The 63,118-nt window shown below is 37.4% G+C and overlaps 2 protein-coding genes and 1 long non-coding RNA gene across 3 annotated transcripts; 1 reads left to right on the top strand and 2 right to left on the bottom strand.

The window, feature by feature from the left end:
- Window positions 1–5,222: 5,222 nt before the first annotated feature.
- LOC132309451 (uncharacterized) lies at window positions 5,223–6,311 on the bottom strand. Its single transcript, XM_059807758.1, has one exon. The coding sequence runs from the start codon at window positions 6,309–6,311 to the stop codon at window positions 5,223–5,225; it is 1,089 nt and encodes a 362-aa protein (XP_059663741.1).
- A 29,444-nt stretch (window positions 6,312–35,755) lies between these two features.
- Window positions 35,756–37,306, bottom strand: LOC132306808 (uncharacterized). Its single transcript, XR_009482104.1, has 2 exons — window positions 37,019–37,306; window positions 35,756–36,725 (listed from the first exon to the last, which is right to left on the bottom strand). It is a non-coding gene; the product is annotated as an uncharacterized LOC132306808 (long non-coding RNA).
- Window positions 37,307–58,502: 21,196 nt separating this feature from the next.
- LOC132306807 (hyoscyamine 6-dioxygenase-like) lies at window positions 58,503–60,250 on the top strand. Its single transcript, XM_059804380.1, has 4 exons — window positions 58,503–58,793; window positions 58,920–59,170; window positions 59,314–59,632; window positions 59,917–60,250. Exons 1-4 carry the CDS (start codon window positions 58,590–58,592, stop codon window positions 60,166–60,168), a joined length of 1,026 nt encoding a protein of 341 aa, XP_059660363.1. The 5' UTR covers window positions 58,503–58,589; the 3' UTR covers window positions 60,169–60,250.
- Window positions 60,251–63,118: the final 2,868 nt, after the last annotated feature.

Raw genomic sequence — 63,118 nt, 5'->3', positions numbered from 1 at the left:
TTACAGTCCATAAAATGTAGCTAGAATTAAAAGTCCATAGCTTACAACATTATACTAATTAAACTAAAGTGTCACAAGGTAGTTAATATTACATATACAAAATATTAGAGTCTAATACAAAAGATAACAAAATAGAATGGGTCTTCAAGCTCATCTAAACCTGTGGTGGACCGTCGTCCGCCACCTCTTTTCCATATCCTGAAAAAATGTAAAAAATAAGAGGGTGAGCATAAGCTCAGTAGGAAGTGTCTAAGACACACTTCTTATGTCCCCGTGAATCCATACAATGAATAGATAAAAAGTGAACGGGATTATGCCATTGGAAAACACCCATTCTCAACCACAATAACAAGTATATAACAAATATCAACCAATCACAAATTTACCACGATGTCATGAAGTGCAATGTTATGCAAATGTCACTCCCCATTTCCGAAACAATTCCGTTTCAACAACCAAACCTTTAGTGTAGTCCGACCCAAGGCACCTCCATGGCGTCACGAAAGGAAGGTTGGTTAACTATCCACGACCACCAGGCACCTCCAAGGCGTCGTACCCGACCTAGTTAACTCAACTACATTCCCATTTAGACTACACCAACATCATGGACCACTAGGCGCCTCCTAGGCGTCTGGTTTTCACAACACTTTTAGAAAATATTTTCCCCAAAACAATTTTTATTTGTTCTAACAATTATTTTTCCCCCTTTGTCTTTCCCAATGGATGCATGAATACTTCATGCTTCAAATCATTAATTTAACTATATATTTTCACACATTTTCATTTACATTATCATCACAATTTAATGAAAAGTTCTAAACATTCCTTTCCTTTATTTATTTATAACCATAGCATCCATTTTTCTTCAAGACAATAAATAAATAAATAATCATGGAAACATACAACACATTAAACACTAAGCATGCTCATTTATATGAACTCAAATAACACAAGGAGCTCAATTATCATTATAATTACAAAGAACTACAACAATAACAAGCTAAGTAATTAAAATTTAGCATGCTTAGAATCAAATTTAAGGGGAAAAATTCACCAAAGGCCAAGAAATTGTAGATTAGAACACCCCTACCTCAAATTGATGAAAACCCCCAATTTGAGCCCAAGAACCCTAGAATTTTGAACTCCTTGGAGTGCACCAAATGATGATTGGTTCCTATCAAATTGATGGCCCCTACGAGCTCAACAATTTTGCTTCACAATGTTCTACCAAATTCCCAAAGGAAAAAGCAAGATCAAGGTTTGAATGGTGAAAGCAAAAAATAAAACAAATGGTCCAGAGAGAGAACTTGGAAACTGCCGAGAGAGAGCATCTGTAATGGCCTTATGGCCTTTTTGATGTTTTTAATAGTGGTGGGGCCCACTTGTTTTATTTCTTTTTCTTTTAACCTTAATTATATATATATACATATATATCACAACATTACATTCTCCCCAACTTTAAAAGATTTCGTTCCTGAAATCAGGCCATACCTGAGGGAGAAAACAACTCTGGATACTTGGAGCGAATCTCATGTTCGAGCTCCCAAGTAGCCTCCTCAACTCCATGATGCTTCCAAAGAACCTTTACCAATGATATCGTCTTTTCCCTCAACACCTTCTGTTGTGTGTCAAGAATCTGAACTGGTCCCTCTTCGTAGGAAACATCCTCATCAATGTCCACATCAACCCAACTCAAAATATGAGACGGATCTGGCTCGTACTTCCATAGCATCGACACATGAAAGACATTATGAACCCTGTCCATCTGTGGTGGCAATGCTAGTCTGTAGGCAACCTCTCCTACGCGGTCCAAGATCTCAAAAGGTCCAATAAATCGTGGCGACAACTTGCCACTCTTCCCGAACCTCATCAACCCCTTCCTTGGAGAAACCCGAAGAAAAATATGGTCTCCCACCTCAAAGGATAGCGGTCGTCTCCGCCTATCTGCATAACTCTTCTGTCGGCTCTGAGCTGTAAGCAATCTCTATCTGATCAGCTTAATCTTCTCGGTAGTCTCGAGTACAATGTCGGGTCCTAAGGCGGTTGTCTCGCCCACCTCAGTCCAACAGACAGGAGACCTACAAGGTCTACCATACAACGCCTCAAATGGAGCCATCTGAATACTCGCCTGATAACTATTGTTGTAGGCAAACTCAATGAGTGGAAGGTGATCCTCTCAACTACCACCCAAGTCAAGTACACAGGCTCGAAGCATATCCTCCAAGATCTGGATGGTACGCTCCGACTGGCCGTCCGTCTATGGATGAAATGCAGTACTAAGGTGCAACGCTGAGCCAAACGCTGCTTGAAGTCCTTCCCAGAACTTCGAGGTGAACTTAGCATCCCTATCCGACACAATAGCCACTAGAACTCCGTGCAATCTCACAATCTCTTTCACATAAAGTACACCGAGTGTCTCTGCATCATCTGTTGCCTTAATAGGCAAGAAGTGAGCCGTCTTGGTAAATCTATCGATAATGACCCATACGGCTTCATTTTCCCTCCGTGACCTAGGAAGACCTGTCACAAAATCCATTGCAATCTCCTCCCATTTCCACTGCGCTACCGGCAATGGCTGCAATAAACCAGCTGGTCTCTGGTGCTCGGCCTTCACCTGCTGACAGGTAAGGTACTTAGCTACAAACTGTGTAACATCATTCTTCATTCCATTCCACCAATACTGACGTCTCAAATTGTGATACATTTTGGTACCACCCGGATGAACTACAAAGCGGGAAGTATGAAACTCCCGTAAGACATCCTCACGACAAACTGTAGGAACAACCAACAAACCCCTAAACCGTAGACCTCCATCTGCATGTAAGGTCCAATCCTTCACGATCTCGCCACTGGAGATCAAAGTGTAAATGGCATCCAAATCTGAATCCTGTCTCTGTGACTCAATCACCCATCTAACAAGAGTGGGTTGAGCCACGAGACTAAACAAGAATGCTAACTCACTGCCATCATCATCATCATCAAAACAATACAATCCCATTTCAACCAAATTTTCCAGCATCTTCCATTTCCGAATGGCTAAACTAGCCAAAGTCCCACAAGAGTTTCGGCTTAAAGCATCAGCTACCACATTTGCCTTGCCAGGATGATACTGCAAATCAAAGTTATAGTCTTCTAAGAATTCAACCCATCGCCTCTGTCTGCTATTCAAGTCCTTTTGGGAGAAAAGGTACTTGAGACTCTTGTGGTCCGAGAACACCTCAAATCTCTCACCATACAAATAGTGTCTCCAACACTTCAAAGCAAATACAACTGCCGCTAACTCTAAGTCATGAGTAAGGTAGTTAAGCTCGTGAGTCTTCAACTGTCGAGACCCATAAGCCACTACTCTATCATCTTGCATCAGTACACACCCCAAACCATCACGTGAGGCGTCATAATAGATCACATAACCCAAACCACACTCAGATATCACCAACACCGGAGCCGTAGTCAACCTTGTTTTCAAGTTTTGAAATGATGACTCACAGGCCTCATTCCATGCAAACTTGATCCCTTTCCTGGTCAATTTGGTCATAGGAGCTGCCAAACGGGAAAAATCCTTCATAAATCTCCGATAATAACCCGCTAGGCCAAGGAAACTCTGGATCTCAAAGACATTCTTGGGTTGCTCCCAACTCAAAACTGCCTCTACTTTTGAAGGATCAACTGAAACCCCACCTTCCGAGACAACATGTCCCAAAAATTTCACCTCTTGTAACCAAAACTCACACTTTTCATACTTGGCGTACAAACGGTGCTCCCGTAAAATCTGCAACACTATACTCAAATGGACCTCGTGCTCCTCCCGAGTCCGTGAATACATAAGAATATCATCCACAAAAACTACCACAAACTGATCCAAGTAATCGTGGAAGACACGGTTCATTAAATCCATGAATGCCGCCGGCGCATTGGTTAAACCAAAAGGCATAACAAGAACTCGTAATGTCCATACCGCGTACGAAACGCGATCTTTGGAATATCCTCCTCTCTAACCCGTAACTGATAATATCCTGACCTCAAGTCAATCTTCGAAAAACAACTGGCTCCCCTCAACTGATCAAATAAATCATCTATCCTTGGTAAAGGATACTTGTTCTTGATGGTGGCATGATTCAACTTTCGGTAATCAATGCACAACCTCAAAGAACCATCTTTCTTCTTAGTGAACAAGACCGGTGCACCCCACGGTGACACACTCGGTCGGATAAAGCCTTTCATCCTTAAATCATCAAGTTGCTTCTTTAATTCTTCTAATTCAATCGGTGCCATACGATACGGTGCCATAGAGATTGGCGCGGTACCAGGCATCAAATCAATAGCAAATTCTACCTCTCGGTGTAGAGGCAACTCAGTCAAGTCCTCCGGAAACACATCCAGAAAATCACGCACAGCTACTGGATAATCAACCCCATAAAACTCAACGTCATCATCGGCGAAAAAACTAGCCAAGAAGAATGTCTGCCGATCTCGACCCCTAACACCATAAAATGAATGAGTGAGAGGATCACACCGATCTCCCACAAAACAGAAACAATCCCCATCCGGTGTACACGCTGAAACTCTGCCCCTGAAACAATCAATGATAGCTCTGAAGGATGACAACCAGTCCATCCCAAGAATGACGTCAAATCCCATCATCTCGAGAAGGATGAGATCGAACTCAAGAACACGTCCGACAATTATGATGGAATAACTCCTACAAACTCTACTAAGAGCAACTGAACCCCCGATAGGCGTGTCAACACAAAGCTGTCTGTCTAACTGACTGACCTCTAAACCCAATGCCCGTGCAAATGATAAAGCAATGAATGAATAAGAAGCACCGAAATCAAATAATACACGAGCCCAAGAATGGGACATAAGAAACATACCCCTGACAACTGAAGGACTGGATGGTGACTCGGCTGGAGTAAGTGCCAACACGCTACCTGGGTCCTCTACCCCTGAGAACTTACTGCCTGATAGCCAGACTGCTGAGTAGGTGCACTCGAAGAAGCTCCCCTACCAGGTCGAGAACTCTGGGCTGACATAGTTGGCTGAGACGGCTGAGGTGGTGGTGGTGGTCGAAACCCTGACTGAACTGTGGCAGACTACATCTGCCTCTGCTGTAAACCTCCACCTCTGCCCAAACCACTGCCCCGCTGTAGACAATCTTTCACCCTATGGCCCTGCTGGCCACACCCGAAACATCCACTAGACGCCACCTGAATCTGAGTACACTAGAACTTGTGATGCCCTGGCTGCCCACACTTGAAACAAATCATCTGAGCTACCTGTGTCTGAGTGTATTGGGACTTGTAATGTCCCAACTGCCCGCATCTGAAATAAGTAACATTCGGTCTAAAAGACCCCATGGACACTGAAGCTGTGGGTGCAGATCTGACTGGCTGCTGTCCTCTGAACCCTGACTGCTCATGCTTCTGCTTCTTACTTGATTGACCTTCAGAGAAAGTACTCATACCCCTATTGTGCTTGTAGGACTCCCTGATAGCCTTGTTATCCTTACTCTCAGCCTCAACCACTAAAGCTTTTCGCACTGCTTTTGTATACTCTGTCGGTTCTGAAGCAGCTACAATTGGCCTAATGGTAAAATCAAGGCCATCAACAAATTTCTCAATCTTTCCTTCTTCATCATTAGCAATTCCCGGTGCAAACCTCAAAAGTGATGTAAACTTGTTTTTATACTCTGTAACTGTCATACTTCCTTGCTTTAACCCATCAAACTCCTTCTTTAGTTCCCTCCGCTTAGGCGCTGGAAAGTACTTCTCATAATACAACTTCTTGAATGTAGCATATGTCATAGTATCCATATTATGGGTGTAAGAAACGGTCTTCCACAAAATCTCAGCATCACCCACAAAATTGTAAGTAGCCAATGTAATCTTCAACTTGGCCGTTGCCAAATTCATGGCATTAATATGCTTCTCCACCCTATCCATGAAACTATTCACAACAAGCGGATCTGGACCGCCCTCAAATAGAGTTGGCATCAATTTCACAAACTTTGCAATGTGGTAAAGAGTATCATCTAACTCATTTTTCTTTGGAGGTGGTGGTGGTGGTGCCGGTGGTGGCACAAACTGTGACGATGACGCACCTGTCGGTCGATATGCATCAAAAATAGCCTCCTGAATGGCTAGCCTCAACTGCTCCCTATTTATCTGAAAAGGTGGGTCAACAGTCCCCTTCGCTTGTCCCTCTCTTGGTGGGACCAAATCACGTAATAAGATATCTTCCTCAACTTGCTCCTGATCCCTTTCCAAGGGATTGGAGCTAGAACTTTCCCCGGGATCCCTTCGTGTTGCCATGAAGCTATAAGAAAAGGAAACGGATCAATTACGATGACACTAAAATACGCACGAGAACGGAGTCCTCACACGAATGATTTGACAAGAATGGAAACACATAAACACTTTCCATACTTCCAAAATACCCAACTAAGGATAAACATAATCATAATAATATACAACAACATTAACCACTTAACACGTAATGATATAAGCATTTAAACAATTAAGCATGCCTTTCAAATAATTAAACACCTTAACACATAAACATATAAGCATGCAATCACGTAAGCAATTAAACAAGTAAGCAAATAACTCAACTCCCCATGCAATCCTAGGTAGGCCTCTACCCGTCGTTCTAATGGTACTCGAACCATGGCTCTGATACCAAATTTGTAACGACTCGAAAAGATACTAAAATAATAATAAAATCTATAAAAATTTTGGCATGACTTCCGCAGAAAATGTCCCTCAACAACCTGTAGAAATACAAAAATAAATGCAATGGCCTCACTGGGCCTTAAATCTAACTTATCCTGTCCCAACGCACAATTCAAATATTATACTACATTCCCAAAATAGTTACATACATACAAAAGTCCCATTCTTCCATCTCATCCAAACATGGAACCCACTTAAGTTACATCAAATTATAGTCCATAAAATGTAGCTAGAATTAAAAGTCCATAGCTTACAACATTATACTAATTAAACTAAAGTGTCACAAGGTAGTTAATATTATATTTACAAAATATTAGAGTCTAATACAAAAGATAACAAAATAGAATGGGTCTTCAAGCTCATCTAAACCTGTGGTGGACCGTCGTCCGCCACCTCTTTTCCATATCATGAAAAAATGTTAAAAATAAGGGGGTGAGCATAAGCTCAGTAGAAAGTGTCTAAGACACACTTCTTATGTCCCCGTGAATTCATACAATGAATAGATAAAAAGTGAACGGGATCATCCATCGAAAACACCCATTCTCAACCACAATAACAACTATATAACAAATATCAACCAATCACAAATTTACCACGATGTCATGAAGTGCAATGTTATGCAAATGTCACTCCCCATTTCTGAAACAATTCTGTTTCAACAACCAAACCGTTAGTGTAGTCCGACCCAAGGCACCTCCATGGTGTCATGAAAGGAAGGTTAGTTAACTATCCACGACCACAAGGCACCTCCAAGGCGTCGCACCAGGCCTAGTCAACTCAACTACATTCCCTTCTAGACTACACCAACATCACGGACCACTAGGCGCCTCCTAGGCATCCGGTTTTCACAACACTTTTAGAAAATATTTTCCCCAAAACAATTTTTATTTTGTTCTAACAATTATTTTTCCCCCTTTCTCTTTCCCAATGGATGCATGAATACTTCATGCTTCAAATCATTAATTTAACTATATATTTTCACACATTTCCATTTACATTATCATCACAATTTAATGAAAATTTCTAAACATTCCTTTCCTTTATTTATTTATAACCATAGCATCCATTTTTCTTCAAGACAATAAATAAATAAATAATCATAGAAACATACAACACATTAAACACTAAGCATGCTCATTTATATGAACTCAAATAACACAAGGAGCACAATTATCATTATAATTACAAAGAACTACAACAATAACAAGCTAAGTAATTAAAATTTAGCATGCTTAGAATCAAATTTAAGGGGAAAAATTCACCAAAGGCCAAGAAATTGTATATTAGAACACCCCTACCTCAAATTGATGAAAACCCCCAATTTGAGCCCAAGAACCCTAGAATTTTGAACTCCTTGGAGTGCACCAAATGATGATTGGTTCCTATGAAATTGACGGCCTCGACGAGCTCAACAATTTTGCTTCACAATGTTCTACCAAATTCCCAAAGGAAAAAGCAAGATCAAGGTTTGAATGGTGAAGGCAAAAAATAAAACAAATGGTCCAGGGAGAGAACTTGGAAACTGCCGAGAGAGAGCATCTGTAATGGCCTTATGGCCTTTTTGATGTTTTTAATAGTGGTGGGGCCCACTTGTTTTATTTCTTTTTCTTTTAACCTTAATTATATATATATATACATATAAATCACAACATTACAGTATTTTAGTAATTTTATTTGTAAAAGCATATGTGAACTTTTGTGGTTAAATTGATGAATTGAAGCATGAACCGTTCATGCATTCATTAGGAAAGAAAAGGGGGAAAAGTGTTTTAAAACAAATGAAATTGTTTTAGGAAAATGTTTTCTAAAAGTGTTGCGAAAATAGGACGCCTAGGAGGTGCCTAGTGGTCCGTGATGTTAGTGTAGTCTAGAAAGGGGTGTGGTTAAGCTAACTAGGCCAGATGCGACGCCTTGGAGGTGCCTTGTGGTCGTGGATAGTTAGTTAATCCTCCTTTTCGTGACACCTTGGAGGTGCCTTAGGTCGGATTACACTAACGCTTTGGAAGTTGAAACTGAAATATTTCGGAAGTGGGGAGCGACATTTGCATGACACTGCACTATAATACTTTTGAATTTTATCATTTTCAATTTTTTGGAATTTTTGTCATTGTAAGGGCATTTTTGACTTTTCTCGTTTTGTGTGCCGAACACCATGAAGTATGCCGGTTGTGTCCGTAAGTTAGTTTGGGGTATTTCATTGAGTTCAGGACTCTTTGAAATATAAGGGTGATCATTTTGGCATTTTTCCCTTTTTTTAGGCTGGACTGTCCTCTATGGGAGCCACTGTCAGAATTGTCGCGTACGGGGGTGCTGGTTGAGCCCATTTGCATCTCATATATTTTATTTGATGTGTTTTATATGGATGTGATTTATTATGTGTGTATATATATAACTATGGTGTAAAATAAAAGAATAAAAAGAAAATTTTAATTAAAAAGTGGTAGGACCAACCACCACCATTTTTATGGCCTAGAGACCACTTTGGTCTTATTCTCTCTCTCTCCCCAGCTATGCATTTCTCTCTATCTTTTCTTGTTCTTTTTCTTTTTTCTTTTCTTCTAAATTTCAATCCTAGATTTCTCCCTCAATTTTTGAAATTTTTAGATGCCGTTTGCGGCAAATTAATGAGCGCATCGAGATCTTCGATTTGGTTAGAGCAAAAGTGGTTTTGGTGCACCCTAGTAATTTTGAAATTAGGGCACAAAATTGGGAGTTTTTGCATCTTAAGAGGTAGGGGTTTCTAATGTGCATTTCTTGCTCCTTTGTGATTTTTCCTTCTTGAATTGTTGTCTAGCATGTTAATTGTGTTGATTTTTCTTTTAAAATGATTAAATTATTGTAAACAAAGTATGTGACTATGTTTAGTAGAAATTACATGAAATAGCATGCTTGTATAAATTAATTTCATTTTCTAAATGTTTATTATGCTTAATTATTGATGAATGCAAGCATGTTATATATATTTTTTTTAGAAATTCTTGTAAAGCATGCTAAGTGCTTTGGACTTGAATTAAATGTATGATTATGAGAATTGACATGGCATGAAATGGTATGATGCATTCATGCATAAGCATTGGGAAGAAATGGGAAAATGATTTAAAAAGGAAAGAAAATGATGTAGGGAAAAAGATTCAATATATTAAAGAATTTTGGGAAAACACGGACGCCAAGGGGTACTGACCGCGGCGTTAATGTGACCCAGAGGAAATTAGGGAAAACCCCTAGCATGGTTGAACTATCTCGGCCCAAATGATGCCGCAGGGCTACCAAGGGTCAGGGACAGTGGCCAATCCTTCTCTCGTGTCGCCAAGGGGGTACTGAGGGATGGGTTACATTAGCAGTTTGAAAAGTGATGAATGGAAGTGATTTTGAAATGGGGAGCGACATAGCATGGCATTGCATTTCATGGCATGACATTATTTGTTTTTAACCTTGAAATTGTATTGAATTCTTCCTCGATATAGCATGATCAAGTTTCCTTTATTTCTATTCATTACTTGGATTCATGGAGTCACAAGAGGTGTGTCTGAGGCACTACCTATTGAGCAATTTGCTCATCCCTCTATTTATTAACATTTTTAGGTCACGAAAAAGAAGTGGCGGATGACGTTCCACCACAGGCCTAGTATGGATTAGATGATTATTTTGTTATTTTTTTTTTATCTAAGTTCCTCTATTTTTGTAAAACTTTGCATATTGTATTATGTATTGAGACTTATGGACTCTTGTTATTATAACTCTAATCATGGGTTATAACTTTAATATAAGTTGCCTAAACGTTGTAAGACATGGACTTTTGATTTTAGCCAAGTTTTTGGGACTATAATTATGATGTTTGAGTTGAATGGTATGTGGTTGTTGCATCATGAAAAGAACTATGTTAAGGCATAATGAATGGATGAAAGGAATGTTGAAATATATTATTTGCATTGTGTGTTAGAATAGGTTAGATAAGTTTTGAGAGTCTAAGAGAGGCCATTGCATTTTTATGCATTTTAACAGGTTGTTGTAGGACCCTTTTTAGCAAAGGTCATGCCGAATTTTTTTTTATAATTGGTATCATTTTAGAGTCGTTTCAAATTTGGTATCAGAGTGATGGTTCAAAAACCTTTAGGATGACGGGTAGTGGCTTACCTAAATGGGGTATAAGGTCGACTTGCATTGATTGTGTACTTGTGTTTATGGTTTTAAAAGGGCATGTTTATTTGCTAAGTGTCCACATGCTTACATGTTTAATTGCTAAAATGTGTGTTACATGGCTATGTCGATGAAATGTATAAATGATTGAAACCATGTTAATTGCGATATGATGACAAATGTGATTTATGTGGTAGTGGCAAGTGGTAGGCACGGTGTGTATAGGTTTATTTTAAATGATAAGGTGGCAAATAGTGAGCACGGTTGGTGCAAGCATGTTTTATATGGTATTGTGACGATTATTTAGGTATGGTTATGCAAGTAATTTTTTAAAAATGAAAGACAGGGTGTTTATTTACTTTTAAATGATGGGACACGATTATATTATGGTATAGGGTATGGCTATGATGTATGTGTGTTCACGTGTGCACATACAGTTGCATGCGGGATGCTTGCTGGTACAGTAAAGTACTTATTGCAGCATTGATGGTTGTGTAGGTTTTGACTTAATTAGGGGAGGAGCTCAATTACTCCAGGGTTGTTTGGGTGCCAGTTCTTATCGAACAAATGGCGTAGGTCTTTAGCTCATGGATCGAACTATTCAGTGCATGGTTGCTTCAATTTTCTAGTTATTTTTAGGGCATAGTGCTTGGGGCACGACCTTCGAATGATTGCTATGGCACAGTACGATGTCCATGGGTGAGACGTATGAGTTTCATGTGTTAATGTATGGGTTTTGTAGTAAGATCAGGTGTACAGAGTGAGGGTTTTGTGAGAGAAAGGTATGACCTTAGGGGGTTAGTGTTTGTGACTTGGGTCATGGTTTAGTACAGAGGTTCTTTTCGAACCGATTTGTGATACGTATGATAGAGGTTGCTAGAGTCACGAGTGTAGTCTATTGGTTGTAAACGTGTATTTCGAGTATTCTAGTACGGTCTAAGGCAATGTGTTGGTTATGGTTGTTGAGGGGGGGACTTGTTGGACTCTGTAGATCTAGGGTGACTTAGGCATTGACTGAAGTTATGCTAGTATTGGGTGATCGGCTGTTTGATGTGATTTAGTTCATGGGTTGTAAGAGTCTGTTTTAGAGACTAGTTTGTCGATGAGTGATTCCTATTTCATAGCTATAGGAGTGTCCAGATACTTGACTCTTGGTGAGTCGATTGCATGGCTCGGTCAATGAGTAGGGTTTTGGGTTGGCGCGGCTGTCTAGAGAGTCTTGAGGAGGTGTATAGCGGTTAGTTTTAGTTGTATAGTGTAGGATTGCACAATAAGGCAGGTAGTAGGGGTCATTGGAGTGTTTGGCTATTTACGGATAAAGTGATAGCTGGTGAGTACTGTGTTATCAAATGAATTGTGTTTTAAAATTTAAAAGTTATGGATTAGGGTTGTATTTCAGATTGCGTCTGGAGTATCAGGAGATAGTGCTTGTTGTTTGAGGATTCGAAGAGATAGACCAATGATTGGAGTGATTGGGATGAATTTATTTTATAGGTTAGTTGGTAACTCCATTTGATTTTTTTTTTTTTTTTGTCGGGACCAATAGTGTTCAAAGGAACAGTGAAGAAGGGAGGTAGTGACGTTGAACCTGGAGTGTGAGGTTTTCTCATTTAGGCAAGTAGATCGCCTTAGAAAGAGTGGATTGAGTTGTCAGTTAAGTGTTAATGATTGATGGCATCATTGATGGTATTGAGGTGATAGTTCGGTGTTGAGCATTCTGGTTTTATACTCATTTTTATTTTGAGGATTTGTAGGCATGGCATTGCCATGTTGAGGTTCTTTTCTAATGGTATACAGTGATCATTATAGGGAGTATCGAGAGTAATGCTTGTTCTTTTGTTACGATGATATTGTCTTAAGGATATTTGGGGAAAGATCCTTTAGTAGTAGCTTAATGGTATGGTAGGATGATAGGATAGAATTGTGGTTGGAATGAGTGGCAGCAAAGGTGTTATGGTTTTGTAATGTGATGCTTAGTGTTGATGAGCAAAGCGGTTTGAGGTACGATCCAAATGCGGTTTGGAATGCGAGTTGTTTGTTGTGTGTTGTCAGGTAAGTGATGGATTGTGGACAGTGTGGTCATTAGAGTCAGTGAGGACAATGTTGCCAGATAGGAACCCTTTTCTTTTGGCGAGTTAGTGGGTTATTGTGAGTAAGGTCACGGGTCTTGTGTGCACGGTGTTTGAGGTAGCGTCACCTTAAGAAGTGGAAGTGGAATGGATGGTAAAGTGTCATTTTACGACTTAGAGGTTGTCATTTGGGAATGATGGTTTCCAGATGGAATGGGACGCGGTGTCTGAAGGGCTGTGTTTCTTTCTAGTATTTGTGTGTCGTGAATGTTGGTAATCTTGTCTGGTTAGTTTTCGTCGGCATGAGTATCGCGGTGTAGTGCATATGAGGTTCCGTGTTAGTAGTATTTGATGGTTCGTTAGTGGAGAGGTCGCCTAGATTTGTGTTCGTAGTCTCGTATGTGTTTCCAGTTTGTTCGCCTCATTGTATGTAAGGAGTTCATTTTATCTCAGGTGAGATTGGGTGTCCATGGTTGAACGATTGGTGTGTAACGTGTGACAAGGCGTCGGGTACATTTAGGTGCGAGTCATCAGTCTCTTGTGAGAGTGGGGTTCGTTACCCTCTCCGTTTGTTCTAGTCCTGGTAAGGGCATCATTTGTCGTGAGTTTTGTTCACCATTTAGGAGTTATGCACATCTATTGTTGGACGAACCTGTGTGTGATTTGTTGCGGTGTTAGAGTTTATCGGTGGAGGTCCTGGTTGAATGGGTTGACTCACTTCCACAAAGGGAGGTGTAGTCTTGGGTTCTTGTAGTGCATAATTTGAGAGTAATTTTGACTGGTAGAATGCGAGGCACGGGTTGCCGAATAGGAGTTGTGTTTTTGATGTTTAGTATTAATAGTGGTGGCTAGGGAATGTGTCATGAACTGTACGTTCGAGAAAAATTAGGTGATATAATGTGAGTCATGTAATCGGGTGTTTTTATTGATGTTGATTTGAGTATTGCCTCAAGGACAAGTGTTGGTGTTCTTTAAACGTTATGCAACTAGAAAGTTAATGTGGGATTTCATTGAAGAATAATGGGAATGATTGACTTTGGTTTTAAGGTTTCGGACATGAGATGGTCGTATTGTGTGTTTTAATAAGGTTAGAATTGAATCGAATGATGTTGTGGAGTTGTTAACCTGGTATAGGTATTATGAGAAGATTAGGAAACTTTAATGCTGATCGATAATTGAGACATTTGGTGCCTTGTCATTTTGTTTGTTATGGTTATGTGTTGAGGTATGATTGAGATTACAAGAATAGGTATATGATTGTATAGTTGTTGAGGTTATGTAGAGTGATGGATTGATAGCGAGTGGATCTCATTGTTATTTTATGGACTGTGTGAGATTGTATTTGAGGTGTGGACCTGAGGACAAGAATGACATCTATGCTGGGACTGGATCGACGATGAGGATGGCGTGGCCAACCATTTTTCCTGAATCAATCCCTCTTTTGCACGATGTCGGGTCAAAGATCAATGGTTGTTTTAAGTTGACACGAATAGTGAGAGTATGGTATTGGGCGTGTGTCAGTGTAGTGGTGTGGATTTAAGTAGTTTGTCTCGGGTGACGAGGTGTGCTAGGTAGGAACAAGTGTCCAATCCGTTTAATTATTAAAGATTTTGTTTTGAGGATTTATGCCCTGGGTGCAAGATAGTGCATTTTACTGATTTAGTGACTAATGTTTATGCAGTCATTGGGGGACTTATTGTTAAATCATCTTTAAGTTGTTAAGTGTAATGATTATCATATAGTGTGATTAGTTGTCGTTGGTAGGGTTATGTGGTTGTGTGGCTATGTATTTGATAGCAAATGTTTGGTCTGTTAAGGATGTGTAGATTAGAGTTGAGATTGATTGAGAGATGGACAAGATTCCTTGTTTGGGGTTTAGTGTGTCCTTTGAAGGATTTGTTTGGTGGTTGAAATATGTTTACCAATAATAATCAACACTTGCAATAGCACAAATCATTGTAAAATAAGGCTATCATAATGGTAAGACGAACCATAAGGATTGCTAGTTTATGGAAACGAAGGTCATGAAATCACTTTACTTGATGAAAGAGGTGTAGAAGGTTTAATTTGTTTGTCGCTTAGAGTTAGGAATTAAAAGTTGCATAAAACAGTAAATGGAATGAATTTAAGGTGAATTAAACTTATATAGAAAGAGTTAGGGAAGTGAATCCACCACTAGCTATATAAACATGCTTGCTTATGATTAACTTGGGGAACAACGTATATATGTGACCATGATATGTAGTAATACATGATTGCTACATTATCTTCAATAAATTCATAAAATCAAGAATTAAATATAATCCATCAAAGTTTTACATGATTTAACTACCTAGACTACGGTGTAGCTTAAAACATGCTCACTAAGTTATGGACTATCAAAAACCTCAATAAATATAATGAGAGCACATGAAGTCAAAAACTAAGCATAATCCACCAAAAGGAGGCCTTAAGCTATGGACTATCAAAATTTTCATACAACATGTCATTAAAACCCATTTTATAATCTCATCTCCATTCTCACTATGAAGATGTAAGCAATATAACCATGAGAAAATACAATCTAAGATAAGACAATAAGTTCAACATAATCATTTATTAAAATAAAGATCCATTACCCTGGTGTAAATCTCTAGACTATGAAACTATCATATACATACTTCATTCCCCAAATTAAAATACAACTAGAGCATGCTTACAAAGAAGGGCTTCATCACTTCCCTAGGAAGGGAGTTAGTTACCCATAGCAGCAAAGGAAGAAGAGGTTGAAGAACTTAGCCCTTCCATTTTCGCTACCTTGAGCAAAAAATACAAAAAAAAAAAAAAAAAAAAAAAAAAAAAAAAAAAAAAAAAAAAAAAACTCTCAAGAACTTAATATTTCTCTCTTTAGAATAATCTTCCAACCACTTCCTAATATGTTTTCCAATGATCACCCTTCCTCATATAGACAAAATGTCTACCAAACCTCCTCAAAATAGAGGTCCATATCCCCTAGAAGCACTTGACCAACAACCCAATTAAAGAAGGAATCAAATTGAAAGGTTTAAAATGCCAGCTGGGTCTACAGAGCCTGGATGAGCACTCGTCCAATGAATGGATGAGCGCTCGTAATTAGCCTTCTACTCACTGGTCCGGATTAAAGCTGTGTTGCATGGACGAGTGCTCATCCTTTGAAGGGACGAGGACGAGTGCTCATAATTGTATTTTCTTTTTTGCCTCGAGTTGGAGCGTAAGTCCATGAGGGACGAGCGCTCGTGTGACATGGTGCACGCACCGGGTGCTCATGAATGCCGGACGAGCATTCGTAAGGCTTTGGACTAGCGTTCGTCCATGCCTTAGAACTTTTTCTTCTCTTGCTTTGAACTTCTTTCAATTCTTTCAAATCTTCAAGCTTTTGATCCTCTTCTTCCTTGGTCTTGGTCTTGGGGCATTGATTCCATCCTCTCTCCTTTTGTTTTAAATAAAGTATCCGTGAGCAAAATCGGGCCAATTCCTCTTGGAAATCATATGATGCTAAGGCCTGGAATGACTTGATCTTCAAAAAGCCTTTAAGATTTCCATTTTATTTCTTTTTAGGAAACAAACCTAAAAATGCACAAAAATACGAAACTAAAGATAATCTATATAAAATGGCGGAGATCTGGCGGGCACTTGCGGGTTCTTGATTTCCAAGGAAGCTAAATGGATGCTTTGGCGAGCGCCTATGGTGGTGTGGCGGGGGCCAGTGGAGGCTTAGGGCAGGGGCCCACGAGACACTACGGGGCCCCGCAAAAAAGACTTGTTACTGGGATGATTGGCGGGCACCCGCACTGGCAGGGCGGGCACCCGCGGAGGCTTGTGTTCAACACATATCACCCTTTTTGTTTTAATCACATGGATTGGCCCAACGACACGATCATCATTCTAAATACAATACTGCAAAACTCACATGCATGATGACTAAAGAAACTTGGCCCAAAAGATAGTTCCCAACAGCGGCATCCTTTGATTCTTCAAGAGATTGTCAAAACCGTTCCTTTAACCATATTCGGAGGAACTAACTTAAAAGTAGAAGAAAACAAACAAATAAAGCTAAACTATACATTATGATCAACTAATGGACTTAACTAATGCAAATAAGGGCGTTTGAATATGCAATATTCAGCGCTTATCACACCCCCGAACTTACATTTTGCTAGTCCCATGGCAAAACTAAAATATAGAACCTAACAAAAATGACCACATATGAAATATTGACAACATGCGTCAATCATAAAGTGCAAAAATACCTACAAGGCTCAAATATAACTTGGAATAACCGAAAATTGGAGACAGATTCATTAAGCAGGCTACCTTGCATATATGAAGCCTTGAAAAACAAAATGGCAAAACACATTTCAACTTTTATGCATTAATCATCATAGTCTATATAAACACTTCAATTGTCATTTCTTGAATAAAAATGAACTTTCACTTCAATGAAAGTGAACCGGATTCCCAATATCCGACTTTTACCCTCTTTTTCCAATCACAGGAGTACAAGCCTTCAAATCATTGAATTTCCTTCTAAATGGGGTCTCTAAGGCATGACTTTATTCACAATACAACTTTTGTTGCTTGCTAAAAATTTATTATATAACTCAGAATGATACATACTATGGTCGTGCAATGCCGAAGTCCTTTAAGCTTTCTAACCAACCCATGTAGCAAGTGTTAGGCCAACAACTCCCAAACCGGATGACTTTAGGGTGCTAAGTGTAGAAACACTCCTAGGACTTAATAACTCGAATTGGCAAGGCTACGAACTCCAATGAACCATATTTATTTATTTATCTTTTTGTGAATGACCGTGCAATATCTAAGTTCCTTAAGCTTTCTAACCAACCCATGTAGCAAGTGTTAGGCCAACAACTCCTAAACCGAATGGCTTTAGGGTGTTAAGTGTAGAGACACTCCTAGGGCTTAATAACTCAAGTTGGAAAGGCTACAAACTCAAAATGGTCATTGTCATTAATTACTTTTCTTTCCTTTTCTTTTCTTTTGTTTTTTTTTTCTTTTTTTTTTTTTTTAGTCAAAATATGCCAAAGATATGCATTCATTAGGGTCATCACCTCAAATTGGCTGAGTTATGGTCAAGGTTAATTGGGTTGCATACCTCACAATTAGGTTCCCGGTGTGCATCTGTGCAATGTGAAGCATAGAAGAGTATGAAATCCGACAAAAATCTAATTGAAGCATTTATACAAACCGATACGGATCAACATGGTTATTTCAAAATTTTCTTTATTTTCAAAATTATCATTTGCCTCTATACATAAAGTTTTAAACACATGCTTCCATCTCCAACAAGTTCCATGATTACATTATCATTGCTTCCAACAAAATGGTTTTATTAACTTACATGCATCAAGTTACGGTCATGCAAGAAAAAATGTTATCTCAAAAATGCAACAATGCACCCCCAAACTTAAATGTCACATTCTTCTCAATGTGAGAAGACAAAGAATGAAAAGGAATGAAAAAGAGGGTGCATAGAACAATAATACCAAGGGAAGGAGGAAATTCAGTGACACTACAAAAATAAGCCACCTCGTGAATTCCATGAGTATGCCCCCAAACTTGGTTTCAAAAACCTGTTAAAAGACATCTACACACAGCAAGTATCATATGAATCCAAAAATAAATAAAAGTAACTGCAATTTATTGATCTAAACACTAATATTCATGCAAAGTACCAAAAATGATGCAGTTATAAGTTCAAAAGAAGAACAGGAAAGCAAATGCCAAACGCGGCCCCAAAAGAAGTCTAAAAAGTGTTACTAAGAAGGGAAATAAAAACTAGAATCATAAAGTCACTCCATCATCGGAGTGCAAGAGGAAGTACCGACACCGCCGGGGGTGCGGTTAATCAATGTCTGGAGCATGTCCTTCAAAACCTGCTGACTCTCTTGAGTCGCCTTAACAAGGCTCTCTATGCTTTCGAGGCGCATGTGAAACACATCAAGGCAAGCACTGAGATTATAATAATGAGCTTGAGTCATGACAGGCGGCGGCGGCGCAACAGGGGTAGCCAGAGCAGTGGGGGCATCATGAATAGGGGGAGCAGGAGCCACAGGGGGAGCCAGCGCACCCTAATCCAACTTATCCCCAATTCGAGCCTGATGGGACGTCTTGAGCTGAACCATGTTTGACTTCTAGACCCCCAGGTTGAAATTAAACACATCCTTCTTTTTCTCCTCATGACGCGGGGCCCTGAACCCTGTATCTTTTAACAGCGGGGTGACAAGATATTGATCAGTTGATCAACTAACATCAACCTTCGCAATAGCACGAATCATTGTAAAATAGGGCTATTGGTCGGGTAAGTCGAACCACTGGGACTGCGCTAGTCTATGGCAACCTAAGCGTCTAGAGTCGTTCTTAGGATGATGAAGGGGTATAGAATATTTGTTTGGTTTGTCACTAAAGCTAAGAATGTAAAGATGCATAAAACAAGAATTCAAGAAATGTAAAGGAAGGAGATCTAGGTAGAGAGGGCTAGGGAAGTGAATCCACTACCTATCCATAAGCATGTTAATACATGATTTACTTGGGGAATAATATATACACATAACCACGAAATGCAACAACATAAATTTGCTACATTACCTTCAAGAATTTTTTTTATGAAATCAATAGGCAAGAATAACTTATCAAAGTATTGTCTGTTTTGGTTACCTAAACTAGGTTGCAACCTTAGACATACTCACTAAGCATAGAGTTACCAAGCCCTTAATCACATAGTAGAAGCACATGACATTAGGAATCAAGAATAATCTATCAAAAGAGAACCCTAAGCTATAGACTATCAAATTTCCCAAGCATCATGCCAATAAAAACATTTCCATAAACTCATCTTCATTGTCACTATGAAAATGGAAGCAAAATAATCATAAGAGGAAACAATCTTAAGACAAGATCTTAAACTCAAAATGATCATTAATAGACATTGAAGCTCTTCACATCAAATAAAACTCTAGTTCATGGAGAGGTCATATATATACATTACATCCCCAAATGTAAATCAAAAACAAGACATGCTTACAAGAAGGAGTTTCATCACCTCCCTAGAAGAGGGTTTAGTTACCCATGGTGGCCCTAGATGGAGGAAGAAGCATGGATCCTCCTTCCATTTTCGAGCTCCCTTCTTTTTGCTTGAAGAACACTTCCTTCTTTCTCTCTTCCCTCCCCTCTATCTTCTCAAAATGAAGCTTAAGAGATAATGAGTGGCTTTGCTTCCCTTATCTAGATCACTTATCCACCCCCAAAAGCTACCAACCAACATCTCCAACCACTTCATAAAGGAGGCAATCCAAAAGGGCTAAAATCTGAGCACAAGTGGGCTGAGTCGTATTGAATTCTGCCCTAATTTCGAGTGCTCAAAATAGGGCCTCGAGCACTCGAAAATTGGGCAGAATGCCCTATGCTTGGTTTGCTCCGCCCGGACCTACTTTGGTAAAACGGCCATAACTTTGTGATCCGAACTCCGAATGACAAACTGTTTGAATATTTGGAAATCTTATTCATATCTCTAAAAACTTTATGTTTTGGTGGAGATCCAATTCTCAGGTCTGGTTGGTCGAAATTGAAGAACAAGGCAGACTTTCCTTGCTGCCAGGCAGTTCTAAGCACCTCTAATAAGAAGATCATAACTCTCTGTTTCGAGCTCCGAATGATGAACTACTTGAAGATTTGGAAAGCTGATTCAGAGCTCTAAATCTTTCATGTTATGATGGAAGTCCAGTTCTCGAGTTTGGTAGGTCAAAAATGTTGAGCAAATCCGGATTTCACTGCTGCCAGAATTCAGCATTGCACCTTCCTATGTTCAAAACTCCACAAAGCATCATTTTTGCTTCCTTTTTGCAATAGGGCGCTTGAATATATTCGGCGCTTATCACACCCCCAAACTTACATTTTGCTAGTCCCTTAGCAAAACCAAAATGCAAAGCTCAATGGAATGACAAACATGGGACTGCTACTACAAAAATATCTACCATGGTAAAATAAAATAGATACATAGCTCAAATACAACTTGAAACAGACAAAAACTGGAGATGGGGTCATTGGGAAAACTACCTTGCATATATGAAGCATTGATACAAAAATTGGCTAAATACATTTCCACATACATGCATCAACATCAAAGTCTATATAAATAACTCAATTATCATCTCTTGAATGGAAATCAACTCTAGCTTCAGTGAAAGTGAATTGGATTCTCAACATGCGGCTTTTACTTTCTTTTCCAATTCCCAAGCACAAGTTTTCAAATCATTGAATTCCCCTTTAAATGAGGTCCCTAAGGCATGATTTTATTTACAAGAGAACTTTTGTTGCTTGTTGACAATTTATTGCAACTCATAAGCGAAACATATAATGGTTGTGCAATGCTGAAATCCCTTAAGCTTTCTAACCAACCTATGTAGCAAGCGTTAGGCCAACAACTCCCAAACCAGATGGCTTTAGGGTGTTAAGTGTAGAGACACTCCAAAGAGCTTAATAGCTTAAGTTGGAACGGCTACGAACTCTAGCGAACCATGTTTATTACAATTTTTTTTGAATGACCGTGCAATGTTTAAGTCCTTTAAGCTTTCTAACCAACCCTTGTAGTAAGCGTTAGGCCAACAACTCCCAAACCAGACGGCTTTAGGGTGCTAAGTGTAGAGACACTCCTAGGGCTTAATAACTCGAGTTGGAAAGGCTACGAACGTCAACTGGTCATTTTTTTCTTTCTTTCTCAGATTTTTTTTTTTTTTTAGACAACTTAAATCATGCCAAAGATATTCATCTATCAGGTTCATCAAATCAAATTAACTAGGCCAAGGTCAATGTTAATCAAGTTGCATGCCTCGCAGTTAAGTTTCCAATGTGCATCTGTGCATTGTGAAGCTTAAAAGAGTGTCAAATCCAGCGAGAATCTAATTGAGACATTTATACAGACTAATTTGAATCTACATGATCATTTCAACTAAAATTTTCTTTATTTTCAAAAATATTAGCTGCTTCTATACACAAAGTTTTAAACATATTCTTTCATCTCCAACAGGTTTCAAATTCCATTATCATTGCTTAGCAAAAATTATGAAACCAAAAATATGCCAAAAATGCAATATTGCACCCCCAAACTTGAATGTCACATTGTCCGTAATGTGAGAAGACAAGTAAATCAAAAAAAAAAAAGTGTAAAGAGGGTTAAAGAATAATAATACCAAGCGGAGTGATGAAGGCAAATGGTGTGCAGCTATATGAGCGCACAAAAGCTTCCCCCAAACTTGGACAGGAAGACCTATCGAAACAGAACTATTATACACAAGTGAAAGCATAGGTCTCATAAGAAAAATCAAAACATAAATAAGAATACAAATATGCATGTTAAAGAAAGACAAAAATCTATACAATTTTTTTTTTTTTTTTGATTGGTTGCATGGAGGAGAAGTTGATGGCTGCCGAGAGGAGTAAGGGGTGAGGTTGGTTGGTTTGAGAGGGATGGTTTGGGTAGGTTACGGGAAATGGGGGTTGAGGGAATGGTGTTGGTTGGTTGATGTGTGGAGAGAGATGCCGAGGGGTTGGCATGGGCATGGGGTGAGGTTGGTTGTTGTGGGTTGTGAGAGAAGCCGAGAGAGAAGGTTGGTGAGGGTTGCATGGTGTTATGCAAGAGTGGTGCCCGAGCGGATGAGGGTTGGGGTGGTTTGTGTGTAGAGAGATGGAGGTGGGTTTGGTTTGGCATGCATGGTGTGCATGCGTGGAGGTGGTGAGGGTGGTGTTTGGCATGGTTTGGGAGGGACAAGGGTTGGATGCCGAGATAGAGAGAGGTTTGGAGAAGTTGAGGAGGTTGGTTGGTTGCGAGAGGGAAGTGGGTTGTGGTTTGTGTAGGTTGAAGAGAGTGGTTCGAGCACTCGAGCTAGGAGCGACGAGTGCTCGAAAAACAACCAGAGGGCTCGGCTGTTATGGGATGGTGTTGGTTTGCATGGTGTTAGGATGGTTTGGTTTTGTGGGTTGCCGAGAGACAGAGAGAGGTTTCTGGGTTGGTTGGTTTTTTGGTTGTGGATGATTTGTAGATGCCGAGAGTGGTTTACTTGGTGGGTGTTGGAGGGTGGAGAGAGAAGATGCAGAGAGAAAGAGGAGAGTTGGTGGGGTTGTCTGCAGAGATGCCGAGAGGAGGTTGATGGTTTGGGTTATGGTAAGCATGAGTTGGAGGGTGGTTTGGGGAGTTTGGTTTGAAGTGGGTTGCGTGGGAATGCATGGTTGTTGGGTTGATGAGAGCATGGTGGATTGTGGAGGGGTGCATGGTGAAGTGGGTTGAAGGAGGAAGTGAGATATATGGAGTGGGTGGTTGATGAGCATGGTTGGGTGGTTTGAGAGGAATATGGTTGCATGAGATGGAGCAAATTTCGAGCACTCGAAATGCCTGCTTTGAGTGTTCGAAATACAGGCAGAGAGTGAGGATGATGGTTGTGTAGGATTGGCGAGCACCCAAAATGAAAGCTAGAGAGCTCGAAGGGAGGGCAGTGAGCTTGGGATGAGATTGGTTCACATTTCGAGCACTCGAAAATGGACTTAGAGCGCTCAAAATACAAGCAGTAGCCTCGGAATGGTTTTGTGCAAGCTTCATAGAGCTTTTGAGCACTCCAAAGAGGAAATAGAGTGCTCGAAATGAAGGCAGTAGCATTGAGGTTGAGAGATGAATTTTTGCATGCATTGTAACATTATGCAGTGAGGTTGAGAGATGAACTTTGCATGTCATTCCATTAGGTGCCTCATTCTTATGCATTGTGAATGTATACATGATCAACTGAGAGCTGAAGAATTGATAAAACCTTGCAACATGCTTCCAAATCAATGCATGGATGGATTATTTTCACCTTGCATGCATGGAAAATTATGAAACTTTGCATATTAATACAATCCAATGCATGGATGGATAATTGTCAAACTCCACACTTCATTGCAATGCAAGGAAAATTTTGAAAATTTTTCAGATTGTGCAATTTTCCTCCAATGAACTTCATTCCATTCCATGGAAAATTTTGGAAATTTTGTTTTTAAACTTTGCATTTTTTTTTTTCAAACTTTGCAATCATCTCAAATGCTTGGAAATTTTTTTTTAAAAAAAAAAACTTTGCAACTCCATTTTAATGTAATGCTTTTTTTTAAAAAAAAAAAAAAAAAACTTTGCAACTCCATTTTAATGTAATGCATGGATGGAAAATTTTGAAAACTTTTCAACTTCTTTCTAATGCATGGACAATTTGGAAAAAATTTCAAAATGTAGCACCTTTCCAACGCATGGATGATTTTAAGAAACCATGATCCAACAATGCATTGAAGATGAGAGGCTATGCATGTGAGTGCCATGTCGAAAGTCGGAGAAAATTGCCTGATAGAGCCAGAAACTTCCGGGAATGAAAACAAGAGTTGAGAAGGTCTAAGAAGCCAGTCTAAAAATGTGGAACACAACTTAAGATAGTTCCAGAGAAAGTTAAATTTTAGCATTTCTTAACCATTTCCCAGAAAATTTCATGGCTTAGGCAATTGAACATTAGGGAGGCATTGAAGTCGAAAGAATTGCTCCCCATGGGTGCTAAATTTAACGTCGATAGCTAGACGTACCGAGATCAGGTTAGTCCTCCTTACCCTATACCATGTCTCTCTAGAGAGTCATAGGTCCCCAAATAGGATAGTTCTTTTAAAAGTGGAGGAGGAAGACTTTGAAGACAAAAGTGGAAAAGAGGTAACGGAAATACCTCAACCCACTCTTCTTCCTCAATGAAGAACTTTGGACTATGGGGCTGATTTGGATTATAGGAAGATGGATTAGGTGAGGGTGCACCTAGCAAAGGCTTTTGAAGGGTCATATTGAGCACAGGAATGCTCGACAACTTATCCTTCAAAATTTCAACATCCTCCTCACACTTATCCGGCGGTTCGGGCTCAACAACTTGAGACAACTCAAGTGAGGAAATGAGATGAGATGCAAGCTCCCAAGAAAGAGATACATTTAATGTTGACCAAGGAAGAGAATGAATAGGTGGATGAATATTAAGCAAAGAATTCACCTCCGAAATGGAATTGTCAACATTAAAATCCTCACAATTGAAATGAGCCAAACAAGCTTTTAGAGGATCCTCCATTGAAGGAGGTGCATCAAGCAAAGGATTATTTAGGGGTTGTTCTGGAGTTTTAAAGGATGCAATCTCATCATATTTTTCCTCATTTTTAACCACAAATTCTTCCATTTTATGAGTGGCAACAATTTGATTTTCAACCACCATTTCATCATTTTCATATGTGATGACCACTTGATCATTCTCATGATGAAAGTTACTAAGAGTAATCTCATCATTCATAGAATTTTCTTTTGGATTGGCCACAAGTTCAATGGAAAATTCTTCTTCATTTCCATAATTTAGAGCATCAACCATTTGTTGAATTTGGGCTATTTGGTCATCTAAATCAACTCTAAATTGGGAATGAGAATGAGTGGTGGATTGTATGCTAACAATGTCATCCAACATTTGCTTGTTGGACTCCATCATTTGCGTGTGCATAGACTCCATCATTTGGTTGTTAGCAACAATTAACTCATCCAATGGAGACGGTGAAAAAGGAGAAGAGGGCGGGAAAGAATGATCATTGGGTTGAAAAGGTTACATATGAGATTGTGGGGTTGAATTTCCTATGTCATGCCACAAGAAGTTTTGTTGGTCTCCCCAACCCGAGTTGTAACCATTGAAGTATGGATCACTACCCGGTTCAAAGAAATTTTCATTTGGTTGCTCTAGATAAAAGTCCGAGAATTGTCTCGTTGGAAGACATTCTCTTGTATGATGTGTATGACTAGAGCAAAAGGCACAAAACTCATGTGGTGTATAAAATTGAGTTGAAGGAAAATTACTCCCCATTGAGGACTAATTCAGCCACTTGATTAGATACATTAAGGTGAATTCACACAAAATATATACAACACAATTAAACTACACAGCAACCTTTCACCAAAACATCCACATGCAATGATCCCTTTCTCCTCAATTATCAAGACAAAAATTAAATTGGCTACGACAAGGACCGATGCTTGGAATTGAAAATACACAATAAAGATTAGCCTCGACAAGGGCTTGCAATTTATCTACTTCTAAGCTTAATACATGCACGATATTCACAATTCGAAACTAGAAAGTCAAGAGACTTACCTGGGGTCCTCTAGACTTACAATTTGCTAGCATTCCCACGACGAGCTTCGAGTTCCTAGAATCTCACTTACAACACAAAAATGGTTAAACCACACAAGAAATATTCACAAAACACAGTATTCACAATCAAACTAAATTTAACCCTAGAAACTTCGGTTGCTAAACCATTCGCAGTCCCCGGCAACGGCGCCAAAAATTCATCGGTTGATCAACTAATATCAACCTTCGCAATAGCACGAATCATTGTAAAATAGGGCTATTGGTCGGGTAAGTCGAACCACTGGGACTGCGCTAGTCTATGGCAACCTAAGCATCTAGAGTCATTCTTAGGATGATGAAGGGGTATAGAATATTTGTTTGGTTTGTCACTAAAGCTAGGAATGTAAAGATGCATAAAACAAGAATGCAAGAAATGTAAAGGAAAGAGATCTAGGTAGAGAGGGCTAGGGAAGTGAATCCACTACCTATCCATAAGCATGTTAATACATGATTTACTTGGGGAATAATATATACATATAACCACGAAATGCAACATAAATTTGCTACATTACCTTCAAGAATTTTTTTTATGAAATCAATAGGCAAGAATAACTTATCAAAGTATTGTCTGTTTTGGTTACCTAAACTAGGTTGCAACCTTAGACATACTCACTAAGCATAGAGTTATCAAGCCCTTAATCACATAGTAGAAGCACATGACATTAGGAATCAAGAATAATCTATCAAAAGAGAACCCTAAGCTATAGACTATCAAATTTCCCAAGCATCATGCCAATAAAAACATTTCCATAAACTCATCTTCATTGTCACTATGAAAATGGAAGCAAAATAATCATAAGAGGAAACAATCTTAAGACAAGATCTTAAACTCAAAATGATCATTAATAGACATTGAAGCTCTTCACATCAAATAAAACTCTAGTTCATGGAGAGGTCATATATATACATTACATCCCCAAATGTAAATCAAAAACAAGACATGCTTACAAGAAGGAGTTTCATCACCTCCCTAGAAGAGGGTTTAGTTACCCATGGTGGCCCTAGATGGAGGAAGAAGCATGGATCCTCCTTCCATTTTCGAGCTCCCTTCTTTTTGCTTGAAGAACACTTCCTTCTTTCTCTCTTCCATCCCCTCTATCTTCTCAAAATGAAGCTTAAGAGAAAATGAGTGGCTTTGCTTCCCTTATCTAGACCACTTATCCACCCCCAAAAGCTACCAACCAACATCTCCAACCACTTCATAAAGGAGGCAATCCAAAAGGGCTAAAATCTGAGCACAAGTGGGCTGAGTCGTGTAGAATTCTGCCCTAATTTCGAGTGCTCGAAATAGGGCCTCGAGCACTCAAAAATTGGGCAGAATGCCCTATGCTTGGTTTGCTCCGCCTGGACCTACTTTGGTAAAATAGCCATAACTTTGTGCTCCAAACTCCGAATGACAAACCGTTTGAATATTTGGAAAGCTTATTCAGATCTCTAAAAACTTTATGTTTTGGTGGAGATCCAATTCTCAGGTCTGATTGGTCGAAATTGAAGAACAAGGCAGACTTTCCTTGCTGCCAGGCAGTTCTGAGCACCTCTAATAAGAAGATCATAACTCTCTGCTCCAAACCCCGAATGATGAACCTCTTGAAGATTTAGAAAGCTGATTCAGAGCTCTAAATCTTTTATGTTATGATGGAAGTCCAGTCCTTGAGTTTGGTAGGTCAAAAATGGTGAGCAAATCCGGATTTCACTGCTGCCAGAATTCAGCATTGCACCTTCCTATGTTCAAAACTCCACAAAGCATCATTTTTGCTTCCTTGTTGCAATTTAACCTGAAAATGTACAAAAACATACAATTGGAGATAATCTATATAAAATACACAAATAAAGAACTTAACTAATGCAATTTAGGGCGCCTGAATATACAATATTCGGCGCTTATCAGATATGGAAATGGAAATGCCCAAGCGATGGCGCTGCTCAACCTGACCAAAATTAATTCATTATAAATCTCGAGGATTTGGTCCCAGACAAGCTGCGAGATAGAAAACCAATGCTCCTTTTCAGTGGTGTAGAGGGCTTTCAGAAAATCCCCCTTACGCTCAGAATGGCCTGGTACAGGAAGAAAGTTCTTGGCTAAGACTGAATCTAAAAACCAAAGCCAGCATAGTAAGAATGACTTATTGGTGCTTGTGGTTCGATTGCCAGTATATTGATTGTGGCAAATCTCCCCCATAATATCTGCCAAGGACAACTAGGCCTGAGCTTTAACATAAAGGGGCAGGCCCGCATCATCCACCGGCGATACCAGCGGGTAAGCTAAAACTGCTGCAAGATCATCGGGGTAAATTTGAAAGCCTCGCCATCAATGGTGGTCTTGAGGATCTCTGGTTCTGTATAGGAATCGAATAGGTTGGAGTAAAAGAGGCGGACCACCTGCGGATAGTATGCACTAGCACGAGGCTTAAAGAGAGATTCGAGACCCCGCTCCCTCAATTCACGGACTGCCCAAGCCGTCTCGGGATTGTTTTCGAAACCATTTTCGATGTCGAATAGGGCTTCAGTTTCGATTGGCCAATCAGCCCAATTTGGCGTGGGATGCACATTAAAAGGCCCCTCGGATGAGCGAGCATGCTTTGAAGATGATTTGGGCGCCATTGAGTGAAGAGAGCTGGTTCAGGACTTTTTACAAACACTTGGTGTGCAAAGAATTGGGGAAGAGATGCAAAATAATGTTAGAGATGTAAAAATCCCAAAAATTGAACCTGTAAATGACATGTAATTATCACCCAACAATCACCAATCGTCCAATGATAGAATCGCAACCTCCATGTATCGAAAATTTAAAGAAATAAGGAAAGGACAACTACCACAAGTTGAACTACTAAAAACTCACTTGTTGGCACCCAAAAGAAGGAATGAAGAGGAGATTTGGATGTGAGATGAAAGAGATGGTTGGGGAAGAGGAAAATGAAGGGAGAAAAAAGAGGAGAGGAAAGATGGAACGTACGGTGGAAGGGTTTGGGTTTGGGACGAGGGTAGAGAAAGAGAGAGAGAGAGAAGGAGGGGTTATAATATGACAAAATGGGCTTAAAAGCCCATTTTATAAACAGCAACGCACGTGGCGGGTGCCCGTGGCACGTGGAAGCCTTATTGGCACGAATGGCGGGCGCCCGCAGATGCTACGGGGCTCACTGCCCATTCTCGCAGGGCCCGCGGGGGAGCAGCGGGAGCCCACGGGGCTTCTTCAGATGCTGCCTTGTGTAGCCTAAATCAGATTGCAAAGCCCAGGATGTGATCACCAGCAACTTAAACATGAAATTTGAATTGCGGAGGGTCCTAGTCACTGTGTAGAATTGCCGGGATGGGATTTGGTGCTCAATGGCCCAAGAGGGAGTCACGAAATCCGAATGTCATTTAAACTTTGGATTAGACAAGACAAATGCCTAAATAACCTTGAATACTTCCAGAAATGGTACAGAGACCTGAAAACGATGAAGAAACCCAAATGTGACCGCTGGAATGCTAGATGAGACGATTCCGAAAGAATGCAAATTTTCGGTTAAAGTTAGCGAATTCTCGAAAAATTCTTGGCACATTGGCAGACGGAAAAGGGAAGCTCGGAAGATGAAAGAATTGCTTCCCAGGAGTGCTAAATTTTAAGTCAATAGCTAGACGAAGTAAGATCGCGCATTAGTCCTTATAAATTGGGTCCGTTAATAGGACTTTCTCTACTTTGCGGATAGGGACCATGCCATCAACATAAGGCTTAAGCTGTTGGCCATTAACCTTAAATAGAGATCCATCAGATGGATCTTGGAGTTCGACTGCACCATGAGGAAAGATAGAAGTGATGGTATATGGACAATCCCACCGTGAACGGAGTTTACCGGGAAAGAGTTTCAAGCGAGAATTGAAACGCCAAACTTTTTTGTCCAGGGGCAAAAGACTTGTTGACAATGTGTTTGTCATGAAAAGCTTTAGTCTTTGCCTTATAGATTTTGGCACTTTCATACACATCATTTCGAATTTCCTTAAGCTCATTGAGTTATAATTTACGAGTAGAGCCGGCTTGTTTGAGATCAAAGTTGAGCCTTTTTGTGGCCCAATACGCGTGGTGCTCTAATTCAACTGGGAGATGACAAGCTTTCCAAAGACAAGCCGATATGGTGACAAACCAATGGGCGTCTTATATGCTGTCCGGTAGGCCCAAAGCGCATCATTTAGTCTCAATGACCAATCTTTGCGGTCCGGTCGAACCATTTTTTCTAGAATATGCTTGATCTCACGATTAGATACTTCCACTTGACCACTCATTTGGGGATGGTAAGGTGTGGCAACCTTATGAATGACCGAGTATTTAGAAAGGACAGATTTGAGGTAGCAATTTCAGAAATGAGATCCTCCGTCACTAATGATAGCCCTAGGCGCACCAAACCAACTGAAGATATTTGATTGAACAAAATTGACCACAACTTTATGATCGTTGGTTTTTGTAGTTTTATCCTCAACCCATTTAGACACGTAATCCACTGCTACAGGGATATACTCATAGCTATAAGAAGATGGAAACGGTCCCATGAAATCAATGCCCCACACATCAAAATTTTCTATGATTAAGATGGGAGTTAGGGGCATCATGTCTCTTCTAGACATAGAGCCAAGCTTTTGGCAACGCTTACAAGATTTACAGAAGTTGTAAGCATCCTGAAACAAAGAAGGCCAATGGAATCCGCTTTGAAGGACTTTGTCAGTGGTCTTCTTGGCACTGAAGTGGCCCCCACAAGCAAGAGTGTGGCAGAAATTTAGGACACTTGTGAATTCATTTTTGGGAATGTATCTCCAGATGATTTGGTCTGGGCAATATTTGAACAACTCCGGATCCTCCCAAAAGAAATTTTTAACTTGGGAAAAGAACCAGTCTTTTTCTTATTTGGACTATTGGGATGGAATTTTTCCTACCGCCAGATAGTTGACAATATCCACAAACCAAGGAAGACTTGAATGAGAAATCTGAAATATTTGCTCATCTGGGAAGGAATCACAAACCATAGCAAATTTAGAGGATTTCTTAATAAGTAAGCGAGAGTGATGGTTGGCAACAACATTGTCTGTTCCCTTTTTGTCCCAAATCTCAATGTCAAACTCCTAGAGTAAGAGTATCCATTGGATGAGATGGGGTTTGGTCTCTTTTTTGGCGAGCAAATGCCTTAGAGCGGCATGGTCTAAAAAGACAGTGACCTTGGATCCAAGAAGATAAGAGCTGAATTTATCCAAGGCATACACCACTGCTAGCAATTCTTTTTCAGTGGTGGTGTAATTTAACTAAGCACCAGAAAGAGTCTTGCTAGCATAATAGATAGCGTGCAAAAGCTTGTCCACATGCTCGCCCAAAACCGCACCTAATGCATAATCGGATGCATCACACATGATCTCAAATGGAAGAGACCAATTAGGCAGTTTCATGATTGGGGCAGATAAGAGAAGAGTACGAAGTTTCATAAACGCTTCTAAACAAGCCTCATCAAAATTGAATGGAACATCCTTGGCAAAAAAGGTTACACAAGGGCCGAGAGATTTTGCTAAAATCTTTGATAAAGCGACGATAGAAACCGGCATACCCAAGGAAGGAACAGATTTGTCGGACAGAATTTGGAGGAGGAAGGTTAGAGATTAACTCAACTTTGGCTTTGTTAACCTCAATTCCCTTTTTTAAAATGACATGTCCCAAGACAATGCCTTCTTGTACCATAAAGTGATCTTCTCCTAACTTAGAATAAGATTTTTCTCCTTGCATCTTTGAAGCACAAAGGATAGATTTTGGAGACATAAGTCAAAGGAAGATCCAAAGACGGAAAAATCATCCATGAACACTTCCAAAAACTTTTAAACCATATCAGAAAATATGGACATCATACACCTTTGGAAAGTTGCCGGTGCATTGCATAGCCCAAAGGGCATGCATCTATAGGCAAATGTTCCAAAGGGACATGTGAATGTGGTCTTTTCTTGATCTTGAGGATCAATTGCCACTCAGTTATAGCCGGAATAACCATCAAGGAAACAATAGTAGCTTTGGCCGGCTAACCATTCTAGGATTTGATCAATGAATGGAAGTGGGAAATGATCCTTCCTAGTGGTGGAATTGAGTTTCCGGTAGTTAATGCATACACGCCACCTGGTGGTGGTGCATTGCGGCACGAGTTCTCCTGTTAAATTCTCAACAACGGTGAGGCTAGATTTCTTATGAACAACTTGAGTAGGGCTTACCCACTTGATATCAGAGATGGGGTAGATGATTCCCGCATCTAGTAGCTTGATCACTTCTTTCTTGACCACTTCCTTCATGTTGGGATTCAACCGGCGTTGCACCTCTCTAAAAGGTTTAGCATCGTCTTCCAAATGAATGCGGTGCATACAAATAGAAAGGTCGATTCCTTTCAAATCAGCCACTACCCAGCCAATAGCTTCTTTGTGCTCTTGAAGCACCGCTAAAAGGATAATTTCTTGATCCTTTAAAAGGTCCGAAGCAATGATGACCAGAAGAGTTTGACTCGCACCAAGAAACACATACAAATATACTGTATTGAATGATTGCACTCACATTTTCAATCAATCTTACTTTCTTTGGCAAATAACTTTTGGAGGTGCACTTTTAAGTGCACAAATCCTTGAGGAATTTAGCATTAGGGGGAATTTGCTTTATAGCATCCAAAAGAGGCAAGTTGATCTTTACTTGCTTAAAGACTTCCCACATGTCTTGAATTTTACAATTTTTATTCCCAAAATGTGTCGACTCTTGGAGATGTTGAGGAAATGGAGCCTTGGGCTCATAAGATGTCTCCACATTTGGGGCAACAAGCTTGGAATTTTTAGCATTAGACTTTAGAAATTCAGGAGTGAGATTTGGATTAGAAGAGCTGAGAATTGGATTTTTGGGAGGAAGAACTTTTTCATTGTTTCTTCCATCAACCTTGTTATCCACAACTCGACCACTCCTAAGGGTGGTGATTGCTTGGACTTGTTCATGAGTTAGCCCACTCGGAGGAGGGGTTTCGTCAATCACATGAATCCCTCTAGGATTCTCAAATGGTTGAGCGGGAAGCTTCCCCTTATCTCTTTGAAGGAGTTGGTTCGTTGAAGTAGCTATTTGCCCCACTTGATTCTCAAGTTTAGCAATAGACTGAGTATGAGAATGACCAATTTGGAGAGTGGACTACAATGATGTCAAGAGTTGTTTGTTGGATTCCATCATTTGCTTGTTTAGATATTCCATCATTTGCTTGTTTGCAGCCAAAATCTCATCAATTGGAAACGTACGAGGTTGATTAGAGACATTTGGATTATAAGGGGGACGGTAGCTTGACGAGGCCTGAAATGGCCTATTTTGAAATTGAGAAGGGGGCTGATTTTGATGCCCTTGATTCTGAAAGTTCAAGTTTTGTGGGGCAGGTTGCCTCCATGAAAAATTCGGATGATCTCTCCAGCTTGGATTATAGGTATTAGAATAAGGATTGTTTCCAGGTCTGGAAAACATCGCATTTGCTTGCTCATGATTGGGATTAGGAAATTGCTCCGGTGTAGGGTAATCTTCCGAGAGATGGAAGGGACTTATTCATGATGCACACACAACACTTGCCGAATTTTGAGACAAAGAGGGAGAGAGATGTGGTGCCATTAATTGATAGAATTTATGAGCTATGGCATCCACTTGAGAAGATTCTTCCCTCATTATTTTTGGTTAACAAGGATTGGTGTTCTTAGCATTGGTTGAGATCGGAGCCCTACGAGAATTGTGTTACAATGAATTTTCACTCAAATTCTCGAGTAAGGTCCAAGCCTTGTCTGCATTCTTAGACATGAACATCCCCCCACATGAGGAATCAACCATGAGTCTATGTGGTTCGGTTAAACCATCATAGAAGGCTTGCACTAATTGCCATTTTGGAATTAGATGGTACGGGCATTTCTTAAAAAGATCTTGTAATCTTTCCCAAGTCTCATGGAGTTGTTGTCCATCAATTTAAGAAAAACTAAGAATAGAGCGCCTCATTTGATTGGTTTTACTCACCGGATAGTATTTTTTTAGAAATTCTTGTTGCAATTAGGCCCATGATGTGATGGAATTTGCAACAAAGGAGTTTAATCAATACTTTGCCCTATCTTTCAAGGAAAATGGAAATAGACGCAAGTGAAGTGCATTCTCAGGGAAACCCCTCATTTTGATGGTAGAACAGATTTCAAGGAATTCATCAAGATACTTATAGGGATCCTCATTGTCAAAGCCATGGAAGGATGGAAGCATTTGAATTGAACTAGATTTGATTTCATATTGAGCGGCTTCGATATTTGGCATCACTATGTAAGAGGGAGAAGCATAAGTGGTAGGGATGAAATGATCCCGAAGAGTCCTAGGAACCACATTTGGAATTTCAGCCCCATTATTATTGATTCCCTCATTCCCCAAATTTTTTTCATTACCGGCCATTGTATAGAATTCAAGTTCAATTCCTCTTATGTTAGCAGATTCCCTAAGGTTTCTTCTAAGAGTCCTTTCAAGTGAATTTATGTCAACTGGTGAGTCAAGAGTCGGTAAGGAAAGTGATCTATGGCTAAACATCAACAAATCACAACACAATCAAGACAACAATGCATCACCATAACCTCCACATACGATGTTCCCGTTCTCCTCAATTATCAAAGACAGAAATTAAATGGCCACGACAAGGACCGATGCTTCGTAATACAGAGAAACAATAAATAGCCTCGGTAAAGGCTTCACAATTTAACTATCTCTAATTTAACCATAAGCAAGATATTCACGACCTTGAGACTAGAACTTCAAAAACTTACAGAGAGTCTTTTAGACTTACAAATTTGTTAGTTTTCTCACGGCAAGCCTTGAGTACCTAGAATCTCACAAGAAAACTTGAAACACAAATTAATCGAAACCAACAAGAAAATATCCATAAGAACACAATATTCACAATCAAACCAAAGTTAATCCTACAACCTCGGTTGCAAAACAGTTTGCAGTCCCCGACAACGGCACCAAAAATTGATCGGTTGTCAATTATACATCAACCTTTGCAATAGCACAAATCATTGTAAAATAGGGCTATTGGTCAGGTAAGTCGAACCACTGGGACTGCTAGTTTATGGCAACCAAGGTGTCTAAAATCACTTTTAGAATGATGAAGGGGTATAGAGTTTTGTTTGGGTTGTCACTAAAATTAGGAATTGAAAAATGCATAAAACGGTAATTTGCGAAGAATTAAAGAGATAATGATAATGTAGAGGGGACTAGGGAAGTGAATCGACTACCTACCCTATAAACATGCTAGTTAAGGTAAACTTAGGGGAAACAACATAAATATGTGACCATGAAATGCTACAACAAAACATTGCTACATTCCTTCAAGAAATTCATGAAATCAATGGCAAGAATGACCTATCAAAGTTACACATGCTTGAACTACCTAAACTAGTGTGTAGTCTTAGACATACTTGCTAAGCTAGAGATTATCAAGCCATCAATCACATGATAAGAGCACATAAAGTTAAAAATCAAGATTAATCCATCAAAGGGAAATCCTAAGCCATAGACTAACAAGGTTCTCATACAACATGCCATTAAAACCATTCCACAATCTCATTTTCATTGTCACTATGAAAAATCAAGTAATACAACCATGAGAATATATATTCTAAGACAAGAAAATAAATTCAACATGATCATTTATATCAAACTTAGTTCATTACATCAAGTGTAGACTCTAGATTATGGAACACCCACATATATATATATCATTTTTCCCAAAATAAACCAAAAGCTACAACATGCTTACTAGAGAGGGCTTCATCACCTCCCTAGATAGGGAGTTAGTTGCTCATGGCTGCACTAGAGGAAGGAGAAAAGGTGAAGAGTCCCTCCATTTTCGTGCTTAGAGCTCCAAGAAACCAAAGACTCTCAAGCTCTCAATATTTCTCTCTTTAGAAACTTGTTAAAAATGTGAGATATGTTCTTTATGATACAAGCCCCTTCTTATGAGCCAAAAATCCCACCAAACTCAATTAATCTCGTGCATCATCATCCCTAGAAGAGTGCAGAGCCATTCATTTGATCAAGGGGACATCATTGGGGGAGACAAAGCAGACCACGCCTAGCTGTCTGCAGATCGGCGGGCGCCCGCGGGGCGCTGATGGGTGCTCGTGGGTTCTTGATTTCCGAGGAAGCTCACTGGATGCTTTGGCGGGTGCCCACGGTGGAGCGGCGGGTGCCCAAAGAGGCTTGCGGCGGGGGCCCGCGAGACACTGCGGGGCCCCGCGGAGGAAGACTTATTACTAGGGTGATTAGCAGGCGCCCGCGGTGGCATGGTAATGCCCGCGGAGGCTTGTCTTCAACACATATCACCCTTTTTTTTTATCACATGGATTGGCCCAACGACACGATCGTCATTCTGAATACAATGCTGCAAAACTCACATGCACGATGACTAAAGAAACTTGGCCCAAAAGACGGTTCCCAGCAACGGCGTCCTTTGATTCTTCAAGAGATTGTCAAAACCATTCCTTTAACCTTATTCGGAGGAACCGACCTGAAAGTAGAAGAAAACAAACAAATAAAGCGAAACTATACATTATGATCAACTAATGGACTTAACTAATGCAAATAAGGGCGCTTGAATATGCAATATTCAGCGCTTATCACAAATACATAAGGCATGGAATATAATCATTTAAGACACGTTTTCACATAAAATGGCTGCTATCACATATACAATAAATAAATCATTTTTACAAAGATCCACACGAATTAAGCATACTATACAACAATTCGTGAAGAATAATTTACAAAAATCTAAGAAAAATGTGAATTAGAAACCTCTACCTCAATTTAAAGAAAAAATCCCAAATCAGCCCAAGAATTCAAAAACCCAAAGTGCTCTAATTGAAGACCGTCTCCGATCAATTCGAAGATCTCGTCGAATTTGTCTTCAATGGCAAAGTCTAAATCTACTATAAAAGAAATAAATTCACTAGAATATCAGAGCATCAACTCTCAGCTCTTTCACTGTATCTCGGCTCTGTGACTGTGTTTCTTTTATTTCTTTCCTTCTCAGTATCATTGTATTTCAAATAATGCACAACTACGCACTATATAGTCAATCCACCGACAGTAGTGTAACACAACAGCTCATATCTCTTCTTATCCTTATCTTTCATAATATAAAAATAATACAACTCACTCTTCAAATACAGCCCACGTGATCAATTTCAAAGACAAGGAAAATTGGTCAAAAGTCTCATTAGTGGGCCCATCATCATCATCACAAATTCAATCCTTCACATCTCCACTTCGGCTGACATCCTTTAGCATAATATATATATATATATAACTAAATCAAATCCAAATATCTCTGTAGGTCCCACCAAAGCCATCACACAATTTCCTAATCTCTTTCCCACTTTCGGCACCTGCTAGACACACACAAAGGCAACAAAACAAAAGCTCTTTTAAAAATCAAGTGGGACCCGCAAAAAGCCATTATCATTTGCTTTTTTTTTTTTTTTTTTTACTGGCAGCAAGCTTCTCTCTTTGCTCTAATTTCATTTTGGCAACCACCATCTCCATCAGATATCACTATATCTTATCCAATTGCATAATAATATATATAAGAATTATATTTTCATAAAATACCAACACTAGAATCAAATACTCATTAAATATCTCAAGTGAGTAAATCCAATCATAGTTAAATAAATAATTATGACAACTAAAAATATAATGAAATAAATTAAATTTTAAAAATTCAGGTTGTTACAAAAATAAAATATAAAAATTAATAAAATTAATATTTAGTCGTGTCCGTGTGTCCTTCTATTTGGAGATTTGACACATCCGACACATGAATACATACTCGAGTCCGACACCCATACCCGAATCCATATAACATATTGACCACATTGTGACCAAAGGCTCGAATAAGAGTGCTTCCACCAGGGATCCAATAACAAGTTTAAAGAGTTACCATATCCAATTTTAAACACTGAATTTGTAGCCACAATATCTGTGACTTACAAGCAGTCTCTTCCAGAACACAGAGTGCTAAGTCTTAGGATTACAATTCCACAGAGTCATTCTGAATATACATGGAGTTTAATCCATTCCAACCACAATTGTCACTATTTTGATTGCATTCCATAGAAGTTCGTATTTAGCTGCGCAAACATCTCAGTAATTTCTGGACATGTTTGTTTAAGATGGACACAGGCAGGCTCATACTTACACTTGCTTGAATGGTTTGATTTGTTTTATCTTGTGATAATAAATTTTATGAGTTATGAGACACCATTTGGCTATCCGAAAAGCCAACCAAAACTTGCAATTTTACGTATTGCTTGCAATTTTGGCCTGAAAGCCAACTATGTAGATGTCCCGTAGCCCAATTCTATTCTACACAGCCTGCCAATCAAAAGTTCATCATCTTGTCTATGACCATGGAACACGTCACCATACTGGTCCCTCACAATGAACAATAAAGGTTCTAAAATATTGTTATTCTGATAGAAACTAAAAATAATCAAAGACGATATCATTAAATGTTGAAAAAAAAAAAAAAAAAAAAAAAGGTACTGGAACATAGAGCATTCAAGCTGTGAAACAAAAGTTACGCGGGGTGCGAAAATAATTAGTTAATTTTAATTGTGATTAACTCCTTTAATGACCTAGATTTGATTATTAGGTCAATTTGCTCAATTTATGATTGATTAAATTGTATGATGAATTAAACATACACAATCATAAATATAAACACTGAAAAGTAAAGTAAGTTAAGTTTAGAGAGATTGCACCAGGATTTCTAGCGAGGAAACTCCAGTTGATAAAATACATTAACTGTTTGCATGGGAAAAAACCTCGTGGACTATTCAGTCCAAAGTAAACCGATCCACTATATTTGAAACAATGTACACTGAACTTTGACTCTGGCTCACACCCTATCTTTCTAGCAAACACAAATCGTTGACAATCTTCTGGCTTTGCGACTCCCCGTCCAATAGTAACTTGATCTCAGGCTTATACTTGATATTTGTAGAAGAGTAGTAGGTAGATCAGACAATATTCCATGAATGCTCCAACCCTTTCAAAGTGTGATCGCTTTTACTTTTATTCTTTAAAATCTGAACTTGATTGTAAAAGAATTAAATAATGCCTCTCATCTGGAATATCTAAATATTCGGTATAGCTCCAATTCCGATGAGATAGAGAACAACACAACTAAATTATTCATGAATATATGTGTGAGCTCTCAAAAAATAAATTCAGAATAACCAAATTTGATTTTCTGAATTTTCTCTCTCTAAAGGCTTTCTCACAATATATAATTGATGATCCCTAAAGCCGTGAAATAAACCTTTGTATATGATATGGTTTATATAGAGTTTATAAAGTCCTAATCCCTCTAAAAATATGAAAAATTTCGTGCATAGGACTTCCAAAAAAGTTGGGATCAAAAAGAAAACATTCAGAAGAAGGAAACTAAGATCAGAATGCTACCAGGAAACCTTTGTAAACTATAATTAATTCATCAAAACCATTAATCACAAATTAAACACGAGTCCCATAATCTTAGAACTTCATTATTTCCACATAGTCTATAGTCTATAATACGTAAATAAATACTAGTTAGATATAAATACCTCGATTTATGATATCAAACCTTGTTGAAATTAAGTCCAATGTCCAGATCATTTAACCGCGAACTAAATTGCAACTCTGATCAATAGGTAAAACGTGGAAATTAGTTTTTCTCTCTTGGCCTTTTACATACATAAACATTATACGTGTTGTTTTAATTAGCGTACATAATTCATGGGATATATGCACTTTTATTAAGGCAGAGAGAACCAATTTTCCTTTTTAGTAGCCTTAATTTCACTTTCCATCAAAGTAAAGAATAAATAGAAAAACACTTCTCCAATAATTAATTACCATAAAGGTAATTTATAAGTTGACCAAATAATATAATATTAATCTGATACCTAGTTAATTAACCACTAATTAATGAACTATATCACGTGTCCAAAATATGTGGGCCACACAATTAATAAATAATCTTACATTCTCTCACTTGGCCCATATGATAACTTCTATAGTGGTTTAGTAAAATAGTCATTAGTGTGCACCATAAATCAGATTGAGTCCTTAAGTTAGTCATCATAAATACCATGGTAAATAAACTACTAATGCGAGTCATGGCGGTTATATGTCCCTAAATGACACAGTTCCTTCCATGTACCACAACACTAGTAACATATTCAACATAGTCTATAAATGAGAAGTATCAATAATGATCTAACAATAATATCTTTTCTAAGACAATTCCTATTACTTTTTATTAAAGCAATACGTTCATGAATATTAGTTAATAGGAAATATCAGAAACACATTTAATCAGCGCAAGATGTCAAATATATATAAGCATTGTTTAAGCAATCCATAATTAAAAAATAATCATTATTGACTACATTCAAGACCCATTCTTGGTAGTCTATTCGTTAATGGATTGTAATCATAAGTTATGTGCTTATATGTTCAATAGACATTCGTTGTTTCTAAATATCTTCTTTAATGATAAAGTATTTCAACTTTAAAATACCTATCATGTTTCATACAAGAAGATCAACAATTGCAGCATAAATTTTCAACAATTTGAAAAAAATGGTACCCATGACTTCATAACCTGAAATAAATTCTGCAATCATAAATTGTAACCTCAAAGCATGTTACAAATTAAAAAATTCATAATAAACAAAGTAATAATAAATTACTTTACACTTTTTCATAATAGTGTTCCTCCAGCCAAAAGAAACAAATAACCAATTAAAAAATGTCTTCCTAAGTGTGAGCATATAATCTTTTATCCCCTACCAACTTGTATATACATCAAACTCCACAATATATGCATAAGGAATATTTTTCAATTCTTTACTTTCTAGCTAACTCAATCTTTGGGATTACATTAGGCCGAATTTATCCCCTTTTATGTATGGAACAATACTGGTTGAATAATGTTCCATACCAAATCTTTCTAGAACTCTTTCAATATATGTTTTCTAAGATAATACTAAAAATTCACGTGATCTATCATGAAATATTTCTATTCGTATCACGTATGATGCCTTATCCATATTTTCATTTCAAAGTTCTTAGAGATAACTTTTAGTTTCATATAATAAACTAATATCACTAATAACAAATAAAATATCATCAATATATAGAATCAAAAATATAAACTTACTCCAACTAACCTTCTAGTATATACACTGATTAACAGTGTTTTCCTTAAAACCAAAAGAAATAATGGTATCATTAAACTTAATATACCATTGTTAGAAAGATTTTTTAAATCCATATATTGGTATCTTAAGTTTACAGATCATGAATTCTTTACCCTCTAATATGAAACCTTCAGGTTGTTCCATATGGACTTTCTCTTATAAACTCCCATTCATAAAAGTTGTATTCACATTCATTTAATGTAACTTTAAATCATAATAAGCTACTAATGCCATGATATTTTAAAAGATTCATTCTTAGATACTGGAAAGAAGGTTTCTTTATAATCTTTTCATTCGTTGCACTAATCTATTTAGTAAAATCATTACTGTTAATGGCTTGTGAATATATAACCCGATCTGTATATATCTTACTATATATCAAAATCAAATTCTTGTAAATATACCACATAGTAATCCGGAATAGCAGATCTCCTTTCTCTTAGAGATTGTCTTAATGTTATTCTTTATGATTCTTCAACAATCTATTTATTGGTGACAATCTCATTATAGAGTTGTTGATCGTTCAATTGTTCTTCGTTGTTATACGGTTCAACAACTGAAGGAACAATTATTTCCTTAGAAGTTATGGGTAAAGAGATTTGTACCCTAACTTCTGGAATGATCAAATTCTTATTTTTATCACTCCCTCTGATTTTACCGTTCTTAATGAATCTGTCATTACCGATTTCAATAATTATCGTACTATGTTTAGGATAGTAAAACTTATACCCTTTAGATTACTTAATATCCACAACATTATGGATAACGAAAAATTACTTAACATACTCCTAACTATATCCATAAGAGTACTATTACACCTTTCAGCTACACGCTTTTGCTGTGGCATGTGTAACAAAGTATATTGAACACAAATGTTATACATTTCAAGGAGTTTAACAAATGGTTAGAGTATTAACCCGTTTCATCATACTTTCATAATATTCACCACCTTTATATGACCTTATGATTTTTACTTTTCTATCTAATTATTTTTCAACCTCATTTATGTATACTTCAAGAGTACCTACTGCTTGAGATTTTTTCATACAACAAATAGATATATCCATACCCTGAAAAATCAACTATAAAGGCGATAAATTACTTTTCTCCTCCAAAAGATGGAACATTAGAAGGTCTACAAATGTCTGTATAAATAATTTCAAAAAGCTCTGTACTTCTTGTAACTCATTTCTTTGTGTGTTTGATTTGTTTACCCCTAATACAATCTACATACACCAAAATCAGTAAATTTTAAATACTGAAGAATCACATCATTTACTAATTTTAATTGAGTTGCTCTTAATTCTAACATTATGATGCAAGGTCAAAAGGGTTTTAATAAATAAACTATCAAGTTTAAATTTACAAAAAATCATCAACAATAATACCATAACTTACAAATTAGAATTTCTTGAATAAACATCATTATCAAACTTAAAGGAAAAATCATTAACATAAAGTTTTTAAATAAAATCAAATTAAGAGAAATTGAAGAAATATAAAGAGTTTAAAATAATTTAAATAAAATCCATTGTCTAAGACTAAACAAAATGTCTCAATGGTTTCAACAAAACTTATTCTCAATTCTCATAAATAAAAAATTCTCATTTGAATTTGTGGTTTAGGCCATAAAAAATCCTTGCATCTATTAGAAACATAAACTTTAGTATTTAAGTCAACCTATTATGTATTAGAAGGAATATCAATAAGTGATTCGAAATATACAAAAGTTAAAAGACTTTATCTTTTTTTTTTTTTTTTTTTTTTTTCGAATCATTCTTTATGTTTCATGTAATCTTTCTAAAAATGTTTAATACATAAATGACACTTTTACATTATTACATTCCTTTCTTTTAGTAGATTGGCCTAAATCTTTTAATTTTGGGGTTTGATCACTTAATACCCTTTCAGGCTTATTCCCAAATTTCTTTTTAACTTCTTAAGTCATGAGATAAATATAATGATTACATGTTGCTTAAGCCTTATCTCCTCCTAAATTAACGTAATGGCCAATTTTTTCACTTTCCACTTGTCTTAATAATGTTAATTTGAAATGACCCATACTGAGTAGATAAAAAATTGAGAATAAATTAAATAAGAAAATTCTCATCCACAATCATTTATAAGCTTCTCAATTTTGTAGCAATATTACTCATCTCAAAATTATGCTCATACATGGTACAAGTACCAACACAAATGTATAATAGTGATATCAATTAATAATTTTTATTTTAGATATTTATCTACAATAAGAAAACATTCTTATAGTCAAATACTTCTTAGCACTATTGCTATGAGAAATAATTTTCGCATAACTATAATACTTAATCTATTCGATCTCTCCCAAGTTTTATGGAGAATCTTTTCTTCCTCACTGTTTTTATCAGTAATAACAGTAGGTTTCTCAATTTAAAATGCTAAATCTTGATTTAGCACACTTAAAATTTTAACTTAACTTACTCATTCCATTATGAGAAGTTAATCCTATTGAGAATTAGAATAGATGTAACATGTGAATTAAAGGATGTAATAAAATAAACGTAATAAAATAAAATGCTCACAACAATAATGCTTTGAGTTAATAACACATATGTATAGCTTAAAAATATAAATACAATGTATAACTATACTACCCCTTTGGGTGGCAACTATAAAATACTAATAATGATACTTACATATATTTATATGCATACCTTCATTGGTGATGTATTATTTAATTAAACAAATAAGTTACCTATGGATATCCTATATCTACCTAATTAAAAAATACATACAACCCTTTAATTTTATTTAATCACTTGAAAATCAATTCCCTTTGGAGAATTATTTCTCATGGTCAAATAAATCAAATATTCATGAATATCACAAAAAATTATAAGCATCATAATTCATGAAATATTGCAATTATGTTTACCACTAAAATTAATATTCATCAACCATTATGATTAGGCCACTTTGGTAGCTACCAGCCTTTACATAATATGAATATTAAATTAGATAGTAACTAATTTACGATTAATTATGTCTACTACAAAAATTAATATTCATCAATCATTATGATTGGGTCACTTTGGTAGCTATCAATCTTTACATAATATGAATATTAAATTAGACAGCGATTAATTCATCATTAAGTTATATTTATTACTAAAATTAATATTCATCGATTACTATAGTTAGACCACTTTGGTAGTTACTAATCATCACATAATATGAATATTAAATTAGATAATAATTAATTTATTATTAATTTACCCATTTAACATTATACACACATACTCATACTGATCGATCCAAATTTAGGTAGGTTCGATCCCAGAAACTTAATAGTCCAAAAATTCAATAAAAAAATATTCTTTTACTTTATATATATAATAAAATATGTTATTTTTTATTTTCGGAATTGAAGATCATAATTGAATCAATTTAAAATTGATTCTCCAATATGTATGTATGTTTGGATATAAAACAATAAATTATTTGCATGTCCAATAAAGTCAAATTTCTAGACTTACACATTATTCTAGAAATTCTAATTTCTAATAAAATAAATAAATAAATATACTTTATGTATTTAATTATTTATTATTTTTTAGATAATTAAAAATAAAATTGTTCATATCATTAAACAATAATTGGTAAAACAGTGAGCTTCTTTCAAATAGCAACAAGTTGTCATTAAAACTTTCAGCAATTAAATCAGGCTCAGAAATCAAGATACCTAAGTTATTTTGGTGTCCACAAAATTCATCCATAATTATATTAAAATTAGTATATAATAATACACATATTCCTTTTCAAAATCATGTACGAAAAGGAAACTTCTTCATCTTATTATAGATGCGTATACATGCATCCTTAATTAAGTAACTTTCATGTAATTACATAAAATTCAAAAATCTATATATAGAAACCAAAATCAGCGCACAAAACTTGATCCAAACAAACCCACGAAAAATACTGATCAAAACATATCCATAGTGCGGATTCAAAACAACACATTATTCAATCATACAATCATCATTATATATTAAATATTATTTATGCAACGTTAAAGAAAAATAATGAGTCCCTAAACCTTAAGCTTTGATACCACATTTAAACCATAATTAATTCGTGGAAACCATTAATCACATATTAAACATGAATCCCATAATGTAATGTTTGCAATTTATTTACACATGTATACATATTTGTGGTGCAAAAGAAAAGTCAAAGGAAATAGGTTTTAAAATTTGGTGGTGGGGCCCACTTTGCACTTAAAGGAAATTATGGCCAAGAGACCATTTGGTCTCATCTTCCTTCTCCCTTCCCTCCCTTCCCGTAAATCTCTTTCTCTATCTTGTTCTTTATTTTTCTTTTTCTTTTGCTACAAAAAAATTCAAGTTTCAATTACTTCCTTATCTCTTGGAATTTTTGGGTGCCATTTGCGGCAAAACGAAGAGCATAGCGAGATCTACATATGAGTACAAACAATTTTAACTTTTGGCCACTCTAAGAAATTTGAAAATTTGGACCCATTTGAGGGTTTTCTACAATTAAGAGGTAGGGGTGCTCTAATTCATGTTTTCTTTGATTTTTGTGAGTTTTCCCCTTTAATTTGATTCTAAGCATGTTGATTTTAGCAATTTTGTCTATGTTGTTGTGGTTGTATGTAATTAAAGTGATGGATGTATTATATGTGTTAATTGAATCAATGATTATGATTATATATATGGTGGTGAAGATACATGCTTAGCATTGATATTTTAGATGCCCCATGATTTTTAATTATTAAGAAAAGTGATGTTGAAATTGTAAAAATAAATGTTACGATTTCTTTTAATAATATGATCATGATGTAGATAGAATGTATGGGATTTATTGTAAATTTTTCTTGAGAAATTGTTATGATGCTAGATATATGATGTGTATCTCTATGTGTATTATGTGTAAATAATACATGTGTGTATAATTTGTCGATTGGATATGGAAAGCATGCTTTTATGATTATGTTCTTGTTTAATATATGTGATTGTAGAAATTTTGTTGACTTAAAGTATGCTATAAATTTATGAGAAAATTCTTCTTTAGTATGAAATATTGTTAAGGTTTGATGATGTGAAAATTATGGTAAATTGTGAAGCATGAAGCATTCATGCATCCATTGGGAAAGAAAAAGGGGAAAAATATTTTTTTAAAACCAATGCAATTGTTTTGGGGAAACGTTTTTGAATGTGTTTATGAAAACTGGACGCCAAGGAGGCGCCTAGTGGTTCGTGGTGTTAGTGTAGTCTAGAGGGGAATATAGTTGAGCTAACTAGGCCGGATAAGACGCCTTAGAGGTGCCTTGTGGTCGTGGATAGTTAGTCAATTCTCCTTTCATGACGCCTTAGAGGTGCCTTGGGTCGGATTACACTAACGGTCTGGAAGTTGAAACGGAAATGTTTCGGAAATGGGGAGCGACATGAGCAAGGCATTACACTTCATTGGTATACATGGTGTATTTGTGACTTGGATGACATTTGTGCTTATATTGGATGTTGTGGTTATGGTTTACATCCCTGGTATAGTATGATCACGTTCTTTTATTTTCTATTCTATACGTGAATTCACAGGGTCATAAGAAGTGTGTCTTAGACACTTCCTACTAAGCTTATGCTCACCCCATTATTTTAACACTTTTTAGGTCTCAAGAAGGAAGTGGCAGACGACATTTGTTTAACATATTTTGTTGCTATGATCTCATATTATTATTATTATTATTATTATTATTATTATTATTACTATTATTATTATTTATAAACCTTGGGATGACACGTATATTATGTATTGATATAGCAAAGGACGTTTTAGTTGACCTCGGGTTCGGGTAAGGACCCGGTAAGCGATTCGGACCCTCGGGTTCGGGTCGTTACAAATTTGGTATCAGAGCATTGGTTCGAAAACCAGTAGGACGATGGGTAGAGGCCTACCTAGGGTTGTTTGAAAGGTGGATTGGATTGTTTATGTGTTAAAGTGTTTGTTACCTGAGAAGCATGTTTATTTACTTAATTGCTTATGCATTTACGGTTTTGAAAGGGCATACCTAATTGCTAAGTGTTCACATGCTTAAATGTTTAATTGCTAAAATGTCTATTATATGGCCATGATTATAAAATGTATAAATAATTGAAAACATATTAATTATGATATGATGACATGTGTGATTTAGGTGGTAACGGAAAATGATAGGCACGGTGTGTGTAGTTTTATTTTAAATGATAATGTGGCAAACAGTGAGCACAGTAGGTGCAAGCATGTCTTGTATGGTATTATGATCGTTATTAGGCATGGTTATGCAAGTATTTTTTTTAAATGAAAGACGGGGTGAAAAAAATTGAAATAATAAATAAATAATAAAAATAAATAAATGATGGGACATAATTGTATCATGGTATGTGATACGGTTATTTTATATATATGTATACATGTATAGGAGTATATGGTTGAGCATGGATGGTTGTATGGGTTTTGACCTGAGTAGGCGAGGAGCTCGGTTGCTCCAGGGTTGTTTGGGGTGCCGGTTCTTATCGAATGAATGGCGTGGACTTCTAACTCGTGGATTGAGCTATTCAGTGTGTAGTCATTCTAATTTTCTTGTTACATTTTGTGCGATGCTTAGAGCACAACTATAGAATAGGTTTATATTTCATGGCATGGTTTCCTTGTTGTGTATGAGTTTCATGCATTAGTGGATGGGTTCCAGTGATCGTTGAGGTTAGGTATGGAGAAAGGTATGACCTTAGGAGGTTAGCGTTTGCGAATTAGGTCACGGTTTGGTGTGGAGGTTCTTTTTGAACCGATCGCAGTAGGTGTGACAGAATTTGTTTGACTCACGAATGTAATTTATGGGTTGTAGATGTGTATTGCGAGTGTTCTGGTGTAGTCTAAAAAAAAAAAAAAAAAATTGGTTGGTTACGGTTGGTTGAGGGGTGATTTTCCATTTTGAAAAGTTATGGGAGTGTGTTATGAGTAATCGACTCTCGGTGAGTCGGTTGCATGGCTCGGTCAATGAGCGGGGTTCTGGGTTGGCGCGATTATCTAGATAGTCTTGAGGTGGTGTATAGTGGTTAGTTTTAGTTGTGTAGTGCAGGATTACACAATAAGAGAGGTAGTATGGGGTCATTGGAGTGTTTAGTTGTTTGCGGGTGAAGTGATAGCTGGTGAGTATTGTGTTATCAAATGAATTCTGTTTTAGAATTTGAAAGTTGTGGATTAGGGTTGTATTTTAGATTGCGTCTGAAGTATCAGGAGATAGTGCTTGTTGTTTGAGGATTCGAAGAGATAGACTAATGATTGGAGTGATTGGGACGAGGTTGATCGGGGCCATGGATGTTTTAAGGAACGGGAATGAGGAAAAGTAACGATGTTGAACTTATGGTATGAAATTTCCTTACTTAGATGCGTAGATTGCTTAGAAAGAGTGGTTTGATGTTGTCGGTTAAGTATTAATGTTTGAGGGCGTCGTTGATGGTATTGAGGTGACAATTGGTTGTTGAGCTTTTTGAGATTTGTGCTCATTTTGTTTTAAAAGTTTGTCGGCATGACATTGCTGTATGGAGGTTCTTTTCTAATGATAAAAAGTGGTTGTTGTGGGGAGTATAGAGAGTTATGGTTATTCTTTTGTTATGATGGTGTTATTTTAAGGATGTTTAAGGAAGAATTGCTTAGTTGTGACTTGATGGTCTGGTGGGGTGATAGGTTTGAACCGTTGTTTCGAATGAGTGGCAGTTTAGGCATTATAGCGTGATGTTTAGCATTGATGAGCATAATGGTTTCAAGTATAATCTGAGGATGGATTAGAATTGTGAGTGTTATTGTATGTTGTCAGGTAGGTGATAGGATTGTGCGCCAGTTGAGGCGATTGTGGACGGCTTAGTCTTTAGAGCCAGCGAGAGCGGTGTTGCCGAATAGACACCTTTTTTTTCTTTTGAGGAGCTAGTGGACTGTTGTAACTAAGGTCATGGGTCTTGTGTGCATGGTGTTCGAGGTAGTGTCATTTTGAAGGGTGAAGGTGGAATGGGTGGTAAAGAGTCATTTTACGGCTTAGAGGTTGTCATTTGGGAGTAACAGTTTCCAAATGGGACGGGACGCGGTGTCCGAAGGGCTATGATTATTTCTAGTGATCGAGTGTCGTGAGCATTAGTGCTCTCATCTGGTTGGTTTTGGTTGGCATGAGTACCATGGTGTAGCGTATGTGAGGTTTTTGTGTTTGATAGTGTATAATGGTCCATTAATGGCGAGGTCACCTAGAATTGAGTTCGTAGTTCCATACAGGTATCCATTTGGTTTTTCTCTTTGTGTGTAAGGAGTTTAGCTCATCTCATATGAGATTGGGTGTCCATGGTTAGACAAATGGTGTGTAGCATGTGACAAGGTGTCGGGTGCATTCAGCTACGAGTCGTCAATCTCTTATGAGAGCGGGGTTTGTTACCCTTTTGTTTGTTCTAGTCCTGGCAAGGACGTCGTTTATCATGAGTCTTGCTTTCTATTTAGGAGCTATGCGCGTCCATGGGTGGATGGACCTGTGTGTGATTTGTTATGTTGTTGAGTTCATCGGTAAATGTTTGGTTGATTTGGTCGACTCACTCCCACAGAGAGAGATAAAGTCATCGTGTTTTTTAGTAGTGCTTGTTTTGAGAGTGGTTTTAACGGCACGAGTTGCCGAATAGGGATTGTGTTTCCGGTGTCAGGTACTTTCGGTGATGGCTAAGGGTGTGTTGTGAATTATAAGCTTGAGGATGGTTTGGTGATGTGATGTGAGTCCTGTGCTCGGATATTTTTATAGATGTTTTATTCGAGCAGTGTCTTGAGGACAAGTGTTGATGTCGCTTTAGAACTACGTGATTAAAGAAAGTGAATTTGGGATTCCATTGAGGAATAATGGGAATGATTGATTTTAGTTTTGAGGTTCTAGGCATGAGATGGTCATATTGTATGTTTTGAAGAAGTAAGAATTGAATCGAATGATGTTATGGAGTCGTTTACCTGGTATGGGTGCTATGAGATCATTAGGGATCTTTAGTGCTGGTCGATGATTGTGACATTTGGTGTCGTGTTGCTTTTAGCTTGTTATGATTGTGTGATCGAGGAGTGATTGTCATGTTGCTTTTAGCATATTGATATATAACTGTTAGCTACTGTGGTTACGTAGAACGATGGATTGATAGCGATTAAATCTTATGGTTGTCTTGTGGACTACGTGAGAATGTGTTTGAGTTTTGGTCTTGAGGACAGGAACAACATATGTGTTAAGACCGGATCGATGATGAGAATGGCCTGGCCAACCATTTCTCCTGAATCAGTCCCTCTTAGCACGATGTCGGGTTAAAGGTTAATGATTGTTTCAATTTGTCAGGGATAGTAAGAGCACGGTATTGCGCGTTGTGTCAGTGTGACAGTGTGGATTCGAATGATTTGTTTAGGGTGATGAAGTGTGTTAGGTAGTACCAAGTGTCTGATATAGGGTTTGCGATTCGATCATTAATTATTAAAGATTTTGTTTTGAGGATTTGTGACCTGGGTGCAAGATAATTTGTTTTATTGTTCTGGTGATTCATGATTATGTAGTCCTTGGGAGATTCATTATTTAGTCATCTTGAGGATGATAAGTTTAGTGATTACTGATTGCCGCTTAGTGTGGTTGGTAATCGTTGTACAGGTCTGTAATGGTGTAGTGAAGTGTTAGGTAGTGAGTGTTCGGTTTGACAGGGGTGTGTAGATTAGAGTTGAGCTTGATTATGAGATGGATGGGGTTCTTTGTTTGGGGTTTTGTATATCCATTTAGAGAGGAGTTGTGATCAGATGTTGTTATGTTTAGAGGTTTTGTGACAGTTCTTCTTTCAGGCTTCGAATGCCTTGCGTGGCAGTGCAGAGTGGACCGATGTCCGTTTTGAGTCGAGTGTAGAATCCAACGGGTTTTGTGTTATGATGTAGTGAGTGATAAGTACCCTCATAGGGTGGTGAGCATTGGGTTTTAGTGGCGGTGGTGTGTGATTGCCTATTGGCGTCTGGTGTCAAAGGTAATAAGGTTGTTGAACTCTTAGTCTTACAGTTTGATGAGGTGTTTCTCGGAAATGTGTGTGGCTGTGAGTCTCCTTCTTTAAGGATGGTAGATTTCGAGGATGAAATCTTTTAAGGAGGGTAGATTGTAATGTTTGCAATTTATTTACACATGTATACATATTTGTGGTGCAAAAGAAAAGTCAAAGGAAATAGGGTTTTAAAATTTGGTGGTGGGGCCCACCTTGCACTTTAAAGAAATTGTGGCAAAGAGACCATTTGGTCTTATCCTCCTTCTCTCTTCCCGTAAATCTCTCTCTCCATCTTGTTCTTCATTTTTCTTTTCCTTCTGCTACAAAAAAATTCAAGTTTCAATTACTTCCTCATCTTTTGGAGTTTTTGGTTGCCGTTTACGGCAAAGCGGAGAGGACAACGAGATCTACGTGTGACTATAAACAATTTTAGCTTTTGGCCACTCTAAGAATTCCGAAAATTTGGACCCATTTGAGGGTTTTCTACAATTAAGAGGTAGGAGTGCTCTAATTCATGTTTTCTTTAATCTTTTGTGAGTTTTCCCCTTTAATTTGATTCTAAGCATGGTTGATTTTAGCAATTTTGTCTATGTTGTTGTGGTTGTATGTAATTAAGGTGATGGATGTATTATATGTGTTAATTGAATCAATGATTATAATTATATACTTGGTGGTAAAGATACATGCTTAGTATTGACATTTTTAATGCCCCATGATTTTTAATTGTTAAGAAAAGTGATGTTGAAATTGTGAAAATTAATGTTATGATTTCCCTTAATAATGTGATCATGATGTAGATGGAATGCATGGGATTTATTGTAAATTTTTCTTGAGAAATTGCCATGATGCTAGATATATGATTTGTATCTCTATGTGTATTATGTGTAAATAATATGTGTGTGTATAATTTGTTGATTTGATATGGAAAACATGCTTTTATGATTATGTTCTTGTTTAATATGTGTAATTGTAGAAATTTTGTTTACTTAAAGTATGCTATAAATTTATGAAAAAATTCATCTTTAGTATGAAATGTTGTTAAGGTTTGATGATGTGAAAATTATGGTAAATTGTGAAGCATGAAGCATTCATGCATCCATTGGGAAAGAAAAAGGGGAAAAGTATTTTTTTAAAACCAATGAAATTGTTTTGGAGAAACGTTTTTGAAAGTGTTTGTGAAAACCAGACGCCTAAGAGGTGCCTAGTGGTCCACGGTGTTAGTGTAGTCTAGAGGGGAGTATGGTTGAGCTAACTAGGCCTGATGCGACGTCTTGGAGGTGCCTTGTGGTCGTGGATAGTTACCCAATTCTCATTTCGTGATGTCTTGGAGGTGCCTTGGGTCGGATTACACTAACGGTTTGGAAGTTGAAAAGGACATGTTTCGGAAATGGGGAGCGGCATGAGCAGGGCATTACACTTCATTGGCATACACGGTGTATTTGTGACTTGGATGACATTTGTGTTTATATTGGATGTTGTGGTTATGGTTTACATCCCCGGTATAGTATGATCCCATTCTCTTGTTTTCTATTCTATACGTGGATTCACAGGGTCATAAGAAGTGTCTTAGACACTTCCTACTGAGCTTATGCTCACCTCATCTTTTTAACATTTTTCAGGTCACGAGAAGGAAGTGGCGGACAACGTTCCTCCACAGGTTTTGATGGGTTAGTGGACTGTTACATATTTTGTAGCTATGATCTTATATTATTATTATTATTATTATTTATAAACCTTGGGATGACCCGTATATTATGTATTGATATAAGAAAGGACGGTAACGTTTTTGGTTGACCTCGGGTTCGGGTAACGACCCGGTTAGCGATTCGGACCCTCGGGTTCAGGTTGTTACACATAATTTTAGAACTTCATTATTTTCACATAATCTATAATGCATAAATAAATACTAGTTAGATATAAATACCTCGATTCATGATATCAAATCTTGTTGAGATTAAGTCCAACATCCAGATTTTTTAACTACGAACTAAACTGCAACTTTGATCAATAGGCAAAACGTGAAAATTAGTTTCTCTCTCTTGGCCTTTTACACACATAAACATTATACGTGTTGTTTTCATTAACGTACATAATTGATGGGATATATGCACTTTTATAAAGGCAGAGAGAAGACCAGTTTTCCTTTTTAGTAACCTTAATTTCACTTTCCATCAAAGTAAGGAATAAATAGGAAAACACTTCTCCAATAATTAATTACCATAAAGGTAATTTATAAGTTAACCAAATAATATAATATTAATCTGATATCTATTTACTTAACCACTAATTAATGAAATATATCACATGTCCAAAATATGTAGGCCACACAATTAATAAATAATCTTACAACCTTGAACCAGTTCAGAGAGGCTGAACCGGTTTAAGAAGGCCAATGATGAATCCCACGGATTCTTGTGTCACGCCCCGACAGTTCCATTTAATCATATACAAATACATCAAAATACACACAGGATCATAAAAATTACCCTCTTTTATACAAAGTTAATTTCCTCAAATATACAAAAAAATCTCCAAATAAAAAAAATAAATTCTTGCAACGCCAACTCTTCAACCTAAGCCCGAATCTAGTAATTCTCGTTCGTTCTTGGTCCCTGAAACTGGAGGGTGGTGAAACAAAAGTCCCAGTAGGAAAAACCATAACAAGAATCTCATGGAGGTTTAATAAAACAGCTTCACAACATAAACATATACATTTAATACATATGCATTTAATAAAAATATTTCATAAAATATTTAATTAAAACCTCCCCATGCCATTCAAGGTATAGAGAACCCTACACTGAAAAATCATCAAGCCTCAAAGCTCCGGCCTGCTGTGAAATCTTGGCTCCTCTGCAGACCCTCGAACCTCTCTGTTTCTCAAAACTCTCTAATTTATTTATTTCTTTGCTCTCCTACAAAGTCCCAAACACTTAATATATAGACAAGGCAACCCACTATCCTTACACAATATCAGCCAACAAGCCCACGTGAATCCCACTGCTACACTCCATCAGAACCCACGTGAAGCCCATATTTTTGGCCAAACAAAAATCAATTCACACATCACAAGTTCTCTCTCTTACTTTTGGCTGACACCTTTTTCCTTCCCCTATCATTTCAATCTTCACTTTCCAAACATACCACCTAACAACTACATCAGCCCAACAAAAACCAAGACGACATGAACAATTCAAAGCCAAGCAAAATTCGCCAAACAAATCCTAGTGAACCCACATCAAATCATCACCATTTCCTTCATTTCTTTCTTCTTTAATTTCGCCACCCAACCCATCATCTCTATCTCGGCTGCACCCTTTTTCCATCCATAGATGCAATATATATATATATATATATATATATATATATATATATATATGCAACAAACTAACCAATTCTTTAAATATCAAGTGGGCTCGCCAATACACTGCCCTTTCTCATTTCGCAGACCACAATTCCTCCAGATGCACAAAATACATATACATATATATATATATAATCTATATATATAAACATGTGACAAAAATCTAAGCCATTAAAACACTTTCACAACATTCAAGTGGGACCCGCGCCAAAGCCATTTCCTTTATCCCATTTCGTTGCTCCACTTCTTATCCCATACTAAATATATATATATATATATATATATAAAATATCAAACAAACTAAACAAAACTTATTAAAGAAAATCATGGGACTCCATCAGTTTACACACACACACACACATATATATATATAAACTATATAAAAAAAACTACAATTACACCTTCATTGAAATAGTGTAACAAACTCAAAATAATAATAATAATAATAATAGAAATAAAATTATAAATTAAACTATAAGAAAATTCGGGTCATCACAATCTCCACAACTTAAAAAGAATTTCGCCCTCGAAATTCAGATCCAACAGCCCGTAAACCCGAAAACACCAATGATCACAAAACCAAATCCATAAATCCTTACCCCAGGCGATGTGAAAAACAGTGATATGTAGGACGTTGTGGTAGCTGACAATGCTAGTCACCCATCCACACACTCCGTAACCATTGTTGTAGCTAGTCAATGCGTCACTCGCCCACTAAAAAAAACAAACACTAACAAATCTGGGCTACCTGCCTAACCACACTAACCAACCATCTCAGTAGCTGCCGGTGAACGCCATCCGCCCACACACACCCGGCTACGAGTGGTAGCTCACCAGTGCTACACACTCGCCCACTCACACCCGTCTACATCATCATTACACTCACACTTCCGGCTGGGTACAAGCTCTGATACCATTTTGTCACGCCCCGACAGTTCCAATAAAATCCTCGATTTAATCATATACAAATACATCAAAATACACACAGATCGTAAAAATTACCCTCTTTTATACAAAGTTAATTTCCTCAAATACACAAAAAAATCTCCAAATAAAAAAAATAAATTATTGCAACGCTAACTCTTCAACCTAAGCCCGAATCTAGCAATCCTCGTTCGTCCTTGGTACCTGAAACTGGAGGGTGGTGAGACAAAAAGTCCCAGTAGGAAAAACCATAACAAGAATCTCATGGAAGTTTAATAAAACAGCTTCACAACATAAACATATACATTTAATACATATGCATTTAATAAAAACATTTCATAAAATATTTAATCAAAACCTCCCCATGCTATTCAAGGTACAGAGAATCCTACACTGAAAAATCATCAAGCCTCAAAGCTCTGGCCTGCTGTGAAATCTTGGCTCCTCTGCAGACCCTCAAACCTCTCTGTTTCTCAAAATTCTCTAATTTATTTATTTCTTTGCTCTCCTACAAAGTCCCAAACACTTAATATAAAGACAAGGCAACCCACTGTCCTTACACAATATCAGCCAACAAGCCCACGTGAATCCCACTGCTACACTCCATCAGAACCCACGTGAAGCCCATATTTTTGGCCAAACAAAAATCAATTCACACATCACAAGTTCTCTCTCTTACTTTTGGCTGACACCTTTTTCCTTCCCCCATCATTTCAATCTTCACTTTCCAAACATACCACCTAACAGCTACATCAGCCCAACAAAAAACAAGACGACATGAACAATTCAAAGCCAAGCAAAATTCGCCAAACAAATCCTAGTGAACCCACATCAAATCATCACCATTTCCTTCATTTCTTTCTTCTTTAATTTCGCCACCCAACCCATCATCTCTATCTTGGCTGCACCCTTTTTCCATCCACAGATGCAATAAAAAAAAAAAAAAAAGAAATATATATATATATATATATATATATATGCAACAAACTAACTAATTCTTTAAATATCAAGTGGGCCCGCCAATACACTGCCCTTTCTCATTTCGCAGACCACAATTCCTCCAGATGCACAAAATACATACATATATATACATATATATATATAAACATGTGACAAAAATCTAAGCCATTAAAACACTTTCACAACATTCAAGTAGGACCCGCGCCAAAGCCATTTCCTTTATCCCATTTCGTTGCTCCACTTCTTATCCCATACTATATATATATATATATATCAAACAAACTAAACAAAACTTATTAAAGAAAATCATGGGACTCCATCAATTTACACACACACGCACATATATATATATAAACTATATAAAAAAAAACTACAATTACACCTTCATTGAAACAGTGTAACGAACTTAAAATTATAATAATAATAACAATAGAAATAAAATTATAAATTAAAATATAAGGAAATTCGGGTCATCACATCTTGAACCAATTCAGCCTCCTTGAACCGGTTCAAGATGGCCAGTCTTGAAATTCTTTACAATTCTGCTGATGTTGAACCTGTTCGATAAATCTTGAACTAATTCAAGATGGACAAAATGTAAAAACTTATTCCGAACCTTTCAAAACCCTTCCTAAATGTTCTCACTGCCTCTCAAACCTTCTTAGAGCATTGTTATCATCATCTCGGAGTGTAGTATATCATGAACACTTGAACTTCTTCAAATCCACATCCGATCTTCAATCTTTGAAATTTTGAACCGAAAAATTACAACTCGATCGGACTTGTTTTGTCAATGAAATTAGCCAATTATAAAATATATATCTCACACAAGCAGGACCACTGGAATTCTACAGCACCAATGACATTTCAAATATGAATAAAGAAAGAATTGAATAATAACAAAACTCAGTAATACTATATAAAGACAGAGACATCTTGCAGGGACCAGTTTTGGTTCAATTAATAGATTTCACATTATTGTGGTCCTCATTTGATAGATTTCACATTATCATGGTCTTCAATAAATGATTAAAATACATCAAAATCCAAAACAAAATGGCAGTAATCCTACCTAAACGAACTGCTAAATTTGGACACATTAAAGCATGAAGTAGTTTTATGTGTACAGAAATAATTTTGTATTAGAAACTAGGTGTCCTTGATGTTGCATTTAAAGGATGGATTCATAAAAAAGGTAGCCTTAGATAATCTTTCACGATTCCAAACCTATACTATACTTCATCTGTGATGTTGTGCTGATAAGGATATATTAAAGGAAAATGCAATACATAATCTTTAGCAAATCCAATTTCTATATTATACATTTAAGGTCGTCGTCTATGTAAATAGTCCAAGTCAGTGTTACTATGGACAACAAGATGAAGCTAAGACCAAGAAAAACACTTTATGGGTTGAGAAATATTTTAATGATTACTTAGAATTCAATAGAGAACACCAATTGGGACCATTGTTGTTGTGAGGACATCCTGATTAGTGATTCTCAGTGAATTGAATTTTATGGAATCTAATTTTCTTTGATCCTTGTGAAGATGTTTTTGTCCTGAAAATCAATCTTCTTCAATAAAATAGTAGATTCGTACATCAATCTTTATCCTGGAAAATGAAAAACCACCCACCACCCACCCCACCATGATTCAGACATCTGGAGCTTATGTTTGGCTAATTGTCGTATACAAGCTTGCAAGATGCGATTCAGAAACTATATATATATATATATACACACCTATGTTTCTCCCCTCCTCATAACCATTTAAATCCATTTTCACTTAAGAAGATAGAAATCAAGACTCAGTGGGATGGCAAAACTTCTTTCAAGCTGGTGTAAAGATGCTCAATCCTTGCCTAAAAATTATGTATTCCCACCGGATAAAAGACCAGGGGAGCTCAATTCTCCTGTATACAGTGGTCCGGTAGTTGATCTCAGCAAAGCAGTGGGACAGGGGCAAGCTGAAACAATACAGCAAATTATACAAGCATGTCAGGAGTTCGGATTCTTTCAGGTTCAATTTTCCAATTTCATTCACGACTTAGTGATCAAACATTTCACATTCAATTGGATGGTTCTAACTAAATAATTTTGATATAAGATGCTAATGAAAATGTTGCACTTAAATGCTATGGAACAGGTGATCAAGCATGGTGTTTCAGGTAGTTTAATGCATGACACGAAGAATGTGATGAAGGAGTTCTTTGACATGCCAGATGAGGTCAAGTCGAGCGTCTTCACTGCAGATGCCAGCAAGAGGTGCAGGCTCTTCACAAGCAGTTTAAATTATACCAATGAGGAGGCTTATTATTGGAGGGATAATTTGACACACCCTTGTCATCCTTGGGAGGATTGTATGCAACTTTGGCCCAAAAAACCTACTAGATACCGGTAAAACACTGAACTTTCATTAATCATCGTACTCTTTGTGCAACAATTATAATGTAGAATGTTAAAGCTATGCTTAATAGCTTCTCAAAAACTTTCTAAGAAAACTAAATTATGGTTTTCATTTTCTCTCCTGTAATTTCTAGAGAAGTTGTAGGGACTTATACAGTTGAAGTGAGGAAGATGATATTGAAAGTTTTGGATCTGATTTGTGGAGGACTGGGACTAGAGCAGGGGTACTTTGGAGGTGACCTGAGCAAGATTGAGTTACTATCAACTAATCTTTACCCTAGGTGCCCTGACCCGAGCCTGGCCTTGGGATGTCATAGACACTGCGACCCTAACCTCATAACGTTTTTAGATCAAGGGGAGGTCTATGGACTTCAAGTCTGTAAAGATGGGCAATGGATAGGTGTTGAGCCTATTTCTAATGCATTTGTGGTCTTAATTGGCTGCCAGTTACAGGTATATCTTCATCCCTCGTGCTAAAAATCCAGTTAAAGTTCAAATTCTAGCTAATCTCTTTTACTAAAAATGTATTTATATATTACTAATGTATGAAGAATCATAAACATAACTCAATATTTATTGAACAATTTTTCTGCAGTTATACTTACATGTCTTATTGAACATTGAATCTATTTACTACAGTGGTTATAGGTTATTCATAGATTTTCTTCAGTTGTTATAGATATGCGCCTAAGCCTAATTATTCATACTTTATTTATTAATTTTTTTTTTGGATATAGATCATCAGTAATGATAAGATCAGAGGTCCTGAACATCGAGTGTTGACAAATTCAAACAAGGATCGGATCAGCATTGGCTGTTTTGTTATCCCTACATATGAATGCTTTATAGAGCCTGCAAAAGCTCTGGTTAGTACATGCAATCCACCACTTTATAGAGCCTTGCAGTACAAAGATTTTCTTAGCACCTATGATGAGAAAATAGGTAATTTTAGAGCTGTGATGGAGTGTTCTAAGCTTCAAGTTCAGTAGTCGTGTTTGAAATGGAAGTGGACGATCTCTTGTATATCATATATGTTATTGCAAGTAAATAAAAATGTGGTTTTAACTCGCACCTTTTGTCCAATTTTTCGATTCTTTTAATTTTACAAATTAAAACTAAATTAATCAAAGAAAGCAGTAAATAAAGGGCGATAAAGTAAGAGACTAACATTAGGATTTTAGCATGGAATCCTGAAGGAAAAAACCATGGAGATTCAACCATCTCGAGCAAAACAATCCACTATCTTGAAGTGTTAGACTCACATCCACTCAACTTTGCTAAGAACAAGTTGTTGAATGCCTTTGGCTTACTTTTAGGACGACTCATCCAATTGTTGCAAAATTCAGGCTTAGTCTTCTATCCTGGCAGAAGGGTTGTAGGAAAAACTCAGATTGCTCCGCAAACAACCTGTCCATTTCATAGTATGATTGATCTGTCTTCCTTACATTCACGAAGTTGAAAGGAGAAAAATAAAACTTACTTTCTAAATGAGACCAACGGAATCTTCAATAAGTTTTGACCTCCTATAAGACTGAGAACACCATCCTAATTCACTTACTAGCAATAGTATGTGCTCTCAAAGAAAGAAAAGCACGGAAAGATCTATGAAAATTAATCTCTATGCCCGTGTGTATTCATGACACTATGAGAGTATTTATATATGTATAAGAGTCCTTAAGTAGGTTGAAAAATAGGTTAAAAACAAATATGGATGTCTCCCACAAGTTTGGTTCAAAAAGGAAAATTAAAATAACTAAAACGGCAATGCTCTTCTGGATCTGGACAAGTACAACCGCTCGCAAAATGTGTGACCGGACGGACTTTACAAAAGTTCCAACCGACACAATTGGATCGGTCGCCAAGACAGTGGAACTTTTCAGATTTGAAATTTTTGCTAAAAACCTAGTATTTTAGTCCGCACCAAAACCAAATTCATGTGCATGGTGTCCTCACTCAACATACCTGTACTATATGGTGTTATCATCAAATCAATGTATTCACGTAGAGATCGGGATTTTTTTTTTTTTTTTTTCTTATCTAAGAGCATCTCTAATGGGGCAGTCATATGGGCTGCCAATTCAAAATATAGCAGGTGGGTTAAAAATTAAGCTCTCCAAGTACTTCTATATGGACTGTCAAAATTTGCCTTTGCCATTTTTTGTGGCAAATCTAACAAAACAAATAGCAATAGATATTTGCCATTTGTTGCCCTGCCGTTTCTCTCTCGCCCTCGAACGCAGCAGATCTTTCACCGGTAGTCGGGTGAGAATGTCTTCGAACAGATTCTCCAGAAGCTCCAACATCGGAAACACCACCAATTGCCTCTCTCTTCCCCTTTCCCATCGCTACTATTAAACAACACTAACACTCATAATCCAACTATCACGACCGGAAAATTATAATAAAATCCTCGATTTATTCAAATCCAAATACATCAAAATACACCCAGAATCATTAAAAAAAAAAAAACCCCCTCTTTTATACAAAATCAATTTCCTCAATATATAAAAATTATCCAAGTAAGTAAATGTGATGTTTCCAATTTTCGGCATTTTTATTTTTCTCGGGCCGGACGGTTCCGTGTGGGGCCCGCTACCGGAATTGTTGCATACGGGGATTTTAGTTGGGTCCATTTGCATCATTTTTATTTTATCGAAAGATCGATTACAATTATAAATCAACCCTTTTGCAATAGCATAAATCATTGTAAAATAGGGCTATTGGTCGGGTAAGTCGAACCACTGGGACTGCTAGTTAGGTGTCTAGAATGATAAAGGGGTAATGAGGATTTGTTAGTTTGTCACTTAAGCTAGGAGTTTAGAAAGAAAAGATCTAGATAGAGAGGTCTAGGGAAGTGAATCCACTCCTACCCTTTACACATGCTAAGTATATGATTGAATTGGGGAATTAATGTATATATGTGACCATGATACATAGCAACACATGATTACTACAATATCTTAAGAAATTCAATTAATCATAAGGTAAGAATAACCTATCAAAGCTTCACATGCTTGAGTTACCTAAACTATGATGTAACCTTAGACATGCTCACTAAACTAGAGATTATCAAACCATCAATTAAATGGTAAAAGCACATGGAATCAAGATACAAGATTAACCCATCAAAAGAAAGTCTTAAGCTATGGATTAACAAATTTCTCAACAACCATGCCATTAAAACCATTCCATAATCTTGTTTCCATTGTCACTATGAAAATACTAGCCATACAACCATGAGAATAAATAATCTATGACAAGAACATTTGATTCAACATGATCATTTAAATAAAAACATTCATTACAACTTGTAATGTGCTCTAGGTTATGGAACTTGGCCATACATACATTTCATTCCCCAAAATAAATAAAAAATTAAACATGCTTATAAGGAAGGGTTTCATCACCTCCCTAGATGGAGGTTTAGTTACCCATTAATGCTAGGAAGGAAGAGAATGAAGAAGAAAAGACTCAATTGCTGCACCTTAACTCCAAAAACCTCTCCACCTTCTCTCTAGCTTTTCAAAAATGTCACCCCTTTAAAATGAGATGACTTTCCCCTCTATATCCATTCAAAACCTACTCCCCATACTTACAATCCCGAGCTCCCCCCTCTGCATGAAGCTAGACCACACAAAAGAAGGATAAGGGAAACAAAAAGCTGGAAATCAGGGGCAGTTGAACTGCCTTCTGCAGTTCAGCGGGCGCCCGCGAGGTACTGGCAGGTGCCCGCGGGGCCTGCAATTTCGAAGAGGGCACTGGCGTGTTTGGCGGGCCCCCGCGATGGCACGGCGGGCACCCGCGGGAGCTCGAGGGGCCTCTACAGGGTCTCGCCAAAATAGGTAGATAGTTGAGGGGATTGGCGGGCCCTCGTGGTGGCGAGGCGGGTGCCTGTGGGAGCATGCCATTGCACTATAAATCAAGGCTTCTCGTAAGCCT

This window comes from Cornus florida, unplaced genomic scaffold, assembly GCF_030987335.1.
Source record: "Cornus florida cultivar Cherokee Brave unplaced genomic scaffold, ASM3098733v1 CherokeeBrave_3.0.0_Hap2_Chr05, whole genome shotgun sequence".
Classification (NCBI taxonomy): Eukaryota; Viridiplantae; Streptophyta; class Magnoliopsida; order Cornales; family Cornaceae; genus Cornus; species Cornus florida.
The sequence above is the reverse complement of the archived record's forward strand: the minus strand, read 5'-3'. Positions and strand labels throughout refer to the sequence as shown.

Coding starts and splice junctions, on each gene's coding strand:
- LOC132309451 (XM_059807758.1), bottom strand. CDS start 6,311: ATGGCAACACGAAGGGATCCCGGGGAAAGTTCTAGCTCCAATCCCTTG.
- LOC132306807 (XM_059804380.1), top strand. CDS start 58,590: ATGGCAAAACTTCTTTCAAGCTGGTGTAAAGATGCTCAATCCTTGCCT. Junction 59,171..59,313: donor AAAAAACCTACTAGATACCG/GTAAAACACTGA, acceptor TGTAATTTCTAG/AGAAGTTGTAGGGACTTATA. Junction 59,633..59,916: donor TAATTGGCTGCCAGTTACAG/GTATATCTTCAT, acceptor TTTTGGATATAG/ATCATCAGTAATGATAAGAT.